This window comes from Adiantum capillus-veneris, chromosome 15 (assembly GCF_014529385.1).
Source record: "Adiantum capillus-veneris isolate H3 chromosome 15, ASM1452938v2, whole genome shotgun sequence".
NCBI classification, from domain to species: domain Eukaryota; kingdom Viridiplantae; phylum Streptophyta; class Polypodiopsida; order Polypodiales; family Pteridaceae; genus Adiantum; species Adiantum capillus-veneris.
Window position 1 is genome coordinate 101,961,620 of NC_140945.1, and position 72,089 is coordinate 102,033,708.

General features: G+C 42.4%; 1 protein-coding gene across 1 annotated transcript; it reads right to left on the reverse strand.

The window, feature by feature from the left end:
* Nucleotides 1-40,870: 40,870 nt before the first annotated feature.
* Nucleotides 40,871-47,265, reverse strand: LOC147441182 (polygalacturonase QRT3-like). Its single transcript, XM_086482873.1, has 4 exons — nt 47,116-47,265; nt 45,202-45,499; nt 44,882-45,121; nt 40,871-42,435 (listed from the first exon to the last, which is right to left on the reverse strand). Exons 2-4 carry the CDS (start codon nt 45,463-45,465, stop codon nt 41,353-41,355), a joined length of 1,587 nt encoding a protein of 528 aa, XP_086338999.1. The 5' UTR covers nt 45,466-45,499; nt 47,116-47,265; the 3' UTR covers nt 40,871-41,352.
* Between the last annotated feature and the right edge of the window lie 24,824 nt (nt 47,266-72,089).

Consider the following 72,089-nt stretch of genomic DNA (forward strand, 5'->3'; position numbering starts at 1 on the left):
TGAGCTGAGTTTTTTGGGTGTGTGTGTATGTGTGTGTCTGTGTGGAGTGGGCAAGTGGATAGTCTCTCTCCTCTCACTCCAGAGGTGTGTTCCCTGTCTCGGCCAGGTGTGTTGTGTAAGCCGAGTGGTGCCCCATAGTGTGTGTGTGTGTGTGTTTCTTCCCAAGAGTGTGTGTCGGGTCGTTATAGAGGCGCTGTGTGTGTTTTCATCCCGCTCACATTCTTTTGGTGCCCCCACTGAGTATCTTCTTCGAGTACCTTCTGCTTCGAGCTTCGAGCTTCGATCTTCGGGATTACAGGTTACAGGTTGCAGATTACAGGTTACAGGGGACAGGTACAGGTATAGGTGATTCACACAGGTACAGGTAGCTGGAGTATAGTGATATACTAGCAGTGATGTCACTTGCAGTTGTTGTGGGTATGCATCACTTGGCGCCTATTTGGGCGCATTGTCTGTTGGATTGTACGTTACTTGTGGAAATTGCCATTATATGCATTTGTGGAGCCATACTTGGTTGTATTTGGCAGTCCCAGCCATTTTTGAGACTTGGTCTGGAAGATAGTCATTTCTGAGACTTGACTATACGCGATTTGCATTAGCCTTCGTGTGAGGGTCGATAGCGTGAGGTTTTTATTGAGCTGGGGGATTCTCAAATGTAGAGATCCTTTCGGTGATACAGGTAGCTGGAGCACCCTTTTTGTGACCTCGCCATAGGCTATGTACTAGTGAGTCCTACTTGATGCTCGGGTTCTATTGTTGGCAGTTTATGCATACATAGACAGTCTATATTTTGGGTTCCTACTGCTCTACTTCTGGGGAAACTCTGTCGAAATTTTCCCAAGTTATGATGGCTGGTTTTTTGGTATTTTGAGCCACTTATGCTGTTATGCTGCTGAAATTTTGGCAAAATCAGAGGTTGAGTCAGGTGTGCCTTCTTGGGAGCTTCATGGTTGGCTTTAATGGATGATCAAAATGGCCCTCAATTCACTCCATTTCATTTAACTCAAAGAATCCAGATAAATGTTCATGTGTCCAGGAAGATTTTTTTCCAGCAGCGCATAGTCTTTATGTTCGGGCCAAGAAGATTACGAGAGATCTTGGAATGTCCTTTGCCTGTTGTAATTCCAATGATCAACTATGAAAACTCATTTGATGTGCATGTGTTTGTCCTTATCTAAAGTTGAGCTCCATTGAAGTTATGGGGATTGGGTAGTCAAATGTTTTGGGTTCTTGCACGTGTGTTAGAAGGGGTTCTCAAAGCATTGTAACTTAGGTAACCATGGCTTTCTCTTATCCGGACTTTCATGGAAGAAGTGGTGAAGATGCGGAAGACTTTCTGGAGCAAGTCGAGGTGGCATGCATAAGCAACAATATGTGTGATGAGGACAAGATTTTGAGGCTATTTGGATTGCTTTTGAAAGATGAGGCCCGTGTTTGGTTCATGGATTTGGAAGCTAAAGAAGCAGTGGCTTCTTCTTATGGTTTGAGTCTTGACAAGTTTATAGAAGCTTTTTTAGAGCGTTTCCAGGTTTTTGAAGATGCAAATGCAGTATGGAATGAGCTCAATGCTCTTAAGCAAGGTTCTTGTCAAGGTGTTGATGCCTATGTACAAGTTTTTACAGGTTTATGGACTCATTGGTGTGTTGCTCTTAAGGATGAGACCCCCCCTTGTTCATTGAAGAAAAGTTTTTTTGTTGATGGTTTGTCACCTTGGTTGCGGTTCGAGGTTGAGTTGAAGACGCCCGAGTCTTTTGAAGATGCGGTATGCATTGCAAAGCACAAGGAATGGAAGTTTAAGCGTCTTGAGGAACATGCTATCAGTACAGGTATGCATGTGCAAAATGGATTTGACATGGAAGATGAAGTTAAGCCTAAGCAGGTGAAAAGTAGCCTATCCTATGATGTTTCTCGTTTCTTCCCAAGGTCTATTGTGAAGCGTAAAGAGGTCTTGCAGGTTGACAGGCTTCTGGAAGAGCCTAAAGAGGTGAGTAATGCTTTGGATACAGGATTGAAAAGTCTTGAAAAGGATGCATTGGCTACTTGTGTACCTTGTGATTCTGGGTGTGAGTGTGAGGTTGAGGTTATTGATGATGAGCACGTATCTTTGGATACTAGTTCCTTGGAAATTAGGGAAGAGGGCAAGGTTGAGAGCCATTTTGTGGATTTGTTGGATGTGGAGCCTGTTTTGAAGCCATATTTTGATGTATGTGCAGTGATTGAACCGATTTGTGAGCATGATTGTGGTTTAGAGCAGGGATCTGTATTCTTGGAGACTGATGAACCCATGCTAGAAGCTCTGGATAGTGGTGATAGCCATGATTATGATGTGGATGAAGTTATGTGTGATGATGAGTATGCTTATGATGATGAGAAGGGGTTTGGCATATATGAGTCCAATCTCAGTTATGTGGATGCCTATGCTAGGGATATGTGTGCTGCGGGGATACTTTTGTGCTTTGGATATCAACAACTTTACCTTCACACAATGCTTTTAGCTACTTGGGTGCATGATTTGCAGGTTGTTGCTATGGCTGGTGAAGCCAAGATGCCAGGTGATGAGTCACTTGAGTTGTCTTTATCGGTTGGGTGGAATGTGGCATGCAATATTTATGCTTTCGGAACTCCAAACAGGGTGGATGTGTTAGTTGGATATGCCTATGGTGCATTTTGGTTGATTGTTGACAAAAATAGGTGTGGTGTTATGATGCTTCTTCTGTATCAGGCGATATGCCTTTGGCCTTTTGATCCAGGTGGAATGAGCATCTACTAGTGCTGCTGCTGAGCATGAATGCTCTAGCAGGCTAGGGGGTGGGCAAATTATGTCAGGAGTTTTTTGGAGCAAGGGATTGCGCATATGTACATACACATGCATGGTGCATCAAATAAAGGATTGCCCATTTGCCAGAGCCAGGTGGTTACGTGGGGCCCACATGTATACAGGTAGGACAGTGTGTACATAGTGCATCGATTTTCACTATTACCAGTACCACTGTGTTTTTTCTACAATAAGGAGGAGTTGGTAGCGCGTAAAAATTCTCGAGGAAGCTATCCGCGGGCCGACGACATGAGGTAAGCAGGTGCGTCAGATGGCATCTAGTGGCGTCAGGAGGTCGAACGGGGTCAATACTTGCACGCGGATGAGTACGGACACGACGTGGGTGTTTGCTTGTGAGAATTATGCAGAAAGGTCATCATGAGGACCTTTTTTTGGGGCCACTTCACGTGGTGGCGAGATGCATTATTGGAAAAAAGCTGAGTGCTAGGTGTGCGAATGATGCAAAAAGGTGACAATTATGCACTGCAAGGTCAGTTTTTGGCCTGTTCGGGGTCCGTTTGAGGTCATCTAAAAGGCCAAGGGTGCCCAACTAATAAAGCTAAGTGTGGAAACTGAAAAAAGAGAGAGAAGACCAGAAAAAACGTGGAGAAGAGAGGAGGAACAGCCGCAGGTGTGTTTTTTGGGTTTTTGGAGCCTGTTTTGGCCGTAAACTGCTCATCCGAGGTCGGATTTGAGCACTTTGACATTGTAGACTGGGGTTTTGGGCCGTTCCGGACGCGGTGGCGCTGTCCATTTTGCCAAATTCCTCACTTTTTTCCTGCTGTTTTTCTGTGTAAGTTTCTCCTATGAGCGAAGTTTCTGCTCCAGTTTGTGATTATATCTGGCTTATTTTACCCATACTGTGTGAGCTGTTTGCCCCATTGGTGTTGGCCCAAGCTCATTTGTATCTAAAAATCAGAAATTCTCCTCTTTTGAGCTGAGTTTTTTGGGTGTGTGTGTATGTGTGTGTCTGTGTGGAGTGGGCAAGTGGATAGTCTCTCTCCTCTCACTCCAGAGGTGTGTTCCCTGTCTCGGCCAGGTGTGTTGTGTAAGCCGAGTGGTGCCCCATAGTGTGTGTGTGTATCTTCCCAAGAGTGTGTGTCGGGTCGTTATAGAGGCGTTGTGTGTGTTTTCATCCCGCTCACAACGTGTAGAACACAAAATAGTTCCATCAATCGCTTGAGGAGCGTGGCTTTATGTGCCATCGACCTAGCACATCATTGAACGATCCTTGGTACCTAGGGGTGGGTTGCACAAAGCTTGCTACCCAAAGAAGAGGTAGATATGGGGCAACATATTCCTCAAGCTTCATCTCGTCCTCCTCAGCCTGCATTGCACTAGTTGGTAGGGCATGTAGAGACTCCCACTCGTGAAGCAAGGCACACATCAAAGCATTTATCATTGGAATGGTAGCTTGTAAATGCAATCTGAGATCCATCCCTCCGCGATCTGCAAAAAAAGAAAGAAGTAAATTCAAGGTCAAAAAATCGTATGTTCAACAGAGAATTTTGGTCCAACAAATCACACAGGTTTGGATCAAACATTACAATGCATATTAAGATAGAAAGACCAGCTCAAAACTTAAAGTTTAATTTGTTTAAGACTAGCACTTGTATTTTTGTTTTCACAAGAATTTATCAAATTTTTTATTGCTAACCTTTGGTTCTTTGTTGTCGTGAGGAATATCTCATATTTTTGCAACCTCTACAATCCTAGCCAGGCATGGCTCAATGGAGTAGTGCATTACACTGTTTTTTTGTTTCCACGACTGTTCATGTGAAGAGGCATTGAAAACACGGTTTTTTAGGCATAAAAACAATGGTTTCATTGCAAATTTTTGTATCTATAATAGCGATCGTCAATCTCTATCTCTGTGTAAGTTGCAAGATGAAGAACAATGTTTTTACTCCCAAAATCTTAGTTTTAAAAGTAGTTTTGTAATTCCCTCTCTTTAGAGGTTTTGTTTACTGAGTGATGCTTCTCATGGTTTTGTTTGCAGTTGGGGGAAGGTTAGTTGGCTCACTGGACTCACTGCAAATTGGGATAGAGAGTCAAGTGGCCTTTCCTCAAAGAGAGTTGTGTACCCACTCTGGTGCAAATTGAGTGGTGAAGGGGCTCGAAACCCTTGCTCTCTTTGGCAAGTCGCCATGAGACATCCCAATAGAAGACACACATGCAGGTGACATTCAATCATTTTAAGCATTTTTTTAAGTGTGTGTGTGTGTGTGTGTGTGTGTGTGAGAGAGAGAGAGAGAGAGAGAGAGAGAGAGAGAGAGAGAGAGAGAGAGAGAGAGTGTGTGTGTGTGTGTGTGTGTGAGAGAGAGAGAGAGAGAGAGAGAGAGCACTCCACTCTCCATAATAGATGACCCATAATTATCCAATCCACAAAAGAACTCCCCACGATCATTCCCTTTACAGCTCAATCCATGCAATCATAGCCCACTACCTTCAAAAACCAATCACAAAATTTCTCAGTCCAAAAAATTTAATCCTATTTTTAGCTAGCCAAAAAGAGAACTTATCTCTATGGCCCTTGCCCTTTGGGCACGCCAAAAAAAAAAATTAAAAAAAAATCACCATAAAGGGAAGAAAACTTTAAAGGGAAAATAAGCAAAAGAAAAACACACATGTATGAATGTGCACTCATTTCTTCTTTAAATTCTTTATATGGACACAAAAAGTATTTTGACTTTTCACTTTCATGGTCCTTTCATTTCCTAAACTCACCCTTCACTTATGCACTTAAACTCTTCAAAAACTCAAACAGGGAAACATGATGATGGTGGGTTGAGGACTGCTGGGGAGCGATCTGAAAGGACTATTGAGCTGCAAGGTAAGCTGGGTTGAGGACTGTTGATTGGGTTCGAGTGCTGATGAGATAGCATAGACTGAGTCACTGTCGATGTTAGGGTTTTCACTTGGCATCTTCAGATTGAGCCCGGAGTTGGGTGGCATGGTGCAAGGCTGCTAAATGCAAGAATAGGGTGCCTTAGTCAAATCTGCATATACTCTCAACCTCACAGCATCGCTTTGCAGCACCAAGTAGCAAGAAGCGTGCTTATTTCCCAGCCCATATCATTTTCTTGTTATTGAGCGTGCGGCCATCTCCCGATTATTATCTTGTTGGCAATTATTGTCTGAAAGACCAAGCTGCTATTATTAGCATGCTGGCAATTATGATCTACGATTATTAGCTAGGTGTTAAAGTGATTATTATGTCCTTGAAGTTCTTTTTGGACCTTTAGGTCTTGAATCTATTATTTCTTTAAATCCTTTTTGCCCTTAAAAGTTTTGTGGTTAATCAAGTAGTGTTAGTCTTCGTCGTTTAGCAATGGAACTCGACGCTCTGGTCGTAAGTGAAGACATTGTCAAATTTTCACAAATGTTAGCGGCAGGTAAAATACCCAAAATGGAGGTAGCTGTGCCGATGGATGAAGGCGACAGCTCGGCCTTGGGATTGGTGGATGATGCAAATATGTCGAACCCCACTTTGCCAAAGGTTTCAACCGTGAAAGAGGACAAAACTGACTCAATTGAAAAAGTTCCCTCTGAGGAAACAAGAGAGAAATTGGGCTCTTCTCAAGGGTTCACTTTCGAGGTAAAAACATTCAAAGACGGGATTCCTCAGGGTCCCATCTGTACGAACGTAAATAAGGCATCAAGTGCATCTGCAGCTCGCAGGCTAGGCATCTCGTTTGCTAGCATACTCAAGGGCCTAACTCTAAGGATTATGGAAAAGGCTCATCAGAAGGGATATCGAGTGAAGGAGATATCAAAAAATTGCAGAATACAAGAGCTAGACTTCAGCAAGAGCTCAAGGAAGTCAACAAAATGATTGAGTCCGGTCCCAACAACAAAAGAACTTGCTCCGAAACAGATTACAGTGGGCTGGTTGAAGAGGGGTTGGCACATCGGGCCTTTTCTGCTTTAAAAAAGTCTTTGCCACAGCAGGTGTAGGTTGTTGAGGTTATCACTATAGCAATTCCACCAACACTTATCAAAAAACAGTTAGCCAGGCAAGCTAATCTAACGCTTGTATTTGGGTTCAGTGGAAGAATCCCGAACAGGTATGAGATGATTCAATGGCTTCAGGGCCCTCAAATTCTTGGTCATGGAGGAGCAGTTGAAATTACTTTTTAACTAGCTAAAGGTTTTTGTTCAGTGAGATTCAAAGAGGCCTCCGATGTGGAAAAGATCCTTGACAAAGGGCCCCTAGTATTTAATAGGACTACGGTTTGTGTTGTGCCTTGGGAGCCAATGTTTGACTCAACTAAATCTCTACAAGGGTTTCATCCGGTCTGGGTTGCGTTTGTGGGACTGCCTAGCTCGCTGTGGGATAATCTCAAGATGCTTGCTAGTCCATTGGGCACTCCCTTATTTGTACCTAGCAAGAGAGGGTTTGGCAGAACCTCAAACAAGGTTTGTATAGGCTAGGATGTGTCTAAAACCCCACCTAAGAACATGGTAATCAATGTCGGAGCTGGGCTTGTTACTATTCCGCTCAACTTTGTAACATACTTTGGAGCATGTATTTGAATGCAACAATTTTGAACACTTCACCAAGGATTGCCCCTTGAAGTCTAATGGTACTGCAGCTCCGACAGCACAGGTCCCCAGTGAGGGAACCCCGATGGAAGGGCTGGAGAAGCAAGGAGGCAGTACGAAGGGGCATATGTAGGGAAGGATTAAGAAGGTATGATGGATGTAAAAATGCAGGAAAAGATTGGGGAGAAATTGATTCCCATACAACGAATTTCTGAAAGTGCATGCAATAATAATATGATCACTACTCCCACTGCTACCTCAAAATTCATGACAGTGACAACGGTGACGGCTGTTCAAGTCCCTGGTTTGAAAAGAGCCAAAAGGGTGAAGGTAGTGGCAAGAGACTCCAAAGTGCTTCAAGTGGTGAGAACACTTGAGGTGAAAGGTTCTAGTCCCCATCCTCCACCCCTTTGAAAGAAGGGGGATTCACTATCCCACTGCACAATCCATTTGCAGCACTGCAAGAAAAGAAGTCCCCTCACTTGGAACCCCCGGATTCTCCTAAGGGGGGGGGGGGGGGGGGGGGGGGGGGGGGGGGTGATTTGGATGTTGCTAAAGAATTCGTTCCTCTCTCCCAATGAACCCGTCATTAATGATGGAGTCTCTCACTATCCAATCTTGGAACGTAAAGGGGTTGAAAACCCGTAAGAAGAGTACCCTATTTTGGGAGGAAATAAAAAAGGAGAAGGCAGTCAATTGTTGGGCCATCCACGAACACCACTTAGATGCCCATAGCAAGAGAAATCACGTGCTAGGAAAGAAACTAGTATTCTATGGAGAAGGAAGTAAGGGTTTCAGTGGCGTTCTAACCATTTCGGACAGAGAATTGGAGCCGAAGGTGGTTCTAAACCACCCATCCGGCAGAATCCTGGGGATCAGAATTAGATGGGAAGAGCATCCCTTCACCATTGTAAATGCGTACGGCCCTTGCAAAGCAAAAGAGAGAGCTAAACCATGGATACATCTTAGAGATAATCCTATTGAAGGTGAGTGGTCATTGGTTGGCAACTTCAATATGGTAGAAAAGAGCAAGGATAGAACAAGATCCTCTAGTATGCTGGCTAGCTCGGAAAGGGCTACATGGCAAAGTTTGTGCAAAAAGTGGGCGATGATCGACTTATGGGAATTCGGCCCATGGACAACATGCCTGGTTTCACCTACACAAGCCTACAGTATGGCCGCAGTGCCTCCAAGCTAGACAAATGCTATTGCTCACACCAAGCTGGCTGGATACCATCGTTGATGGAGATAAAGGCACTCCCAACAAAAAGCCTTTCGGATCACACACCTCTGCACATACATTTCAAGAAGAATACAAGGGAGGAGCAGACCCCAAGAGGTGGAAAAAAATTGTTAGCGATAGGGGCACACCTATTCAAAGACCCTCTATTCAGGAATCTAACCAAGAAAGAAATGGGTAAGCTGATGTCGACCTCAGCAAACAGAATGCGTGGGACCTCTTTTCTCGAAGCATCCAGAAATCAATCAAAACCTCGGGCCCCCAAATCAAGAAATTTAGGGAGAAACACCTTCTACATCTTACAACGGAGGTACATTTGCTTACCTCCAAAGAAGCAATGGGCTTGCTACTGAGGATGAGCACAAACGATGGCTTGAAGCCAAATCTAACCTTGCTAATGAGTAGTTAGAAGATATCATAAAGTCAAGGCTTCTCTCCTAGGGAGACTTTCTTGCAACCTGAAGCCTCTAATCAAGCTCAATTTTTTAGGGCTTTAAAAATCAAGAAGAGTCGGGTCCATGTCCGCTCGCTATATGATGAGAAAGGGACAGCTATTCATAAGCAAGATGAGATGGCGGGTCTGATGTTCGGATATCTTAGTCAAATCATTGGATGGCCAGAGATCCAGCCCCAAGAAGTGGAAGAAGCCAAAGGGACCTTACTTCAGAGTGTCAAGAAGAAGATTCCCCACTCAAAAGCTAATAGCTTGGAAAGGGCATTTTCTGAAGACAAATGTTCAATAGCATTGCAAGCCCTTGGTAAGGAAAAATCCCCGGGTTGGGATGGGATGACGGTGGAATTCTATAGAGAATTTTGGGATGATCTCAAGGTCCCAATCACAAGGTTGGCCAAAAAAGCCATTGTCGAAGGGTCGTTGGAGATAAGTGTTACGAGAGGGCTTATCAAACCCATCCCAAAACAGATCTGTTGTACTCAACTGAAACATTGGCGCCCTATAACGATGATGTCGGTGACCTACAAAATTATTGCTAAAGCGGTAGCCCTTAGACTAGCCCCCTTACTCACCAAGGTTCTCTCCCCATCAACATGGGTTCATCAAAGAAAGGTCCATTTACAATAACATATATGGCAGCAATGGTGGGCATCGAATACGCAATTGTCACAAAGCAAGAGTGCATTCTACTACAGCTGGACCTGGATAAGGCTTATGACAAAATAATATGGACATATACAGAATCTATAATGGAAGATCTAGGCTTTGGGCCTCGCCTATGTCGTCTGGTATGTGTAATGGGGGTTGGAAGCCAGTCAGAGCTTCTACTCAATGATAGAATTGTGGGCTCTTTTGAGGTCAAAAGGTCTATTACGCATGGACGTCCTCTGGCACCCTTGCTTTTTGCCATAGGATCACATCCGTTAATCACGATGCTTGAAGCTAGTGCGGAACGAGGGGAGTTACAAGGCCTGGCCTTACCAGGAAATAGCCAACTCCTAGCAAAACTTTTTGCAGACAATTCTCTCCTCTTCCTGAAGGCATGCCCCCAAGTCATCAGGAAAGCTTTGGAGATTGTACAAATATTCTCAGTAGCTTTGGGGTCCCAGTATAATATCGAGAAGTCAAGGCTGATCTCCCTATCGGAAAATGACTCATTTGACCCTTCTGATTGGTCGGGGGAGATTGTCACAAAAGGGAATATCTTTAGACATCTCGGAGCCCCCTTGGGGGTGGACATAACTCACAGGTAAAGATTTGAGTGGGTCCTTGAAAAATCAAAACAAAAATGAGTAGGTGGGAGTATGCTCTCCTCCCATTCCCAAGTCGGATAAAAGTGATAAATGCCTTTATGATTCCTTATATTGCCTTCACTAGCCCGCTTCTCAAGATGGCTAAGTGTCACCGGAAAGAGTTCTTAAAACCAGTCAAAAGGTTTTTGTGGAAAAACAACACGAAATCCTCCAGACCATGGCAATGGGCCCATTGGGAATCAGTTGCTCGACTGGTAAATCAAGGAGGCCTCGGAATTCTCGACCCTCTAGCCCATGCAGAAGCTTGTTACACCAAATTTGTTGTGTCCTTGGCTAAACAGGGTCAAGTTTGGGTTGTAATGATTAAAGATATGATAGAAGCAGCTAAACTTGGCTCGAAAGGTGGAAAGTGGAGAGGAGTGGAGTTTCATGACAAACTCTTAGCCCCGACGTGGTTTACCCTAAGACTCGGGGGCAGCTCAGGAGAATTGGTAACAAAATGCAATAGAGCAGCAGGAGTCTTAAACTGGGGGGAAGAAACCAGATACTTCAAGAACTCCATTTTGCATTGGTCTCCCTGGCTTTCCAAAGTTGTAGATCCTCCACAAATACTTTATTGGATAGAGACAGCCAAGAAGCTGAATAATAAGGGTCTGAATCGACTTGGGCACTTCTCGGACAATGACAACAAGAGTTGGAAAACCATTGACCTTCTGGTTACCCAGTACCAACTTAAGAGCTTGGAGGTCTTGCTTGTCCACAAAGTGATGAAAGAGCTTGACAATATAGTCATGCCAATTTGTGATTCAAAGTTTGACTAGAATGCCTGGAAATGGCCCGAAAGCAGTCTCTTATGAAAACCCCATCCTAAAGACATTTATCATACATTTATGCATAAGAAGAATTGGTCTAGTCCCGTTAACAAGATATTGAAAAAACAATGACCGGAGGAAAGGTGGGAGCAGTAATGGAGAACATCTGGAAGCCAAAGGTTCCACATATGAGAACCCTAGGAGCTAGTGCCTTGGATCCTCCACCCAACCGCCCATACTTATAGGCTCTTAGCCCTAGGATCCCCTCTCCACACTGGTAGCTGGCCCGTGGCCGGGGTCCGTGACCCCCCTTTAGGGTAGGGCCCTGCCCTTAGGACCTGTGTCCTGACATTACTCCCCCCTTTGGAAGAGTTTTCGTCCTCAAAAACACAAGTGGTGGTATCTTCATAAGAACACTAATGTTTTCCACCGTGGCATCCCTCATGGATCCAACGGTTTGTTGAATCAGAACCCGGTTCATTGGGAGGTTCAATGAAATCAAGAATAACATCTTGATTTTCCACATTGTTGTCCATGTACAACCGTTTTGGTTAACCGACCCGTAACCAACATAATGTGAAGACTCCATTTAAAACTCACTTGAGTATGTTAAACGAGTTGTCATAACGAAGAGGTGTCTAAATGTATACCCAAGTTTCAGACTTTCTAGAGGTACTTGAATGTGCAATATAACCTCGGCTCATCTTTCCATGAAAGTACTATGCTGACATATTCATCAGCAGCAACCAAGTCCTTGACTTGCTATGGTTTCTTGCCAGTAGCCAACCGTATCAAAACTGATGATTAAGGTTGATAACTTGAGAATAACAGACAGAGACTAAAAGTAGCCGTAACATGCCTTTCATCATATGAAGCAAACTCCAAACTAGAAAGGTAATTGATCCAGTTGTTTCACTTCTTGCTAACGTATGCCCTTAGCATATCCTTTAGTGTGATTTAACATTTGCACTTTGCATATCATTTAGTACTAAATAGAATGCTTGTAAACTGCCCATCCTACGCGGGATGAGTAGCAGCAGTAAGAGTGAGGTGCTTTCCCCCAACCACTTACAGACAGTCGCCCACGATTGACGACAAACTATGACTCAATCATTGAGTATCCAGCCATATACCCGATATGGAATGGAGACAACCAACTAGGTTGAAAGCAGATTGGAGTTTCAAGCATCCAATCACAAACACCCAGACTTAGCCATCACCTTGTGTGGCAGGGTGTAAACTCATATTAAATCTGCAAGAGAAATTGCATTGACTGTGCAAAAAATTGCAGAAAGAATAAAGTCCATGAATTTGCATGCTGATCCGAATAAATTTGTGTTAAACACTAGGGCCCATAACACCTAGTGTGCATGCATTTAACACAAACATATCCGAACCGCAAATCCATGACGAGACTTTCCACTAAACTTACGTGAAAATCTTGCAACAAAAGTTGAACCATAATAGAATGTGACAACCCAGTCACACCTAGGTAACAACCATGAGACATTCTCATGTAATAGCATACTTAGATATATGTAGAAACGACCCTCCATTAAGGTGGTTTCACAGCACTTGTAATCATAACAAATTTGTACTTAGTACCCGACAATTTCTGGCCACTGAAATTGCTCCTGATACTATATGCATAAAATGGTCGAACCAATGGATACGACCAGCACCTAGGGACTTCGTCGCGACACATTGGTAAAAAGTTGGCGCCAGTGTCAGTCCAAGAGACTCATATTCTCCACATGTGGAATATGTTTCAAACAAGGATATCAAGAAAAGCGACATCCATCAAGTACGAGCTGGTACTTGTGTGTGGAGGTAGCTGCAAACACTCCGCGACAAGAGTGAGAGGGACCCTCATTATCATGCTCCACACTAGCTAAACTGAACTCCTTGAGTTCCTAGACCATGTTGTGTCCCATGTGACAACATGTGCCAAATCGAACCCTACAACTGGGTTCGTAACAGCATAAGGTATAGTGGACGCTACGGTCCAAAATACTCCGTTCCAACATGTCATTGGCATGGCTATGAAACATTCAAGCCTATGTATACGACTTGTAATGGAAACCGTGGGTGTTGCCTGTGCAATCCGACCCCGTTGGTTAACATCTACGTAGTCAAACCTCATGGTAAGACCCTCTGTAGAAACTGCTCAACTAGCAGGCAACGATAACCAACATAGTTAACCGTGTACATAATGATTGGAATCAACTTGAAAAGTTGAATTCGTCCGCTACCGTGTGGTAGATTGCGGAATTCTTTCCTTGAAAGTTTAACTGGGAGAGATCAAACTGTGATCCTCAATGCCTATGGGGTGATTTAGCAGTCACCCTCCGGGTCATGCCCCAGACAATATGTCCATAGACACTCTGTAGTGCTATAGAGAGAGCAAGGAATCCACACATGTGAACTGCCTAGCTCTAGTGGACAGCCATGCTGTCGCAACTGATTTCTGCATCCATACTTCCTTGTAGAGATCAGCGGATGTGATTTGAAGATTATCAAAAACTCAACTTGAGTGTCGCACTGAAAACATGTAGTGCAAAAATGACACCTTAATCATCCGTAATGACAAGACTCTTGTTTGCCCATTAACATTGATGTGTACTTCCTTGGGTGAATCTGTTTGATCGTGAAAACAATCACCCGAAGAATGCCAATAGTTGGGTCTTACCCTTGGCCTAAAAATGGCTCTTAGCCTGTGTGGCTCATAGCCCTTATCCATGAGGGATGCCACAGTGGAAAACATTAGTGTTCAATGGACGGACCGATGAAGACTAATTTGAGTAGCATCTTAGCCACGTGCTAGCTGAGAGTTAGAGCACCGTGGCTCAGGCTAACTCATGAGCAAAACATGTATCAAAAGCTTCTTAGAAGATTTTCATTATTCCCTTAAAGAGAGAGAAAGAGAGAGAAGAAGAGCATGCTGGGCTGAGGAACTTTCCTTGAACGACTATGACGTGGATAGTTGATTGCCATGCTCGTGTGCATCTTATGCTTAACGTGCATGCAACGATTTTCTTCTATGACTCTCTCATCTAGAGAGGTAACAGGAAAACACAAACAAGTCACAAACTGACCCACCTACCGTGTATGTGGTTGTGACGACCCAAAAATCATGGTAAACAATACAAAACTTAGCTTGTCCTTGACAAAGTATCTGGTGTTATAGCGAAAGCGTTTTTCATGAGGCGGTAGAATTGAATCCACTTAGCTAGCCAGTCGTGCATGCAAAATTTTAATCCCGTGGCAAACATGATGGCCTCAAACGTGAGAGACAAAACCATAAGTGCCTTGCACTTCTAAATTGGTAGGGATTCTGTGAGGTGATATTCCCTGTTTTGCCAGTTCTTCAAACATGTGTGCCACCGCCCTTGATGCCAAGTCCTTGGGCAGTACCTTGGCACAAGGGAGAAGCCTTGCTTCATATAAAATTGCCAAAGCACTTTGCTTTGCACAATGACAGCAATTGCCAAGTAAAATGTAAACATGGAAAAAATAAGAAAAACTTAAACTTGGCTAACCTGGTAGTTGTTGCTGCAACCAGTTGGAAAAGCTCGCGTAAAGGTGGCTCATAGCCAAATCTACCGTGCGAGAGAGAGTTGTCGCATATTTATATTCTCCCTCTTGTATCATATACATCCATCGTATTCGGAATAAAAGAATCTGCAAACATTTTGCCAAATCCTTCCCAAGTTTGTATGCTCATAGCATATGCCAAACGTGGTGATTCATTATGCAAGATGCATAAATAGAAGCCTTGCTTCACTTAAATTGAGTAGTGCTAATAGCCAACTGATGTGACTACAAATAGTATGACAAAAATAATCGACCTTGTCGAGCAATTTCAAGTGAAATTAACCAGTATTGTGTGACAAGCATCCTATGTTGGCTTGTAGAAACTGTGACAAGGAGTCGGCCATGCCGAGCAACGTGCTGCCCTCAACAAATCCAGAAATAGGCCATGCCTGTCACCTTGATATGCTGAAAAACTGGCCCTTGGCCCTGCTTTTAAGCAAAAAGTAACCTGTGATGAGCGTGCTCCATCTCGGCACAAGGGAGAAGCCATGCTTGATATAACTATGTCTGGCCTCTTTGCCAATAAATGCTATTAGCAACCGATGGCATAGCAAAAAGAGTCGACCTTGTCAAGCATGCATAAAAAATTGACCGTGTAGAATAATAAACGTAATGGAGAAATAGTAAAACACGTGCAAGTGATGCATCTCGTACCTGCTTGGCAGTATGAATGATAGCCGTGATTATTCATTCCATTGAATACGAGAGTTACGCAGCACATGTGGAATAAGTACTCCACTTCATGTTGTCAATGGCCTTGCCCAATTCGCAACCAATTTGGAATCTTGTGAGCAACTTCAATGCTCAAGTGGTGTTACACAAACCGTGCGTCGGCCCTGCCGAGGTCTGTGCACCTTGAACAAGAGCGTTGCCGTAGAATCATTCAAGCCTTGCTTGATAAATTCTATCTATCTCTTGGCAGCAACCATTGCACCAGTCGGAATTCACAAAACCAAACAAAGTGCAGATGATTGTATAAAGACTACAATAAGTAATGCCGAAACATAAACAAAAATACCTGGAATCATGGCGAAAATACATGAAGACATCATAGCCGTTGAAAGATCCTGCTCTTAGTCGGCCAAGCCAAACATTTTGACTGTCGTCCTGAAGCCTCGCTCGCATTGCTTTTGCTTGCAAAGTGGTTCACCGCTTTCCACAAGCATAATCCTTATTTAAGGTGCAATCGTAACTGATTCGGTGATGAAAACTCCCTTGAAAAGCTCGAGCTCGATCTTGTGAATCGTCGTACCTACATATCCGTTTGCCGACATGGTCGTATCATGTTGGTTCCGTCGCTTACTAAACAATCGGCGGTTTGGAGTTTGCTTCAGTGGAAAAAACACCAGAATTTTCTGTCCCTGCAGAACTAGGGCATGGCCTTGGTTGCATGCCAAGCATGCCATGCCGCATGGTTGCATGCCTTGACATGCAATCCACAAAAGCCGCGGGTCCCTGCCCCTATCAAGAGGGGGTGCCCTAATTTAGGGTGCCCACTAAATTCCAATTATGAAGAAACTCCATGGCGGCGACTTGCTGTAGAGCAGCGTGATGAAGAAGGAACAGCGCATGGCACTGTGTTGCTTTTGTGAAGCGTCGCAGGGTCGAGAATTTCTCCCCTCACAGCTGTGATCCCATCGAAGTTGTTTGTGCACGATTTCGACCAGGTCGAGACTTGGTTTTCTCCCGCTCCAAGAGCGCCTGCACACGGCCGCTGTGTTCGGCTTCTTCACCTTGTTTAGCGGCCCTGCACACCCGGTCCTCGACCTCGTTCCCAAGCTCGCATGATGGCTAGGCCTAAGAAAAAAACGAGAGAGAGAGAGAGAGCGAGAGAGAGAGAGAGAGAGAGAGAGAGAGAGAGAGAGAGAGAGAGAGAGCATGCAAGGCTTCCTTCTCCTCCGCAAGGCTTCCTCCTCCTCCATAGCTCCTCCCTCCCCCTGAGCTCTGATAAAAATATGAGAACCCTAGGAGCTAGTGCCTTGGATCCTCCACCCAACCGCCCATACTTATAGGCTCTTAGCCCTAGGATCCCCTGTCCACACTGCTAGCTGGCCCGTGGCTGGGGTCCATGACCCCCCTTTAGGGTAGGGCCCTGCCCGTAGGACCCGTGTCCTGACACCGCAACACATGAAGGTATTTCTATGGAAGGTAACTTGGGGTGCTCTTCCCATGGGGGTGAAGATTCAGGAGAGAGGGATTGGGTCAGATCGATGCTTGGGGTGCAGTTGGCTAGTGAAGATCTGGCCCACCTATTCATGGATTGCCCAACTATCAAAGGCCTCGTAGGAAAAATATGCAAGTGGGTCCAAAGAACATGGAAATTTGGTTTTTGCAAGACAGATCTATTCCTTGGAGGGAAGAATTCAGGCAGTCCTTCCCTCCTCATCAGCACTCAAATCGTCAGGTACTTCTTCTTGCATAATGTATGGCAGACAAGGAACCACTGTGTGTTTGAAGGAGGTTTGGAGGTGGCAAGCTTCACATAGATTATACAAGAAAGCAAAGAGCTCATATGGACACTCGGGCGCAAGCAACACTTGAAGGATTGGTCTAGGACTACTTGTGCCATGTTGTCAGCAGATGGCAAGCCTAGGGGGAAAATCTTCGCCATCGGTAATGAAAAGATCTCAGAAGAACATGATAATGGACCTTGTGTATCAAGGATAAGGGGGCGGGTTGGTAGGGGTGGCTGCCCTAATAGCTGATGTAATTATGGCCCCTGGATGACGTCATGGCTCAACATGAGTATGACAAGACCTTGTAATTTTTTGGGTTGATTGTGAGTGTTGCTAAAAAGAAAATGTTTTGAAAGGTGCACTTTGCATTCTTGCTTCGCTTTTCTTCACCATGAAGACCTCATTCTTTGCTTTGCTATAGGCTAGGATGTGTCTAAAACGCCACCTAAGAACATGGTAATCAATGTCAGAGCTGGGCTCAACTTTGTAACATACTTTGGAGCATGTATTTGAATAGAACAATTTTAAACACTTCGCCAAGGATTTCCCCTTGAAGTCTAATGGTACTGCAGCTCCAACAGCACAGGTCCCTAGTGAAATGGGAACCCCGATGGAAGGGCTTGAGAAGCAAGGAGACAGTAATGAAGGGGCAAATGCAGGGAAGGATAAAGAAGGTATGATGGATGTAAAAATGCAGGAAAATATTGGGGAGAAATCGATTCCTATACAACGAATGTCTGAAAGTGCATGCAATAATAATATGATCACTACTCCCGCTGCTACCCCAAAATTCATGACAGTGACATAGGTGACGGCTGTTCAAGTCCCTTATCTGAAAAGAGCCAAAAGGGTGAAAGTAGTGGCAAGAGACTCCAAAGTGCTTCAAGTGGTGAGAACACTTGAGGTGAAAGGTTCTAATCCGTCCTCCACCCTTTTGAAAGGAGGGGGATTCCCCACTGCACAATCCATTTGCAGCACTGCAAGAAAAGAAATCCCCTGACTTGGAGCCCCCGGATTCTCCTGAGACCAAGCGCGGGGGGGGGGATGATTCGGATGTTGCTGAAGAATTTGTTCGTCTCTCCCAATGAACCCGTCATTAATGATGGAGTCTCTCACTATCCAATCTTGGAATGTAAAGGGGTTGAAAACCCGTATGAAGAGTACCCTATTTTGGGAGGAAATAAAAAAGGAGAAGGCAGTCAACTGCTGGGCCATCCAGGAACACCACTTAGATGCCCATAGCAAGAGAAAGCACGTGCTAGGAAAGAAACTAGTATTCTATGGAGAAGGAAGTAACGGTTTTAGTGGCATCCTCAGCATTGCAGACAAAGAATTGGAGCCGAAGGTGGTTCTAAACCACCCATCCGGCAGAATCCTGGGGATTAGAATTAGATGGGAAGGGAATCCCTTCACCATTGTAAATGTGTACGGCCCTTGCAATGCAAAAGAGAGACCTAAACTATGGATGCATCTTAGAGATAATCCTATTGAAGGTGAGTGGTCGTTGGTTGGCGACTTCAATATGGTAGAAAAGAGTAGGGATAGAACAGGATCCTCCAGTATGCTGGCTGGCTCGAAATCGCTAAATGGCAAAGTTTGTGCAAAAAGTTGGCGATGATCGACTTATGGGAAGTCGGCCCATGGACAACATGCCTGGTTTCACCTACACAAGCCTACAATGTGCCCGCACTGCCTCCAAGCTAGACAGATGCTATTGCTTACACCAAGATGCTTGGATACCGTCTTTGATGGAGATGAAGGCAGTCCCAACAAAAAGCCTTTCGGATCACATACATTTTAAGAAGAATACAGAGGAGGAGCTGACCCCAAGAGGTGGAAAAAAATTGTTAGTGATAGGGGCACACCTATTCAAAGACCCTCTATTCAGGAATCTAACCAAGAAAGCAATGGGTAAGCTCAAAATAGATGTCGACTTCAACAAACACAATGTGTGGAACCTCTTTGCTCGGAGAATCTAAAAAGCAATCAAAACCTCAGGGCCCCGAATCAAGAAAGTTAGGGAGGAACACCTTCTGCATCTTACAGCGGAGGTACACCTTTGCTTACCTCCAAAAAATAAATGGGCTTGCTACTGAGGATGAGCACAAATGATGGCTTGAAGCCAAATCTAACCTTGGTAATGAGTGTTAGAAGATATCAAAAAGGCAAGGCTTCTCTACAGGGAGACTTTCCTACAACTTGAAGCCTCTAATCAAGCTCAATTTTTTAGGACTTTAAAAATCAAGAAGAGTCGGGTCCACGTCCGCTCGCTATATGATGAGAAAGAGACAGCAGTTCATAAGCAGGATGAGATGGCGAGTCTGATATTGGGCTATCTTAGTCAAATCATTGGACGGCCAGAGATCCAGCGCCAAGAAGTGGAAGAAGCCAGAGGGACCTTACTTCAGAGTGTCAAGAAGAAGATTCCCCACTCAAAAGCTAATAGCTTGGAAAGGGCATTTTCCGAAGACGAATGTTCAATAGCATTGCAAGCCCTTGGTAAGGAAAAATCCCCGGGTTGGGATGGGATGATGATGGAGTCCTATAGAGAATTTTGGGATGATCTCAAGGTCCCAATCACAAGGTTGGCCAATAAAGCCATTATCGAAGGGTCGTTGGAGATAAGTGTTATGAGAGGGCTTATCAAACCCATCCCAAAACAGATCTGTTGTACTCAACTGAAACATTGGCGCCCTATAACGATGATGTGGGTGCCCTAAAAAATTATTGCTAAAGCGGTAGCCCTTAGACTAGCCCCCTTACTCACCAAGGTTATCTCTCCCCATCAACATGGGTTCATCAAAGGAAGGTCCATTTACGATAATATATATGGCAGCAATGGTGGGCATCGAATACGCAACTGTTACAAGGCAAGAGTGCATTCTGTTATAGTTGGACCTGGATAAGGCTTATGACAAAATAACATGGACATATATAGAAGCTGTAATGGAAGCTCTGGGCTTTGGGCCTTGCCTATGTCGTTTGGTATTGGTAATGGGAGCTCGAAGCCAGTCAGAGCTTCTATTCAATGAAAGAATTGTGGGCTCTTTTGAGGTCAAAAGGTCTATTAAGCAGGGATGTCCTTTGGCCCCCCTGCTTTCGCCATAGGATCACATTCATTAATCAAAATGCTCGAAGCTAGTGCGGAACGAGGGGAGTTGCAAGGCCTGGCCTTACCAGGAAATAGACAACTCCTAGCAAAACTTTTTGCAGACGATTCTGTCCTCTTCCTGAAGGCATGCCCCCAAGTCATCAGGAAAGCTTTGGAGATTGTACAAATATTCTCAGTAGCTTTGGGGTCTTGAGAAGTCAAGGCTGATCTCCCTATCGGAAATGAGTCATTTGACCATTCTGATTGGTCAGGGGAGATTGTCACAAAAGGGAACATCTTCATACATCTGGGAGCCCCCTTGTGGGTGGACATAACTCACAAGCAAAGATTTGAGTGGGTGCTTGAAAAATCAAAACGAAAATGAGTAGGTGGGAGTATGCTCTCCTCCCATTCCCAAGTTGGATTTAAGTGATAAATGCCTTTATGATTCCTTATATTGCCTTCACTAGCCTTCTTCTCAAGATGGCTAAGTGTCACTGGAAAGAGTTCTTAAAACCAGTCAAAAGGTTTTTTGGAAAAACAACATGAAATGCTCCAGACCTCAGCCGCTAAACCAAGGAGGCCTCGAAATTCTCGACCCTGTGGCCCATGCAGAAGCTTGTTACACCAAATTTGTTGTGTCCTTGGCTAAACAGGGTCAAGTTTGGGTTGTAATGATTAAAGATATGATAGCTGAGCAGCTAAAATTGGCTAGAAAGATGGAAAGTGGAGAGGAGTGGAGTTTCATGACAAACTGTTAGCCCGGATGTGGTCTACCCTAAGACTGGGGGGCAGCTCAGGAGTATTGGTAAGAAAATGCAATGGAGCAGCAGGAGTCTTAAACTGGGAGGAAGAAACCAGATACTTTAAGAACTCCATTTTGCATTAGTCTCCCTGGCTTTCCAAAGTTGTAGATCCTCCACAAATACTTTATTGGATAGAGACAGCCAAGAAGCTGAATAATAAGGGTCTGAATCGACTTGGGCACTTCTAGGCCAATGAAAACAAGAGTTGGAAAACCATTGACCTTCTGGTTACCCAGTACCAACTTAATAGCTTGGAGGTCTTGCTTGTCCACAAAGTGATGAAAGAGCTTGACAATATAGTCATGCCAATTTGTGATTCGGAGTTTGACTGGAATGCTTGGAAATGGCACGGAAGCAGTCTCTTATGAGAACCCCATCCTAAAGACATTTATCTTACGTTGATGCATAAGAAGAATTGGTCTAGTCCCGTTAACAAGATATTGAAAAAACAATGACCAGAGGAAAGGTGGGAGCAAGTAATGGAGAACATCTGGAAGCCAAAGGTTCCGCAACACATGAAGGTATTTCTATGGAAGGTAACTTGGGGTGCTCTTCCGACGGGGGTGAAGATTCAGGAGAGAGGGATTTGGTCAGATTGATTCTTGGGGTGCAGTTGGCTAATGAAGATCTGGCCCATCTATTCATGGATTGCCCAACTATCAAAGGCCTCGTAGGGAAAATATGAAAGTGGGTCCAAAGAACATGGAAAATTGGGTTTTTCAAGACAGATCTATTCCTTGGAGGGAAGAATTCAGGTAGTCCTTCCCTCCTCATCAGCACTCAAATCTTGAGGTACTTCTTCTTACATAATGTATGGCAGACAAGGAACCACCGTGTGTTTGAAGGAGTTTTGGAGGTGGCAAGCTTCACAGAAATTATACAAGAAAGCAAAGTGCTAATATGGACACTCGGGCGCAAGCAACACTTGGAGGATTGGTCTAGGACTACTTTTGCCTTGTTGTCAACAGATGGCAAGCCTAGGCGGAAAATCTTCGCCATCGGTAATTAGAAGATCTCAAAAGAACATGAGAATGGACCTTGTGTATCAAGGATAAGGGGGCGGGTTGGTAGGGGTGGTTGCCCTAATAGCTGATGTAATTATGGCCCCTGGATGGCTCAACACGAGTATGACAAGACCTTGTAATTTTTTGGGGTGATCAATATCATTCACTCACAATTGTGAGGGTTGTTAAAAAGAAAATGTTTTGAAAGGTGCACTTTGCATTCTTGCTTCGCTTTTCTTCACCATGAAGACCTCATTCTTTGCTTTGTTCTAGCGAGGTGAGGGGCAACTGTAGCGCTCACATGTTGGTTGGGGGGCCCTTTGATGCAGCGTCTGGAGGCCCTTTTGCCTACTTTGGCAAAGTTCTCTGCAATCCGCAAGTAACATGCTATTACGGTGGGGATGGTGAGACCCGGGTGTAGAGGGGATTTGGGGATGGAGCTCTTGACTGTTGCACTCCTCGTGGTGGCTTGGATGGGTTGGACCTGACCTATTTTTGTTATCTGGGCTTGGTGGCTGCCCGCTCTCATTTTGAGGGCAGATCGCACGTCCTAGGCTAGTTGGTGGTTATGGTGGTTGCAAATCTAGTTGTTTGCGAGCAACATTGTGGATCTTGGGCTGTGTTTGGACTCTCGCTGGTTCGGCCCTGGGTTGTGCATGTTTCTCCTTTGATGGTGCTTGGACCTCCATAAAGGCATGTCATTCGGGTTGCATCAACTGCAATGTTGGGATAGCAGAGTTTTCCGCATTGTCTTGGTGCATGTTATGGTCAGTAGCGCTTTTTTGGAATCCGGCGAGCAGATTCCAAGAAGATTCTTTCTCCCTTCTCAACTTTATTCTCTTTCTTAATCCTCTCTCTCTCTCTCTCTCTCTCTCTCTCTCTCTCTCTCTCTCTCGTGTGTGTGCTTTGCCGATGGTTGTATGTGTATTAAAAAAAAAGTGGTAAATGGTTCTATCACTATACCAGCCAAGCTTCTTCTTTTCCATCATCTGCTTCTCTATCTCACTCTCTCTCTTGATCAAACATTCATAATTTATAAATCTCTCACTCTCACTATCCTCTCACTCATACATGTAACTTGTCTTCTCAAATGTTGTGCTATATACTGGGCAATAAGATTAACCACCAACGTGATAAGTGTCCTTCGATTTTGTCACACTTGTGAGCACTTGTACACATGTAACAAATCAATTTCAATGGTTCACACTCTATAATCATGAAATTTGATTTTGAACAACAGTTAAAGACTACAATAAAAACAATCATAAACTGATATTAAAAGGGCTCAAAGTACACAACTTAAAACAACAACTACAATAAGATAGCTGTGGAGAAAAAAAAAGGACAATATGCTAATATGATGTCAAGGCCTTATTTCTCCAACATTAGCTAGGAAAGGTGAGATCTAGTTGTTGTTGTTATTGTTGGTGTTTTTGGCTCCATTGGCTATTCCTTACACATCAATGTATGCTATCCATACTTCTACCCAAGCCTCCACATGTTGTTTGAAGGATGCACACTCCTGTGGGGTGTGAAAACCATGTTCCCCTCAAATCATACTTTGTTGGCTAGTGCAACAACTTGATCGATATCCCATTCGGTTGGATGTGCATTGGAATCAAGGTTTTGCATGGCGTTGAAAATTGAGCTCGTGGCCTCATCAACTACACATAGAGTATCTGTGTAGTTGTGTACACTATGTGTTGTGCATACAGCATTCAAAGCATATACACTATCAAAAATGTAATTGGCGTGTACATTGTTGATGGGGTCAACACGGGGAGGGGGTTGAACACGCTGATCATGTTGTCCGCAATTTCCCCTAGACATGGTAAATATGTGAATGAGGGAAAGCTAAAGGAACAACTTTAGAAAATAGATACTTAATCAGGGTGACTTGCGCATGAATAAATGAATGAAACTAGTGTTCTTCTAACTATTTATAAAAAACCCCAAGTGTCTTCACTTCAAAAGTCATTCACACCATGTCCTCCGCAATAGGTTCACTTAGAATATTATGAAAAATAAAAAAAATCACTGAAAGATTAACCACCATCGATTGAATTACCTTCAAAAAGTAAACATAGTTACGAAAATAAATAAAAAACATAGTAGCAAACATATATCAAATTGTGCAAAAAGTAAAACATAGTATGACCAACCAATAAGATCAGGTGTTCCATCACATAGAAATAATTTAATATGGAGTAATCAATACAAGTCGGGATTTAGGATCTCGGTGGCCGCATATCCTGTGGGGTTGCTCTACTAGCACGTGTGCAGGTGGGGGACCCCATGGGCAGTGTGGAAAATAGTGGCCGATAGAGTGGTTGACCATAGCTTGACCAGCCAGGAACTATGGCTAAAGATCTACTCGGAGGAGGAGCAAATGGCACAACCGACTCTTGGCGACGTGGTAAAGGAGACAAGGGTGGTTGTGATTGTGCTCTACGTGATACCTCGCCCACATGCTGAGTCGATCGTAGACCAGTAGGAAGCCGCTGCTGCGGTTGAATACGTGCCAAAAATAATTTTTTGTCACGGTCAATGATGATGCAATTTCATTGTAGATGCTCGCACTCCATTGCCAAGCCACCACAACCTTCAAGACTATCTAAAACTTCATCCCCAACCTTTGTGAAGGTACCCAACAACCATTTGTTTACCAAAGCACAAACATTAGCAAACATTTCAATGGCACATTAGCAGATTAGTTCAATGGCAAAAATCGAGCATAAAAGTGCCCTCCTCAACTTACCGAGCGAAGAACTCGCTCCTCCACTCTAGGCCAAAATGGTGCTCCAAGGGCATCTAGCATCCATGGAAATCCCGTAGTGACTCTCAAATCATATCACAATCAAACTTGAACCCATCGTGGTGGTTAGCTGCCACATCTATTGCTTGACGATCATATAGTGGAATCATAAGAAGGCCTGTAATTTTACGTGTGAACATGACCAGCAATAAGGTTGTGACCTGCAATATGGGTATTGTTTCAAACAAAAAGCACACCAATATCTACCAACCATGAAATTTGTGGAGAAATGGTTGAGAACTTACTAGATCCGTGGTCATCTATCACACGTATGTGCGTGACACCATACAAAGAAAAATAGTGTCAAGATGGCGAAAATCGTGTAAGCAAGCCTCCTCGGGGTGATGAGTGCCAAGTGGTCTGCCCGACACACCATGACTACTGCACCATCCGATAGTAAAAACTCTGCAGCCAAGGTGAACACACTGACAATGAGCTCGATAGAGAATGCATTCCATCGGGGTATTCCACCAATGCTGGAATCAAGTTTGCAATGTGTGGGAAGGTCTGTCCACACAAGTCGCACCCCTCCAATCCGCTGATCATGCTCCATTTTGTCGGAGTGTAAGAGAGACCCAATCAGACGTTGGATCAATAGAAGGCTCCTACAATACATAAATACCATGCAAAAGAAGATTGAGTGAGTGCTTATCATGTTCAAAGTGGATACCAAAGTGTCATAAACTCACTCAGAAGAATCTTTGGGTGCATGACAGCCTTCCGTAGTAGATGGCATACATCAACAAGTACTGCAAGATGTACTGAGACTACCCCAACATTAAAATTTATGCGATTTGTGCATTAGAGTGAGCCAAAACTGTGTCAAACAAAAAATTTAATGAAATGTTAAGTACCACAATTTTGTTGTTGTCAAAACAAGCATTTGTTTGTGGTGGCATTTCTTACCTAGTGGAAAGAAGTCAAGTGGTTCGGGTGGCCAAATGGAAACTGAGTGGCTGCCCTCGCTTTGTTCAGTAGCAATGGATATGGTTCACTTGGGACCCCAGGATCTCAAAGCTTGGGAAGGACTAGATCTTTGTGACTCCAAGTGACGTTCAGAATTACCTTGCTCATAATTTAACTTGCCACCTTCATGCTTGCTCCTTTTGCTCTGAAAATCCTCCAAGAACTCTGAAAATCCATTGATGACTGGTTGTCCTCTGTTCTTACTTTGTTTAGGTCTATCCACTCCATTTTTTGGGCTTCGACGTCCCTTGGTCATGCTAGGGAAAATGACATCGGTGGAAGGCTGATTGATGGTGACACTTATGATTTTGCCCTTACCCCCCTTAACCTCTTGTGCAATGCTGCAAGTCCCAAAAAAAAGTGAGGACACTATAGCAAACTAAACATATTAGTTAAAAAAGAAAAACATTACTTACCGTTGTATGCTTCAGCTTTGTCTTCGGGAAATTCTCCATTTGCATAGTCCAAAAACCATGGACAATCTCTTCATGTTTCCTTACCATGGAGCTTCTCTATCCAATCATCAGATAAAGATCGCTCTCCTCTCTCTCAGACTCCACCCATACATCGTTGGGATGCTCGGGGTATGGATTACTGAAACCTATTTTAAGGGCGCCCAACCACCATCGATAAAAAACAAGAGGAATAACTCCACCATTCATAACACAAGATTTTAATATTGTATAGTTTAATACTTGTGTAGCATGCGTCGGACAGTACAAGAGATATGCAGTTGCTCCTCCGCGTTGTGGGTAGCTCCTATGGTTTAATTCCTATGGTTGTGGGTAGCTCCTATGGTTTAATTCCACCGTACAAAATCCTTGCCAGAGTGCTTTTGTCGAAAAGCCTGCAATGCATCACCAAGAGACATGCCACAATCACGCACTGTGTGTGCATGTAGCTTCTTTAACGTGGAGTTCTCGGCCTCCATTTTCTCGTCCACACTCAATACACCCTTCACATTAAGTATTAGTAATGTGCCAACACTAGATAAGACCCTAAACTCTAGTGTTAGTACGCTCATCTTTCAAGCTTCCACCAATACACATGCATTCTCAACCATTGTGAGAAGGGCTTCTCCTGTGTCGGAAAAGATGCTTTCACTAACGATAGATTTCCCTTGGCCAATATATCGATCAGGCGACATTTTCTAAAATTTATCGTTGGATAACATTCTTAATAAATTAAGGAGAACAAACGATGCTTTCAAAAGTAGATAGTACTTACTCCGAAGGACTAATCCATGCCCGCACAACCTCAGACACTCTGAAGAGGGTCATTTTGCAACCCTTCTCTCCCCAACCCACAAAAGAGATATATTTTTGAAAAAATCTATCCCATTTTCAGTATTGGCTATGACTGCTATCTCGCACAAAAAAGTTCTCAATCTCTTTCATAGCCAAATCATAGCTTGCTTTGTAATCATCTTCGTGCATGTGGTACTCTATACTCCCCTTCACTGGTAAAGTGTTTCAGCCGATACATTGCATCGAACTCTTCCTGCAATACAAATCGCCAAATCAAACTAGTTTCCAAGAAAAACCCCATGTGCTTACCTAATGCATGTGTATTTTAAATTTACAATTATCTTCCACAGTAGTTGTGCTAGCAAAGACATAGGTAGTCTAAGCCATTTTGAATGGTTCATTGCCGTTCCACAAAGTGCCCTATAAGCTTTCTCCCTATCTTCTTCACCAATGGAAGTTTGAAGAAACTTACTTGTTGATCATGCCAAGCATCAATAGAAATTCCGCCATCTCCACAAGGTCGCACTTTACAATCGTGCACTCAACCTTTCGTGTAGAGAATTCATCCAACCGCTCCCGTAATGCCCAATCTTTCCACGCATAGAGCTGGTGATTGTCGTCTCATACAATGAACATTTTCTCCTCCATCTGAAAGAGCTTAGGAATGTCTCTAATTTGGTCATCAAATGTGGCCGACATCACTAACTCTCTCTCTCGTAACTGCCACGCCTATCGAATGCTATAGGATCTTGTCTGAAAAAAGCTTCGGACACAATGAAGAGAGCCATTGTGGACTGGTAACCTCTTTTGGCTATAGAGGTTGTTAGTTCTGCCACACAATCATCATTCGTTCTAATGGTCGGGTTGGCCAAAAGATGACAAAGGGGGATGCAAGGAAGGCGGTGATTGTATGGCACAACATGTGTATCAATACAACCTCATGAGATGTGGCTATCAACCACGGATCCAAAGAAATTGGTAAGAGGATCATTACCCATGTTTTCTTCAAGGATGGTCATCGACGTGACTGCACTCGTCATCGAAGGAGGCACTTGCATCGTCGTCAAAACAGACGCTCCAACAACGTAATCGTTCTCTTGAGTGGTGTGCAGAGGAATTTCTTCTTGGGTGATTTGAATTATCATTTCTTCTTGGCGGTTTATGTCTTTGGATTGTTTCCTTGTTAAAATTGGCATCTTGTTTGTTAATAACGGTGTTTATGGCTTTCAAAGAAATAATGAAAGGTGTGGGAAGAAGGTTTAAGAGAAATGAAGAGAAGAAGGTTTGGAAAGGCACTAGGCAATGAAGAAAAAAAGAATTGCTTTTCAAAGAGAGAGAGATATTTAAATGAGGCTTAATAAAGAGTAGAAGTGTGAAAAGAAATAAAGAAGAAAGAGTAAGCTTTTATAAGCAAAATAAAGGGAGGGGGAAGGAGGAGGGAGGGAGGGAGGGAGGGAGGGAGGGAGATGTGGTGGTGATAGGGGTCAGGTGGCGGCACGGTTGTGGGGTCAAAGGCGATTTTGGGTTTGGGGGGGGGCCGAGGGGAACGGCGTGCTAGCGGATAGGGGATGGAAGGGGACATGGGCGTCAGCAAAAGGGGGCGCAACGCATTGCGATGGCGAGCAGGCAACGACGGGATGGGAGGGGCAAGGGCACGCAAGGGACTATGCGGGGACGGGCAGAAGTGTGGGCATAGAGGAACGCGGGCACAGGGGGATAGGGGTAAGGACAAGCAAGGGGCCGGGCAAGGGACACACAGGGGCAGGGGTCAATGTAAGGGGGAGGCAAGGGGCGGCACAGGCACGGGCAGAGGTGTGGGCACAGGGGAACGTGGACACGGGGGCAGGGGCAGGGTCAACGCAGGGGGGGGCAAGGGCGCGCAAGGGGCAGGGTCAACGCGAGCATTGATAGAGGGCAGGGGTCGTATCCATGTGGCAATCCACGTGGACGCAACCCCTATCCCCTGTCGTTGCCCCGTCCTCGTCGCCTGCAGCCCCTGTCCCCAGCTTTGCCCTGCCCCATCCCTTGTCTCTCTCTCTCTCTCTCTCTCTCTCTCTCTCTCTCTCTCTCTCTCTCTCTCCTCGTGAGGACCAGTCCACATAGAGCTGGTTTCCACGGTGCTAGGAAGAGAGAGAGAGAGAGAGAGAGAGAGAGAGAGAGGAGCAGGGGGGGGGGGGGGGGGGGGGGGGGGGGCAAGGGGGACAAGGGGGTAGGTTCATGCATATCCAAGAGCTGCGTATTGCAACACAAATGGTCAGATTTTGCTACTTCAAACAAGTCTAGAAGGCTAGGAACAATTGGGTTTTTTATAACACCTTGGAAACTGTCAAATTCACAGAGATAATTCAAGTTAGCACGGGGAAAATCTTGGCCATTTGAAAATGGAAGATCTATGAGGAATGGGATAAGATAATTAGCCTCGCTTATCAAGAATAAGAAGGCGCACCGCTAGGGGCGGCTTTCAAGTTAGCCGATGTAATTATGGTCTCTCGATGATGTCATGACTCGACACGAGCATGACAAAATTCTGTGACTTTTTGGGATGATCGATACAATTCACTCACAATTATAAATTTTGCCCAAAAAAAAAAAGATACTCAAACATTAAGTTAAGATTAATCAAACAACCTCGCAAGAAAAATAAGTAATTTCATGAATGTAACTTCAACACACACAAAAGTATACTCCACATTTGGAAAAGACAAACATACCGTCCATGTAGCTTTTTCGCAAGGAAAGCCACTAAATTGTAATGCATAAGAAATTCTTTCTTGTAATAGTCTTTTTTTTTTTTTTTTTTTACAATCAAACTCACAATATTGAGTGGTGAAATATATTAATAAAACCAAAAGTTACAATGACAGCCGTGCTCCTGGCATCTACCAACACCCACATTAGAGAGCCATATACATAGTTGGTACGGTGGTGGTGTGGCGCTTTCTTGCAATAAGTCTTTACGTTTTTTGGCTTATAGGTAATGTATAAATCCACATGTATAGTGCATTTGAATTCTAATTTTTGTGGGAGGCTAGCAATGCCTTCTAAGGTTCGCTTTAGCATTTTAAAACAAAAAGTCGAAAAGAAATTAATGAGTTTTTCAACAAAGAGCTTATTTATGAATTTGGATTTTTTAATTAAATTAAAACAAAGTCGTTTTTGTTGTGTTTTAATATAAAATTGCATTGTTCAAATAACACAGTCACAAATGCTTTATATAGTACCACTAGTCTACTTTTTTTTTTAATAGCAAAACCCACAATAGATGGGTGGAATTGAGAAAGCCAAAAAAAAAAAAACATCATCAGACCTGCTCAACCCGAGCCAAACCACAAGGTGAAAAGATCACATTTGCATTTCAAAACAAAACAAATAATTAAAAAAGATCAAAAAAACATTTAAATAAAGAGACTAATGGACAAACTAAAGCAAAATAATATTTTGATGCTTTAATAACAAAAGATAGGTCTAGCAAGCTTAACTATAATAAATAAATTTAATGACATGAACTTCCATGAAAAGATTCTTTCATATATTAAAATATTTCAATATCTCACATCATGGGATCATACTTTTACGAATGCACTCCCTAATGCCTTCTTCTCTAAGGTTTTTTTATTTTAGCAAGTCAAAAAGTGACGAAGAAAGAAGATTAGGCCGAAACGTGAAGAAGAAAGTTATAATTTTTTTTCAAAAAATAAGAGATCCATTTCTAAAGTAGAAAAAGTATTCAAAAAGTTACGTCACATATTGCTTTTTCTTTGCTTTTCAATATTTGGAATCTAAGCAAATTCTTTTGCTTCGTCTGCTTGCAGCATCAGACAAAGACTAAAAGTACCATGCACTGCTAGAAATCAACCTTGGGTGGCCTCGTCACATGTTTGAACCCTCTCTGCTAACCGTCCCACCGCAAGGGTTTGGTTGTCCCATGTTAGTATTAAAAAATACAGTTGCCTACATCCCATAATGCCTCCCCCCTTATCTAGTTGTGTGGTGCGCTCCCCTCAATGGCAACACGCACACACACCTCTTGCCCTCGTGCACTACATGTTGCTATTGATTCCTTGTTTCACTCACACAACCTCGCATCGATAACAAACTAAATTTGTCTCCCTCTCTCTCATGCACCCATGTAAAGAGAAGATCGTTACACTGCAATGTGAACTATAAAGCGAAAAACCACTAATAAGAAATCATAAGAAGATGAATAGAAATCAATGTTGTTTTCACTAAGCAAGAGTGTATTCTGCTGCAATTGGATCTGGATAAAGGCTATGACAAGATCACATGGTCATTCATTGAAGATGTCATGAAGTCATTATGCTTTGGGCCACGTATGTGTCAGTTGGTCAACATCCTTGGTGCTGGTAGCCAATCGGAGCTCCTCTTCAATGAGAGAATTGTGGGTGCATTCAATGTCAAGAGATCAATAAAACAAGGTTGTCCACTTGCCCCTTTAATGTTCTCCATTGGATCCAATCCTCTGGTAACATTACTCAAAAATAGTACTGATAAAGGGGAGATTCAAGGTTTGACTCTGCCCAATAATGGCCAACTTTTGGCAAAGCTTTGTGTGGATGACTTCCTGCTCTTCCTCAAAGCGTACCCTTAGGTTATCAGGACGCTCTAGAAATTGTGCAAACGTATGCATTAGCGTAAGGGTCAAAATGCAGTATTGAAAAATCAAGATTGATCTCTCTCTCCGAGAACGACTCGTTTGATCCATCAACGCGTCGACAGGGGAGATAGTGTCTAAAGGGAAGATATTCCGGCACATGGGAGCCCCTCTAGGGGTGGACATAACTCACAAGCTGTATTCTTGTTGGTTATGGAGAAGATTAGGAACAAGATGTGAAGGTGGAAGCATGTGCTTCTCCTATTTCTAAGCAGAGTGGAGGTAATCAATTCATTTATGCTCCCTTATATAGCCTTTAATGGTTTGTTGGTTAAGCTATCCAAATGCAACTAGAAAGAGTTTTTGAAACCAATGAAGAGATTTCTATGGAAGAACACCACTAAAGACTTGACGCCCTGGAAATGGGCTAAATGGGAGACAGTTGTGAGACCTATGGAGCAAAGACGTTCTCGGGATTCTCAACCCTAGCCCTCATGCGGAGGCCTAGTGTGCCAAGTTTGTGGTAGCACTCGCAAAAAAAGATCAAGCTTGGGCTATTATGGCTAAGACTATGATGGAAAACTCCAAACTAAGCTCACAAGGTGGCCAGTGGAAAGGGCTCTAGGTGCACGACAAGCTACTTGCTTCTCGATGGGTCATCCTAAAACTTGGGGGTACGGTAGGCGAGCTCACTCAAAAATGCAACAGAGCAACGTAGTCCTTGGAATGGGGGGAGTTGTCAAGGTATTTACACAATTATATAGCTCAGTGGTCCCCTTGGCTGTCTAAGTTCGGGAGCATCCTCTGATCCCTTTTTGGAGGGAAGTAGCCAAAAAGATTAATAACAAAGGCATTAGACGTATATGCTAGCTTTGGGATTATAGCAGTCGTGGGAACAGACCAACTGGCCCTCCAGTTTAACCTCAATGGGACTGAAAGATTATTGATCAGTAGAGCCTTAGAACGGCTTAATAGGTGGTGTTTGTCGAACTGTGAATCCAAGTTTGAGTGGAAAGCATGGCAGTGGCCAATGAACAGACACTTCTTGAAAGTGCAAACTAAGGAAGTGTACCTCTCCGTTATGGATTTAAAGGATTGGTTCTCCCTGCTTAACAAACAGTGGGGCAAACATTAGTCGGAGTCAAAATGGGAGGCAGCCGTGTTGAACATCTGCCATCCACAATGGTCGCATGGAACGAAGGTTTTCTTACGGAAGATGCTATGGAGAGCCATGCCAACTGGGATGAAGATTTGCATCAAGGGGATTGTCCAGATAGATGCTCGCAATGAACAATTTATGGCCTAGCAAGAAAGATTTGCAAATGGGTCCAAAATACTTGGAAAATAGGTTTCTTCAAGAACAATCTCTTTGTGGCAGGGAAGGTGTTTAAGAGCCATGCTTTTCTCATCGCAACACTAATCGCGAGATTTTTTTACTTCAAACATGTTTGGAAGGCAAGGCAATGTTGGATCTTTGAGAACACCATGGAAGTTGCTAAGTTCACGGAGATAATCCAAGAAAGCAAGGGGACTATCATTGCGATCGAAAAACATATGGACTCTGATGAGTGGAACATGACCATGGGCACCACAACAATTGACCTGAATGGGTAAAGATGTGGGCCCATCCATTGTCGTGGAGTGGCTCCCCTGTCCATCGATGTATCTTTGATCCTTCAAAGATGTCATGGCTCGTAACGAACATGGCAAGAATTTGTAATTCTATGATTATGCTAATATAATCTACTTACCATTGCGAGTCTTCTAGATAGAAATCAAATGGTTAATTGCACACTTAAAAAAAGCCTAGAGTCTCACTATAATAGAGGACCTAGGCAACATTAGCTCATCTGTCGTTGCATTTTGCAAAATTCTAAATTCAAATGCTAGCTTGAATTGAAGCAAAGGAAATTATCACTCCGCAATCTCACCTTCTCACGGGTATCACTTTCTTATGTGCTCACGTTAACAAGTCTCACCTTCTTATGTTAGCGTTCAGCATGTGTTGCATTTAAAATGAACGCGAACCATGCTTTTTCCAATCACATACATACAACTTCATGTTAGGTGTATTTTGGCAGGCAATCTTGAAAGGTGTCAAAACAAAGGCAAGGATCAAGGCCAAGGAGTATAGGGAAGATGGGTAGGTTGGGGTTGGGATGCAACAGATCTTAAACCTTGGACTAGGCTCCCATACCCTAGTATCCATGTAGGTCGCTCATTAGTGATAGCGTCTTGACATTACTCCCCCTAAAAGAAGAGTTTGCTTCCTTGAAATTTTAAAAAAAAAATCCACTTAGTGAACACTAATGTTTATACCTTTTTTTAAAAAAAAATAAGTTTTTGGGTAGTGTTTTTCTAACATCATCTTTATTTTAGGCATCATATCATAGTTTCACTCTTAGCTTTAGGGTGTGAAGGCCCTTGAGATTAATATACATAATCACCTTCTACAAAGTGTAGGACTAATGGCTATGGAGGATGGTAGAGAAATGTCTCAAGCTGCATAGCTAGAAAAAGTACGAGTATGATATAGAGAGATGAGAGAGCATGACCTTATGAAAAGAAAGGAGCACATACTATATATGCACCCCCCTGACACGCATCACCAGGAGCTTTATCTGAGAGCATTCAGGCAGTGTGACCGACCTACGCAAGTGACACAATACATAGGCAATGGAGAGAGAGAGAGAGAGAGAGAGAGGTTGACGGGTATCGCGATTGTCGACAGGTTGCACACACACACACACACACACACACACACACACACACACAGAGAAATTCCCAGTCGAGCTCATAGAGGGAAAAGAGCCCTTTAAGCACCAGCAATCGGAGGCCGTCGAGAAGCTTTTAGGACATGTGTCTAGGCTCTCTCCCTCAATGTCTCGCATATGGCTGCCAGCGTATGGTACAACGCTACGCTCCTGCTCTCTTCCACCTCTCATTACTAATGTGCTTGATTAGGTTACTCTAGCCGACTGCACATGCCGATCTTTAAGCTCCTAGCTTGAATACGAGCATCATGAGCAGGCGATGGTGATGCTACAACAAGCCCTACAAGCAGAGTAGTCCTAGCGAGCATCAAAACTGATTTTGCCAAGCTGTGTGTGTGTGTGTGTGTGTGTGGATACATTTTCCCTAACCAAAGAAAATAAAGGCAAACTTGAATTTTCTAATCGAGCTCAGAGAGTCAGAGCCCTTTGACCACCAACAATAGGAGGCCATCGAGTAGCTTTTAGGACAAGTGCCTAGGCTGTCTCCCTCAATGTCTCGCAGATGACTGCCAACGTATGGTAGCCTACGGCGCTACGCTCCTCCTCTCTTCCTCTTCTCATTACTAATGTGCTTTATTAGGTTACTCTTGCTGACTTCACATGCAGATATGTAACCTCCTATGAAGTCTGTTTTGATGCCTGCTCATCTAAATGCCACGTATGTAGTCTAAAGAAATTAGTGATCTCCCTTTGTGAGTGTCTCCTATTGTTTGGTCTCCTCAAGAGGCTTTCCCTACATTTGCACAGCTCCAATAAAAATAGCCCAAGGCATCTCTGATCCTGTTATCTCATAACTTTGGCCAGTGGTCCAAAACCCTCTCTAAATGGGCAATGGAAGCAAGGAGGGGGGGGGGGGGGGGGGGGGGGGGGGGGGTGGGGTAAAGAGGGGCCATGCCGCCTCCGTTTTACTAGTTATCATAAAAGGGGTTGATATATGGGCTTGAAAAAGCAGCCTCTTGTGAGATGCTAGCTTACATCATGTGGAATCTTTTAGAATGTTGATTACACATATGAATAACACATGGGCACACATGAGGTGTGCCTACATGGCTAGGGGAGCATACACATGCAATATCCAAAGTGAGACTTAACTCCAACAACCAGCCTCCTAAGCCAAACTCTGTAGCACTTGAGAGAGAAATTATAGGAAAGACTAAGGAAAAAGACCCTAGTGATAATCAGGTAATAGAGATCTTGGTAGTCAGTAATTCCAAGTGATGAGATCATGGTAATGAGTAATGTCAGGTGCATGATAGTGATGACTACCAAGTGAAAAAGAGCCAGGTAATTTGACTTTGTTTTGGGCCAAATGTGGATCGAATGATAGGACCACTTTGTTGGATTGTTTTGATGTTGTTGATCGATTCCAATGGCAAGTCACTAGCGCAACAGTTTTGGTAGCAAATGACAAAATGGCTCATTTCACGACTTACTCACCGTGTGCGTGCGTGCGTGTGTGTGTGTGTGTGTGTGTGTGTGTGTGAGTGATTGAATATATGACAATAGTTTGATTTCACAAACTATTGAACCATACACCGAATAGATTTGCTTCTAAGTGAGTCATTAGATACATATCAATGAAGGTCCATCAAAAGGGTAAAAAAAGAAAAGGAGAGAAGAAACCTAAGGGGGGTCGTGTGACGAGGGAGCCGATTTGAGAGTCAAAACTCTTGAACAATAGCTTTACCACCTCAAAAGACTGACCAAAGACTGACCATTTACCTTGCTTATGTGCTTCGGGTATTTTCTTGAGCTTGCTTGCTTTAACCTTGAGTTTATTTATGGTCAATTCTTTGGCGACCCAAAGCCTTTTTTCCCTTGAGAGAGAGAGTGTATGTGTGTGTAGCGTTATTCAAAATTACCACTAATCGTTTGAGTATTACAAGCCTCATCTAGTGCTAAACATTGTATGTATGAATCGATGGTGTTTCCTTGTTGTTAGAAGATAGTGTTGCCATGTGGTTAAGCGTGCTAGAGCTAGATTTTTAGCTTAAATTCCAATTATGCTTGCTGAGTATGTCAAGGCTCGTATGCAAGCTAGTCAGTAGTGATTTGAATAAAGTGCTACCAAGAGTGTGTGTCTTGTGGGAGCTACAATAAATTGCTTTCTTAAACGATGCTCACATTGCCAACACGTCCTCTAAGAAAGCATGTCGACTTGAGTGCTATCGACTTTAATTCCACTTGTTCAAATGTCAATTTCGCTATTGCGAATGGCTAGCTTTTCCCCGTTGTAGTCAGGGTAGTTCCACTTGCTCACCACACTTGGCTCTTTTCCAAAGCCTTACTACTATGTATGTTTCCTTACACTCAGATGCTTCAAACGGAAACTCATCAAATGATTCAGCACATTGATTACGTCTTATATTTTGAATCTTGTTAAGTTAACGTGTTTTTTGTTGACCTAGATTAGCTATCTCAATTTGATGAATTTGTGGCCTTTGTGGGTACTACTCAACTTGACATTCTCAATATTGTGTGGTAGAATTGCTACATAATAAGGACCGTGTCACACACGAGCAATGAAAATTGCCAAACATGATAACCAGACATTGAAATATCTGTATTTTCTCGCTTCTCCTCCTGCAATGAATTAGCATATATCAATTAGATAACATGCAACACAATAGTAAGCGGGGGATGCAGGTTCAAATCCATCCATCTTCTCTCTCGCCTTTGCTTTTTGTCCTATTTGTTGTATGCCAAGCAAGGTGGAACCAAACGTAAAATACTGTATGTATTCGATACGTAAGGTACGTAGTCCTGTATGGATTGAGGTTTAAGGTATGTAAAAATACGCACTATTGGTAAAAATCCCTTAAAACTTAGGAAGAAAATAGGAATTTTATGAGAGAAGCCTACAAATATATCACTCTATATGTCTATATGGCATTAAACATCAATCAAGTGACCTACCATGGTCCATGATACTAACTTGGGACACAATACCACATTTCAATAATAGCAATGGAACTTGAGAGGAGAGAGAAACCCACCAAAAAAAAAACATTATACGGATTGAATATGTACGGTACGGATTCATATTGTATGGATTCGTATTGTATGGATCCAGTCAGTACGTACGTACGGCCCAACCATGATGCCAAGGATGGACGGGGGTCTAGGTCGTCTCACTTTTCCTAGGATGGACACATCACTCAACCAATAAGCGTTTGTCATGTCATGTGCACGCGGGTCTAAGTGGACATGTGTGACACAGGCCTAAGCTAGTTGCTACCAGCTATATTTATCAATCCGAGATCTTGAAACTATATTAAGAGCAACTTAAAGTGTTCAAGAGTGTGCTGATATAAATGAAACTTTCCCTTGGTGACGTTCATCACGGTTTATTGTAGGTGAAAAACAAGAACCAAAAATCTTTACTAATTGCACATATATGCTCTCATACAGACTATAGGAATAATGGGTATGGAGGATTGTAGAAAAATGTTTCAAGCTCCATAACTAAATAAAGTATGAGTATGATATAGAGAGAAATGTCTCAAGCTCCATAGCTAAAAAAAAGTATGAGCATGATACAGAGAGAAAGAAGAGACAAGGAATGCATGACCTTATGAAAAGAAAGAAGCACACAGTGCATTATCATGAAAGAGTAACATTATAAGAGAGTCTAAAGACTTAAGGCTAAAATACCAACATCATCTTTGGATGGAGTAAGGTGTCATCAATAGAGGATGGGAACAAAGGAAGGCCCAATATCAAGTCGTTCCAATCTCAAGGTTGAAGATCTTACACCATGGGACATGCATTCTCAACACTAGGCATGAGGGAGTAGGATCAAAGTATCTCTGATCCAAGAGATGTTGAACACCTCCCCTCAACTTCAAACGTATAAAAGTGAGACCAAGCTATCATCAAACAAATACAACTGAGAGGTAAAGGCAAAACAAAAGGTAGAGAATGTCATCATAGATTAGAAGGTTGATATTGTCTTCTTTTTCATCTTCATCTTTGTCTTCTTCAGCTAAATAGACTTTTGGCCTCGGATTTCTGTTGGTGTTGCCTCTGTCTTTCTTGAAACATTTCGAAGGAAGATGACCCTTCTTTTCAGAAATGTTGCAAGTCTTTGATGCTAGACAACCCTTTGCTATGTGCCCTTCTTTGCCACACTTGAAACAAGTTTTATTGTTTGAACTCACTGCAAAAGCTCCTCCCCTTGAAGTAACATTCCTACCTTGCTTCTCTTCCTCGGACATTAAAGAGGTGATTACATGTTGGAAATCTGGTGTTGGATCCTTTTCCTCCATGATGGTCACTATCTGGTCAAAGCTAGGTGGTAAAGATGCTAGAAGAACTGCAATTTTGTCCTCCTCTAGTACTGCACCATTCACATAGGTTAGTTGTGTGGTCATGCTTTTAAGACAATTGACCAGTTGCAATATCTTTGTTAAGTTTCATTTTTAACTTCTATAGATCCTTCTTTAAGCTCACTTTGCTCTTATTTTTTCTAGCCCCAAAATTCTTTTTCAATCCTTTCCATGCAGTTGATGAGGTTTCACAATCATCGATAAAGTCTCCTCGTCTTTGGCCAAGTTCTGTGTGCTCATAGCCTCAGTCTGTAGATGTGCTCCATTACAAGATGCGTTTGCTTGACTATTCGCCACAGCCCCTTTTTCATTAAGTACCCTTTCAACTTGGTATTCCAAGTATGAAAGCCTTTCTCGTTAAATTTTCTAAGTCGTTTCTCTTCCATTGCACCTTGGAGAGGTCTTAGCACTTGGATTTTAATACCAAGGCCAATGTCTGAACTCCTCACAAGCACTTAATATCAATGGGTAAGCTTTTCAAAACATTTTTTGTGCTTAGGAGCATAACCTTGTAGAATTTAATTTTTAGAGGGAGAGAAAACCAATTCCCTTTGATGCTCCTATGTGAGTACCCCTTAACTGGCAGCCGTGAAGTCACTCTTCACAATAAGTTTTTATTTATTTTTTATTTTTTATTTTCTTGCGAGGATGGGGACTCTCATTTGATTATACCCTTTAGAAAAAAAACTTTTGTCGAACTTATGATGCCTAATTCTGTATGTGGGCTCTTTCTCTTAACAAAGGTTGGCTCTTCCCTTATGTGGTGCATAAGCCTTTGATGGCCAAAAAACTATGTGAATGCAAGCTTAGGGCAATGGCGCTTAAGTGGTGTTGCCCTAGGTACCTTTCCTAAGTCTTTGAAGATAATTGAATGATTTGAACTTCTTGCCCTCCCAAATGTACTCTTGGGGCTAAATGTCATCAACCACGCACGCGCGCGCACGCACGCACGCACGCACACACACACTTTGGTGTTGCAAGGAGAACCAAAAAAACCAATTTTGATCAAGCAATTAAGATTGAAATCCTTGCCAAATTGAGCGGCAAAAGATGCTATGGATAGCTTTCAATGAGAGTTGTGCCCACATACATATTGTGAGTGCCAATTTTGCCGATAGGAGAAACCATAAAAGCTATTTATTATGCAAGCAATGTATAAATAATAATTGAAGAAGATTAATCCTAATTCTTAATTAGGCAGAATTGTCTCATGAGGGTAATGGCCCATGGACATGTGGTCAATGAGATGACCAAGAGCTAATTAGAATATTATTAGAAGTATGAAGGCGATTGTTATGGCAAAGAGAGAGTGTCAAACAATCTAACATAGGGAAGTTGAAAAAATGCCTAGCAATCTTTGACCATTGGCTCTAATACCAATTGTTAAGATTAGGAAGGATATGAAAGAGAAGTATTCATGGTGTTTGCATACTAATGATAATATTAATTACACAATGAAATAAATTAGAATATGGAGGAAATACTAAATTGATTGATTGTGTTGCAAGTCTATACGGAAAGGCTCATTATATAGAGCTAGTGCAAGCTTCTTATTTGGCATCATTGATGACATCATACCTTGGATGCCTTTTCCACATGTGACCACATGTTTTCTATGTCACTTATGCATCCCTGTAGACTAGAGGTGTCACACACAGATAGGCTAAAAGCCCAAAACCTTTATTGAATTAGGGATAGGTGATTGTGAATGTTGGAGGAGAAGGCTATATCTTTAAGGTGAAGAGAGAGAGTGAGTATTCCATGTCATGGGGAAGGGAAAAAGCATGTCCATTCCATTCAAAAGTTGTTGCCGCACAAAGAGTAGGGATGAAGAATTCAATGGGCAAGACCGCATTCAAGTCATAGACTAACGATCAATGGTCTAGGTGACCATCAAAGGGGCAATAATATGTGACATATCTACACTAAAATGCAAGATGGCTTGATGTTCGAAGATATTGGTATAGTTGGGGAAGACAATGGAGGACCTTAATTGCTACCAATATCACAATGATTTCTCCATTGTCTCAAAAGAATTTATATTAGAATCATAATAAGCAAGAAACATCAAAATCTTGTATACCTTTTAAGAATGCGCGATCTGTAGTTGCCTACTAATAATCTAAGCCACTAATGTTCATAACATAGCAATATAATAACCAATTTAGGGTTTAGGGTTTAGAGGTAGTTTGAGCTACCACTTGAATAGTTGTTTTGTAATATCACTTTCGTATTGACACCTATATACTGTTACCTCTAAGAATCGAAACTAACATAATATGGCGGAAGGGGGAGCCCTTTACTCGTGTCGAAATCTGCGACATGAAGGCTAAACTCCAAAACTTAGAGAAGCCCCTGTGCACGCGATAAAGAGGGAGAGAGAAAGAGAGAGAGGTGGCGGCCGGTAGTACTAGTACCATCTATGTTTTGGGGCTCAAATGCTTCCAATGAAAAGTGATGGTTTAAAAGAGTGTTTGAACTGATTCTATGCTGGAAGGTATGTGCACTAAATTTCACCTTCAAAATTTAGAAAGTGAGATTTAAGCAACATACATAGTTTCACTTTCACTGTAGGTGCTTTGATCCACATTGAAAGAAACAATGGCATGAACAGGTATGTCGGAGGCGACCGTGATGCTAGTGGCTTTGACGGACTGAAGGGCATGGCTGGGGAAGACGCTACTGCTATCTGTTGCATTCTCATTAGATGCAAAGAACGAATATTGGACATGTGCAATGGAGGTAGGAAAAAGAAGAGTTTCTGACAGATCTGCTGTCCAATTGCTCCCAAACCCCGCAACAGACACACGTGCGCGTGTTGAGCGGAGCGCCATGCCAGTGGCCGAGTTATCGTCCACACAAGTTTGCTTGACATGAGAGAAGCTACCTTTCGTTTGCACAATAGGAACCCCATGGTTACCCCCAGAAAACATGTTATCAACTATGGAGAGGCCCACCACATCAGGGTTTCCAGTGGCTCTAAGAAGGACAAAGGCATCTCCCAAGAAGAAGCTGTTTGTGATGGTGATTTGCCTTGTTTCTTCGAGGACAATGCCGGTATAGTCCAAGTAGCAGCCAAGCATTCTGTTTTGGGCAGCCCCTTGTCTAATCATGATGCCGACGCCGCCCCAGCCAGTGGCCTTGTTGTAGCAATGCACTCCTGTGATGATGTTGGCTTGGCCAAGAATCTCAATAGCAGTTTGAGCAGAGAAGATGACAACGTCTGTGACTGCGTTATCGTTGGAATCAAGTAGTATGGCAGTGCCCGAGAAGCTCCTCTCCCCTGGGTCGCTTCCGGTCGTGATGTGCTGGCCGAGAAAGCTCGTCTGAATGAAAGTTTCATGGCCACCATGCACAGAAATGCCTGAAGAGGAGAAGTGGGTGATGTAGCAATTGGCTATGGTGGTGCGAATGGGATTGAGGAGAAGGATGCCTCCGGCGGTGAAGTTGGCATCAAGCATGAGGTTTTGTAGAGCTATGTTTTCAAAAGCTGGTTGGCCATGGCTGTTAGCTAGCTTGCCTCCTAGCCTCACCCATTCCTCTCTCAGCTGAGGTGATCCCAACTCAATAAGGAATCTGTCGCTTGGGAAGGAGCTGGTCGCTCTCAGAGTGCCTCCGCGTATCTGTCATCACCAGCAATCAGCCACTGCAATCAAGTGATGTTCACAACAAGGAGCACAAATTGAAGAAGACTTGAAGAATGTGGCTCTTTATAGCAGAGTCTTGTTGCATAGTGTGACTATTTAAATAAATTATTCTTCAATATGTAGTTTGCATACAACATCCCAACTCTGTTTTAGAGAGACCCACATAATTATATTCCTTTAATATTTTTTACAAAGGCATGTGTTGTTTTGAGAGGAGAGCACCTTGCTCAATTGCACAAGTAGGAACAAGATGAATAGTCACAAGTTGGGAGTGTGTGTGTGTGTATAATCCAAGTTAATGCACCTTCATAAACACTAAACAAGATAGAGAGAGTGTGTGTATATATATGGTCCCCCTTGTTAGTTCCTCTCTTAAAGACTCCAATGATTCCAACAGTAGTAAGTGAATACATCAAAGTTTGCCATGTGGCCCTATTCAGCAAGCTTAATCCAATGGTCTACAATTGCTCACAACAGGCTTAATCCGATGGTCTACGCTTGCTCGCAAGAGTTCTAAGAGTATACTAATTGGCCAAAAAAGGATATCTTGACTTGGAAAAAGTAGCCAGGCCCCAAAATTGCATCGACTACCAATGCAATTTGTGGGGATGACAACGGATCCTGCAATTAGATCCTACTCCTGACTCCTACATGGGTGTAGTACCATCAGGCAGATTATCTTTAAAATTGTGTCTACTATATATAGTGCTTAGCAACAGCTAGATATTCAGCGCGGGTATTTTAAGTTTCAGAAGACACATTCAGAACATGAGGCTTTTGCTATTCATGTTGGTGCAAGAGCACTGAGCTAATACTCACTTTTATGTGGATATTAAGAGCCACCACTTGGGAAACCCGCAGAGATAAATCGCACATTATGTAGTTTTGGAAATGGCATTTTGAGGACTAGTTGGAGGCAAAATACTTAGTCAAAAAGCTCCTTTTTAAGAAAATTGGGAGTGCCTCATTTTCAACTTGCACTCATTTCAAGAGTCTTAGCATCTTGATATTAGCATTCTTTTTTCCTTTCTTATGACTTTCATTGTTTTTACTGAAAGGTCAAGTTTTCATTTCCCATGTTTATAACATGGAAAGTTGAATATGCCTTTGAAAATATGCGCCCCAGTTGCTCTGGTATAAGACTTTGTCGGCATAGCTGTGCAAAGTCTTCTCTTTTGAAGCAGCAAGAAATCTTGCTATCAAAGCTTACATGCACATGCATGCAAGAACAAATGCTCGCACGCATGCACATAGGCAAGCATTGAGCACCATTATCAGTGCTCAAAAAAAACCTAGGCTTAGTGTAATCCCACCCACAAAATTTTTGAAATTTACCATAAATTTTAAATTTGAAGGTGAGAAACCTACAAAATTTCAGATAAATTTAGTGTGATCATCTTCAAATATAGTCAATTTAAAACAGTCTTTACTTCGGACACTGCCCTCTCTATCCACATGACACACCAGTCCACACATGCATACTGATGAGCGCAGAAAAATACGTTTTCAGATCATACTGATGTCGAGATTTTACTTTGAGAAAATTAAGTCAGATAAGATGACTTGTGACCTTTGGCAGTAGGTTTGCTTTTTGCCGGGCATTTTACCCATTTTGGGGCACAACGTGAGCTACCCTTCAAAAAATACGCTAAAATGCCATAAAATTTCTTAAAATCTTGGAAATTTGGAGGGAAAGTGTGCCCGTTGATAATCAAGCCTGGTTGACGATACTCCTTAAAATTTGTATTCAAGTTGATAACATGGAAATGACAATAAATGCAGGCCATGTTGCAAGACTAGCCCTTTGATAACGAAAATATAGGGGTTTTGGCTAGCGCACACACAAAAATTGGCTGTTGGCACACAAAGGATCACTAATATAAGTGTATTTTTCTCATTGGCTGATCGTTTTTACGCCTTGTGAGAAGCAGAGCAATGGTTAATCAATCTTTCCCTATGATAACATATTTAATCTTCATTGTTACCTTTGAATATGTATACTACCCCTGGTCTTAACTTTAAAAAATAATGTTTTATCTGCCTGTATGTTGATTGAAGCTCTAAAGTATTATTGCCTTCTTACATGCAGAATGTACAAATCATACAAATGATCTGAATTGTTCCTACAAAACGTCCATTTCTCATTACATCAAACCAACACGCAGAGCGCAAAATTTGTAGGCTATAAAATATTTCCCTGCAACCATTTTAGTCAAAAAGAGATGAACAAATTGTTTTGCATGCTGGTGGAGATAACATCGTCGTAGGAGTGCTTCCCTTCTATGTGCATGCCAAGCTCTCACACAGAAAAATGCAGGAGGATATTGAAAAATTGCATCCTTGTTCTGAGTTGTTAAAGAGTTCAAAAGTACATGAAAGAGAGACATAAAGAGCATATATACTTAAAAGAAATAACACTTACCACCACATTACCTCCTCCTTGGTCAGGCAAAGTGAGAGGCTTGCTAATGGCGTACTGCCCACCAGCAAGGTGCACCTCAACCCCACCCAAGTCTGCAACACCCGGCATCAGATTGTTTCTCGATGCCACCTCAAATGCTTGATTGATCGTCAGCTGCAGCTCGGCCGTGCTGTCGGAGTTCCCTGTCGGATCAGCCCCATTCGCTCCTGGGTTGAATATTAAAGTTCTGCTTCTCGATTCCTAATAGAAAAACAAGCTTGCTATTGACATAGCCAGAATGCAAGAATTTAATCAGCACTGATCTAAGCTTAATTGATTACCTCAGCATTTTGAAGATTCAACGTATCTTGCCACCAGCTTGACGCTAACGCTCTTGCGTTTTCCAGGTGACTTATTAATGAACCATGGCTCTTGTCGACAAAAGGATTTTGAAAGGCTGCAGAGCTATGACGTCGAGGACGATATGGTTCTTTATAAGAAAATCTGGCACAATCTGCAGTTATGCTAAGAGAGTAGTATAGCAAAAGAGTAGTGATATGTATATAGCCTCTCATTTTCTTGCAATGAATAGACTCGTTGCTCATCTACCCGATCAAATGCAAAGACTAGACAAAATTCCTGCAAAAACGTTCAGATAGTACACATTCAGAGCCTTGCAAAGTTAGAGAAATCTTAAGTTAAAGCCAAGTCTATAGGAAGTAGTTTTGGAGTCCTATTCTACATTGCAGCATGATGTGGGTTGGCAGAGGCAAACAACACCAATGGGCCTCAGCAAAAAGCATACGTACGACACATCACACACAGCAGGCAGACACAAATGTGCATTCAATGAAGATACGAAACATTATATATCCCACAATAGAACCTCCTAAATGTCCCCACTCACCCGATTGACCCCTCGCATACTTTATGAGAGCATGAGCATGCAATCTCCTGTGCATGCTGCAAGAGCTGTTTAAAGTAGAGCAAAGTCCTCAAAGTACTGGCCAGACCTGCCTCCATGAACCTCAATACATGTAAAACATGTAGGTATATTGAAAAACTTTGGCCGTTTGATGGTAAGCAATCGCGTATCTACAAGACCTAGGTTGAATAAAAGCATTTACGCTTCAATGCTAAATTGACAGATGCTGCCAAGAAAACCATGAATACGTCTTACCAATCATGCATTGCCAGCATTTAGAAGCCCAAAGAAAGATGCAAGAATCGTCTGGAGTGTACGGGAATCTTCAAGTGCAATTGGTTCTGTGCTTACCACAAGAGCTCTATCTGTGTAACTACACTAGTTCATTGAAACAGATAGCTTGCAAATTCTTTCATACCGCCTAGACTACCCTTGCCGCAGATAATTTCGCCTCTTCTTTCTCTGTCTGAGCAAGGTTTTTTTTATTAAAAAAAATAGTAATCACAACTCCTCGATTTCCTAGGATTGAGTTCACAGATCTACGTGTAGCTTCTAAGCCTCTGAATCAAACTTTGCTTCAAGCTAGAAAACAAAAAAACAGAAAGGGGGATTTTCCTTTTCAGTCATGTAAAGAAAAACCCATAACTAATATTCAAGTCTCCGATCAATGAAGCATATGCTTACATTGAGGAAATAGGAAATGCAAAAAGAAAAATTTCTTGAAATTACTGTTCCCTTTTTCAAAAAGCACCATACTTTGTATTGATTGTCAAGAAAACCAATGCAATGGTGACAAATGCCTGAAGTTACATCGCCCACCATCAAAACATTTACGGTCTTTTTCTAGTAAAGCTTCCAAGGTAGCCCTTCATGCCTCTCTTGAAACATGACATTGCCTCATTTTGTACCACTGTGGACGATAACGCAAAACATTTACACAAAAACGGCCTTTTTCTAGTAAAGTTTCCAAGGTAACCCTTCATGCCTCTCTTGAAACATGACATTGTCTGGTTTTGAACCACTAAGGGACGATGAATGCATTTCATATAATTGATCAAGTGTAGTAGCACATAGGTTTTATGCCAAAACACTCAAATGGTGATGAGTATGTGTCAGAGGAAAGCCGACAGACTTTCTTCAAAAATGCCCACATTGTCTAGCTCAGCAGGCCATCAATGATAAGCTTGAAAAGCAAAAAAACAAATTGACAAGAACAAAACAGGGGAAAAAAACTCAAAAACACAGACAGAAATGCCAATACCCGAAGGTACCATAAAATGTGCCAAAAGTAGAGACTGCAGACAAAACGCAAGTTAGAGAGCTTACTTGCCTTAATCAATCAATGGTGAGCTCCACAGAAAGTTGATGGTAGCTAAGGAGGGGCTGTGCATTCTGCAGAAAAGCAAACAAATGACACATCCATCTCTCTCTCTCTCTCTCTCTCTCTCTCTCTCTCACACACACACACACACACACAGAGGCAATCGCCCACATCGCCATTACTCACATTCTTTTTCTGTTGTTCATACCCAGAGGCGCGCAAGCAGCCACCCAACGCGCACTAAGAAGTGTGAACTTTATAAATTCAAACAGACCAACAAAAGGGCCACAAATGAAGGCTTGTCAACACTGAAAGCGGTCAAAAAACCCTCAAAGTGGGATTCACTTGCTAACTCTAGCTATGCTATCTAATAATAAGGAATCCACATTTATATACGATTTTCTTGATTTGAGTTCAAATTCAAGCCTATACAGGCGAGACGCCAAGCCCGTTTTGGCCAAAGTTATGTCCCTAGAGCCAAGTGAGATGAAGGGGAGCGGAAGAGAGAGAGAGAGAGAGAGAGCGAGAGAGCGCCGAAGGCCGCCGGCAGTACTCGTATACAATAGGTTGTTCAAAACACTTCGGTTGTCATTGGTTTGCAACATTCGCTAGTTTGGTCTATACAATGGAGTTAGGGCCACGACGTAACTGGAAGACACTGAGATAGCTCTAGAAAATCAATAGGAGATATATTATTGCAAGCTTGCAAGTTGGCCAAATGCAATGGCAACGATTATAGATCAGGCACATTCAAATTGGCTAGAACAAGTATCTTGTGGACATGCATATGTGAGTGTGGTGCAAATAGTGCAGAGAATGTGTATGTATATAGATGCAATGGATATACAAGGAAAATAGGAAGCTACGTACTAATAGCTTGGATGTTGGAGCCATTGCAACAATATCCATTCCTAAAATTGATTTTCAATGAGTTTGCTTGATTGCATGGTCACAAATGCATGGCAAAGCTAAGATTCTTGTATCCATGTCAAAATATAGAGGAAATACAGTGAATTGCAAGTGAACAAGGGCGCATGTTTGCATTGAGAAAATAGGGGCTAGAGAGTGCATGGATAGAGGAGGCATTGTAGATATGTGGCCACACTTGTTGATTCTCATGGAACGTACCAGTTTGCAATAGGATCCTTATAATATCACTATTTCTCAAAACTTGAAGGTACTGAATACCTCCTGATGCATGCAAACGTGACCCTCTTGTATTGAAGGAGAAGCAAACGTCCTTTAGCACTGGAGGAGTAGCATATCGTAACCCTTCACCACTGGAGGAGAAAACTTGTATATGAAGGAAGGGCACATTCCACACAATTTAGAATAATTGGTTGAGGACGGTGCCACCTCTCCTCATACTTATGTATGGTTTTTTCTTTTTTGTGGGGCGCAAGTATGTAAGCACATTGATCACAATCATTTCAACCCATGTCTATAGACTTAATATTGCTACGGACATCTACTAGCTTCTAATTTTCCATCCTTGCAAGATTTGGACGATGATGGATAACTTGCTTTGGGATCCATTTTCAACACAAAATACAATTACCCTTCCATTGTAGCATTTTCAATGGTGAATTGAAAATGTAACTTAAATAAAACCGTTTACTATGAAGTAATCATGGCACCCTAGGTCCCAAAAGAGTTGGTCTAACGGTAAGGCTTTGACCTCTCAATCTACAAGTTGTGGGTTCAAATCCCCCATTGGGTCACCTCTAGAGGGACACCTTGTGCTCACCTAGTGTTCATGTTTCTAGGGCTCTTGCCCTTGGACACTCGAGTGCATCCTCTTCCCGGGGTGGGTCACCCAAGGAGGAGGTTCCTAGCTGGTTGCTATGAGTTCTCTCCATCGTTCCTAGCATGTGGTGCATCAATTAGGTGGCCATGGTGATGCCTATGCGTGGCTCTTGCCTGATGGTACGCGACCCTTGCCCGACCATGTTTCATGGATAATATTTGGAAGGGATAAGCACATCCCCTTGTGGGCCCTCTGGTGCATTAAAAAATAAAATAAAATAATCATGGCACACTAGTTCAACAAAAATTTCATCACCTAAAACGCTTCCAAATCACTAGCCCTCATTCAAAGAAGGTTTTGCATAACAATGCAAGCCTCCTAAATCAAGGAACACCTGCCGCATCAGCCTTGCTCCCTTCCTTGCTTTGGGGCATCTTCCTCAGGTCCCCGGTTCCTATCTGTAGTAATGTTTTATTTCCACAGTCTTTTGTTCGTTGCTTTATTTTGAAGGATGGCCCCCTGTCCAGTTGGTGTCGTGCTTTGTCCTGGAAAAGGATTGCATCCGTGTGTGGCAGGCTTGGTGTTCTCCCGTGGCACCCTCTGGTTCATTGTATCCGTGTTACGGTATGTTGGCATGTTGGATTGTAAGCTTTAGATGAACTCTTGGTGACTGTAGTGGGCTTAGGGATCCTTGTAAAACCCTCTGTTATGGCAATGCTTCATGCCATGGTCTGTGGATGGAGTAGTTATTGTAATCTTTTTGTGTACTCTTAATATATTCACTCACATAATGTGAGTTTGACCCCCCCAAAAAAAAACTCTTTTAGCATTTGTCTCTAAAAGTGGCATTCGTTTGATAGGGTGTCTCCTTTGCATTTGAAACCTTTTCAATAAAGTAGTGTTATGGGTTCCGTGTAGCTAATTATGATTATGCTACCTACTCCAACTCTTAACATCTTGAAGGGAGCAAGCCTATGCGTGTATAGGCGTTATTAAGTAATTGAACGAATGCTTGTTGGTAAGTTACACGTCAAGCTAAGGCTTTCACAATCTCGATCATGTCAAAAACTATTTCATCACTTTCTATAGAAACATACCCTCTCTCTTCGAGGTGTTCTTTTTTTTTCTCTCTCTTTTCTCCTGCTAATGACGACTCTTGATTTGTTTGTCGGAGATGACCCTCAACGATGTCTTAACTTTGGGTGTGTTCAGATTGGAGAGGTGGAAGAGAAGCACCTTTCCACCACTTCCAGGCAGAACACAAAAATTCTCAGGCATGTCGCTACCCTAGCGTTCACACAAGACGCTAGCAGGGGGTCCCTTTGCTTGCATGGCACAGCTCCATTGGCTGGAGAAGAAAGGCATCAGGGTGAAAGTGCTCGGGGGGGTCATAAGAAAAAGAAGGCATGTGGAAGAGAAAAAGGAGAATTCTTCCTCGATGTGGTAACCCAATCACCTTCCACCGCCTTATGTGAACAAGGCAGCGAGCGAGGGAGATTTTGATTGGTTGGCAAGGAATTGGCTGCTCTTCCGTCACCACACGATGTGAACCCAACCTTAGCGGTCATTGTGTTTGTGCAGGTGCAAAGGGGCATATCTGCTTTTGATGGGTTTTAAAAAGCAAGAATGAGGTTACATAATGACAAATCAATTTCTTACCTTGTTGATTATGAAGGGGAATTTGTTTCCTTTAGGTTACTTGCTCAACCCTTCCCTTTTGCAATCAAAATGATGCTTCCTTAGACCATTGTAGCTTGCCCACAAAAGGACACTTTTGTTGTAGAGGGAATGCGAGGCTCTCATCCAGTACTTTGCTCCCTTCCTACTAGACATGCTTTGTAAAAAACAAATTTAGTTAAAGAATAATATTAATGATATGATTGGCTCATGTTGAAATACACCTTACATCAATAAGAGGAAGGTTAGTGCTATGCTCCTATATATAGGCTAGAGGGGCTAAGGAAAATTGAGAGGGACAATAAGTGCTCAATGTGGGAGGAGTTAGCCTAGGATTAACAATATTTGCCTCTTTATATAGAACGCTTGTAGAGATTGCAATGATTTGCCTTCAAGTTTTCTTATCTTTTGAGTGCAAACTAATTAGCCCCATGGACATCTTGCATGAATGGGCACACATTTGTGGAAATATATTTTTCTTCTAGACTAAGCTTGTATTTCTATATATCCACATATATATTTTACACACATTTCTTGACGCATGTAGATCGTACATCCATGTGTTCATGTGTGTGTGTGTGTGTGTGTGTGTGTGTGTGTGAGAGAGAGAGAGAGAGAGAGAGAGAGAGAGATTGTCTACAATTTTGTGTGCTTGGTTGGTTGACTATTCGATCTTCATGGCCCGAGTCATGAGTTTGAGTGTGATTAAGCGACCCTATGTGATCATAAAGACAGTTTATGACACCTGTAATGGGAATGCTTGCTCTGGGTTTGCAAAAAAGACAAAACAAAAAGAAAAAGAAACTTCTTTCCGTTCCTCTCCAAAAAACACATTTTTCCTCATCATTGAATCATTGAGCCATTCTCCACCAGATCCTCAACATGAAGTATAGCTACTTTCGGCAAGAAATAGGTTATTTCATGAACGCAATTTCAACACACACAATCATACTCCAATTTTCAAAAAGACAAACATACCACCATTTCATAGCTTTTTTTGGTAGGGAAAGGCACTAAGGGTGTGGTCATGCAAGGCGCAGTTATCAGTAGTCTATGATTGTGCCTACTGAGCTCTATTTCAAAATAAAAAGCAACTACCAACCCCTTTCTTTGAGCCAATGCATATGCCATGTAGATGAGAGAGAGAGAGAGAGAGAGAGAGAGAGAGAGACTAGCATGTGTGTGTGGCATTGCACTTTGCACTCAGCTGGCTCCTTGGCTCCAATGAGGAAGCAAACCCTCAAGCGGCGGGTGCCTTGAACTGAAGCCTCGAGTGACAGGTCTCACCCTTTTTACTACCTCGAGCCTAAGCACCCATTATCTTTTTAAATAACATATAATCTATAAATATAGATTATAGAAAACGAGCATTGGGCCATGACAGTCTTTCCACAAGCTCAACCCAAGAGAAATTTTTTTTTTGATGTTTTCATGCACAAAGAACTGTGTACAAGGATCCACCAGAGTAAGAGCTCTGATCTCTCTCTCTCTCTCTCTCTCTCTCTCTCTCTCTCTCTCTCTCTCTCTCTCTCTCTCTCTCTCTCTCAACCCCCCCGATCCATGCCCACACGCATGTGTCTTTTTCACCGCTGAGATGGTGAAGAAAGCTATTGACATGATGAAGACTGGAAGAGCATATGATCATGATGGCATAGTCGCCGAGCATTTCATGCATGCCAAAGACCTAATAGCAGAGCTTCTAGCAGTTATGTTTAACCGGGCCATGTGTGAGGGCCTACCAGACTCTTGGAGCATATCTACGATCGTACCTATCTTCAAATTAGGAGACCCCATGGAGCCTGGGAATTATCGCACTATTATGATTGGGCACACACTGGCACGGTTGTATGCATCCATTCTAGAGCAACAGCTGAGTAGATGGGCAGAGAGGGAAGGGATACGTGCAACTGGGCAGGCAAGATTCAGGAGAGGCTTCTCTACTCTTGACCGTATCCTAACACTCAGGGCCATCATCGAAGAAGGTAGATCTCATGGGAGACGGATCTATTGTAGCTTTGTGGACTTTCGTAAAGCTTTCGACACGGTCCCCAGAGCTAGACTGATGCGCAGACTACAGGAAATGGGAGTACCCACAGAACTCATTTGGGGGATCATGGCATTGTACAGATCAGTAGTAGGGCATGTACGCACCCCGGAGGGACTTTCTACACCGGTTCACTCCACTATTGGGGTGAAGCAGGGCTGCCCGCTCTCTCCTACTCTTTTCGGTATGTATGTGGATGAGGTTTCTGACTACATTGACAGCGATGGGGATAAAGGTGCTCAATTGGTAGGGACATGGATTCCACTTTTGTTATATGCTGATGACATAGTGTTGATCTCCGAATCCCCAGAAGGAATGCAACGTCAATTGGATGCTTTGCATACGTTTGCCCACGAAAGTGGTTTGTCTGTCAACCTGGGTAAAACCAAGGTTATGGTGTTTAATACCACCCCACACTGGATCAGGAGGTCAGCACCTACATTCACATACGGCCAGGAGACGGTGGAGTACACAGACGCTTACACTTACCTTGGAGTGGTTTTTAGCGGACCTGCATTCTCACTCAGAAGAGCAGCAGAGACCAGACTTACTAGAGCCCACGCAGCATTGGGTAGATTGGAGAGGATGTGTTCGTAGGTTCAGTTTCAGGAGCCCCGGACGAAGCTCTGGCTCTTTGACACCTTGGTGGCTTCAGCACTGCTCTATGGAACTGAGATATGGGGACCTTCACTGGATCACCACGGGAGGCCGGGTCGCTCAGACGGATGGGGGAACATGGAGAAACCTCTCGTCTCTATGATCTCGCGGCTCATTAGAGCCAAGGCATCAATACCACGGGCCATTATTCGAGTACAGCTAGCGGCCCCCCCACTTGTGGTGGAGGCGCTCACCAGATCAGTCTCCTTCATAAACCGCACATGGGCACTTCCTAGAGACAGATATGCTCGCATAGCACTTGAATCCTCTCGACAGCTAGCCATACAAGGAGATACAACATGCTGGTATGGGGAGATGACATCATGGTTTCAGGCACATGGGTTCAACATAGACAGGCTGCCACCATTCCAGTACTCATTGGATGCACCATCTCTCACTCTTACACAGTCAGAGATCACCAAGCTCATCCGCCAAGACCTGACCCAGCTAGACACCAGGAGGACATGGATACAACCAGCACAGGAATTGGGCACGAAGATGGATTTCTACAGAGACCCCTCCTCCAGCTTACGGAAGATGGTTTTGTGGCGAGACACAGATACATGGATACCCACTTGTCTCATGGGATACGATGTGCTATTGGCCAGTTACACACATCTTCTCACTAGTTGTGGATTGAGACTGGGAGATATAGCGGAGTACCAGCAGAGGATAGGACATGCCCCTTATGTAACATGGAACCTGAGACAAAGCTACACTATACATGCCGCTGCCCCGTCTACTACGAGATACGAGGCCGCTTCCATTGCTTGTTCAGAGAGGGTTTTGGACCGCTCTCAAGAGTCATGGGATACGAAGATCACAGATGCCTGGGTTTGTTTTTGCTCGAGCTGCGCAGACACAAAGATAGCCTGATGAATGGCGAGGCTAGCCAGTCTCAAAGACGGATCACAAACTTCTTCAGAGCAGACACAAGACAACCGCAAGAGCCACTCCCACAGCAAAGCTCCCCCCTGTCTCACACTAGAGGCACACTGATTGACCGAGCGATTGAACTGGGGAAATCCAGGCGCCCGCGACTGCGAAGAACTACACAGCATTGATGAAGGCTACGACAGAAAATTCGGAGCACGCTGGCCAGGCATACACGACGCCCGATCAGACTACTTACCATGGAGGAAATTGATGAGATTCGCCAACGACCGATGCTAGATCTCTTGTGATTCAGCTATCCCAACAAGCCGCCCATTATTCTGCTTAGTTTTTTGCTTGACTCACATAGACCAACTTAGGACCCCATAGTATATATCTTTGTTTTGTATTGTTTGTTAGGTTATTTTGTTACTTTGACTTTGTATCAGATCCACCACTTTGTAACTTTCAGGTCTCATAGGTCATTGTGGCCTTTTGAAGACGTTAATATAACATTTCATTTCATTTCATTTCTCTCCAGCAACAAGGTGTGCCTCAAGTACGCTTCTGCTTCCTCTGTCATGGTCTCTTCATCTTCATACCTTCCCTCATATGCTACTACAATCTCCATCACCATCTCTTCTATGAGTTTGCCATCATATTCACTACCACGTTCACTTATGCTTCTACATTGTTCCTTTAAGTAGATATAAAGCCTCACGCTTAAGCTCCTTTTGCAAATCTTTGATTCTTCCTCGGTCATCGGGGACAGAGAGCCCAAGAAGGTGAACTATTGTTTTGTCCACAACGAAATTAATTTTGTTCCACTCATGCAAGCGGCATGCATGAGCCGCGAGCGTTATCTGATCGTCTTTCGATCGATCGTCTTCAAGCGGCATGCACGAGCCATGAGCGTTATCTGATCGTCTTTTTATTCTTAGTAAGTTCAATATAGTAATAAAAATCAATAATTCTAAAGTATTTCAATGCAAGGTAGTAGAAATTTTGTGAGATAGTCATACAGAATAAACAAGGCCGTCACTAGCTTGCCAATGGTAGCACTGCATGCGTGTGTGTGTACACGTGTGTGTGTGTGTGTGTGTGTGTGTGTGTGTGAGAGAGAGAGAGAGAGAGAGACCTACTTACACACACTCAAAAAGAGAGAGAGAAAGTCTTATTTAATAGGAAAATTTATCAAAATACCCTATAACTTATGGAAATTCCCAAAATTTTATAGCTTGCGGTCGTCATCGTCATCGTCATCATAGCACTTGGTGTTGGGTGATAGTGCTTGCTGGGAGGTCTCCCTATTCAATCCCCCAATCAATAGAGTTGGGATTTCAACATGGGCAGGCATTGGAAAGTAGATTATCACAAGGATATATGATCACATTCATACGGGCGTCGTCATATTATTGAAAAAAATCAACTGCACAATGTGGTCGCCTTTGGTATTCAGCGACTGATTGCCATTCAATGCAATCATCATCAAGTCTTTCAGTTGCAGCTGACAAATTACGAGTTCGGCCCAATTCACATCCTTGATTGGTTGGCCTCTAATCGAACTGCAGAGGCGATCATGCTTATGTTTTAGGCCTTTGTCATGAGCTAAATACTTTCCAGTGTTTATAACAAACACTCCCATACTTCTGTCGCACTAGTTGTTCAATTTGAACTCATTAGAGGGTGATGGACCATATATGGCCTCCATGTCTACTGTTGTACTCTTTCTGACACTCGTGACGCCTGCAAACGGGAGTCTACAGGCGTCACCACTACTCCACCATAGCTTCATCTAATTCGTGAGCTAGTTCTTGAGAGGGTTCAATGCCTTCATAGATGTTCCACCTACCATGATGATTTGGTTGCAGAGAAGGAGTAATATAGGTGGAAACCGAAAGAGAGCGCAATAGCAGAGAGGGTCGTGTAGATAATAATTGAGAGTGTGACAACTGCTCCAACATAGCTTCATTTTCTCCGCCTGCAGATGGTAGTCTACATCGCTACTCCACCATAGCTTCATCTGTTGCGTGGCTGATTGTAGGGGTGATGAGTGCCTTCATAGCCCCTTCACAGATGCTCCACCTGCCATGATGATTTTCTCACAAAGAAGGAGAATATTAGGTGGAAACCGCAATTGTAGAGAGGGCAGCGGAGAGAATAATTGAGAGTGTGAAAGTAGAGAGTGTGCGCACATAAGGAAGATAAGTAGGTGAGAAGACACACAGGGTATGGCACACAACAAGAATAGAGGGATTTGAAGGTCAGCATAAAGTATGGAGAAAATGTCGAGAAAGTTGTGAGAGGCAAAAGAACTTAAAAATTCCTTAAAAATAATATTTTTATTACAAGCAACTTAAAATAGATTCGAAAAGGCTTAAATATGTGTACAACATATGATAGGCACCACACCTCTATCACTCCCTGCAAGCAAACAAGAAAATATACCAAAATATAGATAGAATCTATTCTATTCTATACAATCTATAAAAGGAGAAGGGATTCTTGCAAAAGAACTGCCACATGGTAGCAAATGCCACATCCAATGGCCCCTTGGCACGGACATAATTGTTTGGAGAGCATTTTTTGACGAGTTCTTTTTTGAAATCAAGCCAGCAGATTCCAAACGATTCTCTCTCTCTCTCTCTCTCTCTCTCTCTCTCTCTCTCTCAGGGGTGTGTGTGCGCTTTGTTGGTGGTTGTATGTGTGTTTAAAAGAAGAGGAAAATGGTACAACCTTTCTATCACCCAAGTGTGGTAGATTGGTTATGCCATTTCCATCTTGAATAATCTGTCGAGTTCAACTCTCCTCATCGGATAGATCTCCAATGTCTCTTGAGATAGTTTCCTATGATGTTTGATCAATCTTCTTCTTTTCCTTCTTCTTCTTCTTCTTCTTCTTCTCTCTCTCTCTCTCTCTCTCTCTCTCTCTCTCTCTCACACACACACACACACACACACACACACCCATTGATGAGCACACCTCGATCAAACATCCATCATTTACAAATCTCTCTCTCTTTTGCCTCTCTCATGTACACTCATACAAGCATAAAAATGCACCTGAATCATTGCACACATAGTCTTCTCAAACATTATGATACATGTTGGGCAACAGGCTTAACCACTGAAGTGATAAGTTTCTCTCTATTATGTCACACTTGTGTACACTCGTACACATACACACTCCTATACAAACACGGAAAATTATACCCAGATCAGACCACACACACTTTTCAAACATCATGATATACACCATGCAACAAGATTAGCTTTCAACAGGACAATGATATATGCACAAAAATTGCTCGCAACAAGCCAATTTCAACGGTTAACGGTCTATAATAATCCAATTTGACTTTGAACAACATTTAAAGACTCCAATAACAAAATCACATAGACTAATATTAAAAGGGTGAAAGTACACATCTTAAAACAAAAACTACACGGCCCTTTGATATGGACCAAAACAAATCAGTACAATATGCTCATATGGTGTAAAGGGCTTATTACTCTAACATTAGCGAGGAGGGGTGAAATCTAGTTGTCCGCATCACTAGTGTCATTGTTGGCTTCATTGGCTTGTCCTTGCGCAGCAATGTATGTCATCCACACTTCTATCCAAGCCTCTACATGTCGTCCGAAGGCTGAACACACATGCGGGGTGCAAAAACCATGTTCCCCCCAAATCATGATTGCATTGCTGGCTAGAGCAAAAACTTGCTTGATATCCCCTTCAGGTGTATGTGCATTTAAATCAAGGCCATGCATGGCGTTGAATATGGGCATTGTGGCATCGTTGACTGCACAGAAAGCCTTTGCGTAGCTGTGTGCATTTTGTGTTGTGCATAAATAATTCATAGCATACACATTGTTGAGAATGTAATTAGCATGCACATTGGTGATGGGATCAACACGGGGGGTTTAGACACGCTAAGGGCCATGACCGCATTATGCGGGTGGCTCACATTGGTTGCATTGTCCGTGATTTTCCCTCGGCATGGTGAATATGTGAATGAGAGAAAACTAAAGAACTAGCTTTTGAAAATAGACACTTAGAGAAACTTGCAAATGAATGAATGAATGAATGAACGAACGAATGAATAAAACTAGTGTTTTCTTGGATATTTATAAAGAACCCCAAGGGACTTTACTTCAAAGATCATTCGTCCCTTGTTCTCCGTAATATATTCAAATAAAAGGGGGGGGGGGGGGGGGGGGGGATGGTCAAGTGGGCAAGCACCATGTGGATCCACGCAGGCACCCGCATGGACAACAGGGCGTGTGTTTGCCATGCGGGTGCCTACGTGGCCACTCGCAAGATCCATGTCCACATGGCATGCCACTTGGTCTGCCACACGGTTCACGACGATCCTTATGGCATGCCACATGGACACGGGTCTCGTGGAGGGCACACAGGCGTCGGAGGGGAAACTCCCAGGGGGGAGGGAGAGGAGAGAGAGGGAGGGGGCCGATTCCCACGGGGGAAGGGGTGGGAAGAGAGAGAGAGAGAGAGAGAGAGAGAGAGAGAGAGAGAGAGGACGGGCGGGTTATGGCAAAAGATATATATATATATATATATATATATATATATATATATATATATATATATATATATATATATATATATATAGAGAGAGAGAGAGAGAGAGAGAGAGAGAGAGAGAGAGAGAGAGAGAGAGTGGTTGATGAGTGACGCTCGATGCTCTAAAATTGTGGTGATGAGAGTCTCAATGGAGAGCCCACATTGTGGTTGGGAGAGGAAAGTGTGTAGGTCTAAGTCATGGCTAAAAATGTGAGGGAAGCAAGTTCGGATGTGACCAAAAGCTGAGCACTCTAGTAGTGTGTGGTACTTAGACTCTCGAACTTGGAGTGAGCATAATGTGCATAGTTGATTTGACTCTTCTCCAGTGCCCCAATGCCCTGTCTCACATCGAAGGGAGTGGGAGCTAAGCCGAATGGTTGCGATAGTTCGTATCACTAACAAGGAAATAGGCTCAAGTATGTAAGTGTGAGTACGGTTTCCCCTTTCAGCAAAGAACATGGTTTTGTAGTTGGGGGCAATATGGGTGGTGTAACGTATGAAGCGTGACCCACCGGATTCCTCCCAAGCCGTAATACATTGGCATTGTAGAAAAGCTTCATACACTTGTGAGTAATTGAGGCATCATGTAGCAAGTGTAATGCATCCCATCTCCCAAACCACTTCTTTATGTCTTGTATCTATCCCGTGCTCAAGATCTTGCTTTTATGCGTCTTTTGAACTTTTTCGCTTGCTTCCCATGCAATTGTAGGAAGTTTATGTGAAGAGCTTCCTATAGAGAGAGAGAATAAGTCACGACTGAGGAAGAGAAAATGAGAGAGAGAGAGAGAGAGAGAGATGTCTAACTAAAAAGTTGAAGACCAAAAATACAAAATAACTTGGTGGCAACATGCTATGGCCACTAGAGGTGATGTCACTCTCTCTCTCTCTCTCTCTCTCTCTCTCTCTCTCTCTCTCTCTCTGCACGAGAGAGAGAGAGAGAGAGAGAGGAAAAGTAAACGGCAATTTATAACTATTTCTCACTCTTTCATGGTGTCTTTATTGTAGTGTCTCTCTCTTCAAATTATATTTTTTCATCCGAAAAGAAAAATACCAAATTTTGGAGAGATAAAATCTCTCTCTCTCTCTCTCTCTCTCTCTCTCTCTCTCTCTCTCACAGAGAGTCCATGTGGTGATGCCGCTACTAAAGGCAACGCCTTTATACACACAGCTTTGAAAATCCACATACGATGCTGCCACCGAAGACGGTGCCATTGTATTGGTGGCATAGTTATAAGAGTGTAGGCTTAGTAGGACAAAGTGGGCTCAACAATCTACATGTGGCCACAAAGGAGGCTTAGTTATGTGCCTAACTTATTGATAAGTGAGCCTCCTGTGATCACCTCCTAAGTTGTAACGTATAAGAAATTATTTCTTGCAATAAGTCTTTACATTTTTGACTTATATGTAAAGTACAAAACCATATGTTCAATGTTTGGTGCATTTGTATTCTAATTTTTGCCTTCTTACGGAAATTGACAAGCTTGAACAAAGCCTCAACAGGTTCACGTTGGCATTTTAAAACAACAAGGTGGGAAGGCATTAAGGCTTGCTAAGTTAAGACGGGATGAGAGTTGAGGAAAGTAAGTTTAAATAAATGCCCACAATCGCATGGCATTTTGGTTGTGTTATAATGTAAAATTGTATTATAAATTATATATACATAATAACAAATTGTTTATATATTGTCAAGGGTCCCACTTGAACAATAAGGTGAAAGGTGCACACTGCACATTAGAATTTTATAACAAAATAAAAAAATTAAAGTAAAAAAACACATTGACAAACTAGGCAAAAAAATATTTTATGTTATAAAAAAGATAGATTAATAAGCATAGGAAATAATAAATAATCTAATGAAATGATTTTCTATAAAATCTTTAAATGAAGGGGCTATTTGCAAATTAAAATACTTAAAAAAATTCATTGAGCCAATATAAATTCCTTAAATGAAGGGACTCTTTGCAAATTAAAATATTTATAAAAAAGTTCGTTGAGCCAATACTTTACATCATGGGATCAAACTCCTATGAATTAATGCACTCTTTGATTCTTTTTTCTCTAAAGTCTCTTTCATATGTCAAATAAATGAATGAAGCTTTTGGAAAATAGCATTTAAAAGGACATCATATCTTTCTCTTCAAGACTTTTAAGGTCTCTTTGAGGGACACATATCAAACAACTAGAGATGAACTAGCTTCATCCATTTTGATACTAAGGTCTTTAGCAGGCCAAAAAGTTGAAAAGACGCTAATCAATCTTAGCTTATTTTATATACCAGGAATTGTTTTTAAAGGAATCCATTTACAAAGTAAACAAGTGATAAAATCACGCGGCCTATCAAATGATGATGAATGGAGTGATTTAAAAATTAGAATTTGAATTGCCCCTTAGGATGAAGAAAGAGGAAGGATGGAAACAGGTATCCTGCATATCTTGTAAGCTTTTCAAGAGCCACTTTGGACCTTCCCAAATCCCCTATCATGTACGACAATCTCTTAGAGGTGTTGAGGGACACTAACCCCGAGGGATTTATGATAACCGAGTTGCCAAGCACACGACTATGCTTGGGAATGGCCATATGGAGGTGGACAATAGGAACGAGAGCATTGAGGAGGACTTCCTAGAGGTTGAGGAGTCTGTACCCCTTTCTCAGTAATGGAAGAGTTCACTTTCCAGTCATGGAATGTGAAAGGTATCAAGACTCGTCAGAAGAGCTCTCTGTTCTGGTAGGAGGTTCAGAAAAGTAAGGATATACATTGTTGCGCCATCCGGGAGCACCACCTGGATGCCTCTAGCAAAAGAAGGCAAGCTATGGGGAAAAAACTAGTCTTCTATGGAGAAGGATCGGATGGGTTCAGTGGCATTCTTACAATCAAGGACAGAGACCTGGAGCCTAAGACGTTCTTCAATCATCCTTCAGGGAGGGCTCTAGGAGTACAAGTCAAGTGGTTTGACTAACCATTCACCATTGTCAACATATACGGTTCTTATATAGCGAAGGATAGAGCTAAGTTATGGGAGCACATGAAAGACCTCCCTTGTACATGGGGATTGGCTCCTCATTGGAGACTTCAATATGGTGGAGAAGAGTAAGGATAGAACTGGGTCCTCTTGCATGCTGGTGGCTGGCACCGAGAAATCTAAATGGCAAAGTCTTTGTGAGAAGTCGGCATTTTTGGACATGTGGGAGATTGGTTCGTGGAACAGCACGCTAGACTTCACATATATTAAACTTCAATATGCCAGGATAGCATCTTGGCTTGACAGGTGCTATTGCTCGCATCAGGTTGACTAGATCCCCTTGCTGATAGACATGAAGGTGATTACTGCACAGGCTTTGTCAAATCACCTTCCCCCATACATCAATTTGAGAAAAGCGAAAGACGGAGATTTGCAGCCTAAAGGGCCTAAGAAGCTTCTACCTTCTGGAGCACACATATTCAAAGATCCCTTGTTCAAGCACCTATCCAAAAAAGCTATGGCCAAGTCTTGCGAGGAGTGCCTGATGCATCTGGGAGAGGAAGTTGAGCAGCTAACAACAAAAAATCTTGAAGGGACTGCATCCAAAGCTGAGCACAATAGGTGGCTTGAAGCTAAAATTGACCTGGCCGACTATCAGATGGAGGAAATAAAAAAAGCTAGGTTGTTGTCTAAGGAAACATACCTCCAACCCGAGGCAACCAATCAAGGACATTTTTTCATAGCCTTAAAATTTAAGAGAGGACAAGGCCTTGTCCACTCTCTCTCTCTGATGGGGAGGGGAACTAGGATGAAATGGAGACTGAGGTCTGCTCTGCAGAGGTGGATGAATCCAAGAGTAGTCTCCTGAGGAGCATCAAGGAAATGGTTTCTTACTTTGAAGCTAATCTCCTGGAGAAAGGCTTTATTGAGGAGGAATGTTGCTTTGCACTGAAGGCTCTAGGTAAAGAGAAGTGCCTTGGGTGGGATGGGTTGACTATAAAAGATTTCATTGAATTCTAGGATGATCTCAAATTCCCCATTACAAAAATGTCCAACCAAGTGTTGTGTAACGGAACCCTGGACTCAAGTATCAAAAGGGGACTTATTAAACCAATTCCTAAGAAAATCTTCCACTCTCAGCTGAAGACTACCATGATGATAGTGGCTTACAAGATTATCGCCAAGAATGTTGCCCTCAGGTTGTCTCCCATTCTAGATAGAGCCATTACTCCGCATTAGCACGGGTTCATCAAAGGAAGATCAATATATGATAACATCCTGGCTGCCATGGTTAGCATTGAATACACAACACTAACCAATCAAGAGTGTATCCTGCTACAACTTGATCTTGCTAAAGCATATGATAGGGTAATTTGGTTGTTCATCGAGGAGGTCATGAAATCTCTGGGATTTGGGCCTCGACTTTGTCGGCTTGTTCGCACTCTTAGTGCTTGAAGCCACTTTGAGCTGCTCTTTAATGACAAGATTGTGGGTGCTTTTGAAGTCAAAAGATAAATCAAGCAGGGTTGGCTGCTTGCCCCATTGTTTGCCATAGGCTCGCATCCGCTGGTGACCATGTTGGAAGCTAGTTCCACAAGAGGGGAGATCCAAGGGATGGCCTTGCCGAACAAGGACCAGCTCCTGGCTAAGCTGTTCGATCGCGGATGATTCCTTGCTCTTCCTCAAAGCCTACCCATGAAAATTGTTTGAAGGGCTTTTTGGAGATTGTTCAAATGTTTGTAATGGCCTCTAGATCAAAATGCAGTATTGAAAAATCTAGATTGATCTCGCTATCTAAAAACGACTCTTTTGATCCTTCTATGTGGTTTAGAGAGATTGTATCTAAAGGGAATATATTTCGGCACCTTAGGGCACCAATAGGGTAAATGTGACTCATAAGCAAAAATTCAAATTTGTGATGAACAAGATTAGAAACAAGATGAGAATATGGGAATACGTGATGCTCCCCTTCCCGAGCAGGGTAAAAATGATCGACTCATTTCTAATCCCATACATAGCCTTCACCAACTTGCTTCTTAAATTAGCCAAATGAAATTGGAAGGAGTTCTTGAAACTGATAAATAGATTCCTTTGGAAAAATAACACCAAAGACACGACATCCTAGCAGTGGTCAAGCTAGGAGATTGTCGCAAGGCCGATGGAGCGAGGAGGTATCATGATTCTCAACCCTTCTATCCATGCTGAGGCCTAGTGTGCCAAGATCTTCATGTCAATCATGATGCAGGACCAGGAATGGGTCGTCATGGCAGAGGACTTGATAAACAAAGAAAAATCAAATTCTAAGGGTGGCCAGTGGAAAATCTAGAGGTTCATGACAAGCTGCTTGCCCCTCAATGGTCTAGATTAAGATTGGGGTCACAACAGGCGAGATCATTTGAAAGTGTAATAGAGCATCAAAGGCATTGGAATGGGGATAGGTGACAAGATACTTCCGCAACTCCATATCTCATTGGTCCCCATGGCTCTCAAAGGTGGGTTGTATACTGCTTAGCCTGTTCTGGAGAGAGGTGGCTAGGAAGGTCAATGATAAAGGGCTCAGTCATCTGGGCCATCTGTGGGATAACGAGAACATGAGTTGGAAATATGCCGACCTCATGGCTACCCAATTTCTTCTGAACGAGACCAAAATATTTTTGGTCATTAGAGTCTTGGATGGGTTGGACAGGTATTGTATGCCGGTGTACGAGTCTGCATTTGAATGGAAGGCCTGGCGGTGGCCCAAGAATAGGCCTCTATGCAAACGGTTAGCAGTCAAGCTAGAGGGACGCCCGTCAAGTCCACCCCTTCTTCTTTAAGCCTAAAATTTCAATGTAATCTCATTCTTTTTATGAAAGCCATGTAATTATTTTGATCATTTTTTATTGAAAGATGGACAAGCTCTGAGAAGCTGAGGGTAAAATCTGTAATGAGTCTGAGTCCAATACGGTTGACCACTTGCAAAGAGAGCCTAGGTATAAAGTCTAAGTTGTAAAGTGAGAAAAGGAGGAATCATTATCAAGTTTTTCAAAGGTTGAAAGCGTACGGCTAAGAGTGACTTCTTCTCTATAACTTGTAATCCACATATCTTGAGTTCTAGTAATGACATTTCAATTCTAAAACTTGCAATGTATTCCTTGTTCTCTTTTATTCAAGTATGCTCATTTGTCGATTCTATTGTGATTTCTGATTACAAGTTAGAAGGTTAAATTTGCTAATTTGAGTGCATTAATGAGTGTTTTTTGACATTCCGACTATAGGAGAGTGTCCCTAGACCCTAGGGCGACCTATCTAATATGTTTTGTTGCAGTTTTTGAGACCTAAATTATGATGGATGGTGATTTTGGTACCTCCTCAAAATGCGAACAAACTTGGTAAGATAGTGATCCTAAGGTCCTTGACCTTATCCTAAAGTTTTGTAGCATTTGGACTCCATTTGAGTGCCGAAACGGATTGATGACTGAGTGCGGTGACGTAGGACATAGGCACATTGCCAAATCCAAGAACTAGAGATTTGCATGTGTTAGGTATTGAGTTATTCCATCGGCTCACTTCTTTGAGTTTGACATCCTCAAAGAGTCTTTGTGCCCCATCCGAGTCGCTTCCCCGAGTATTGACATTATGTTAGTGCCGGAAAGCTATGCTATAGATGTCTGTTGCGACAACCCGCTAACATTGGCGCCATTGTGAGCAATAGTGATCCTTAGGTGGTGAGTGATCAAGTCGTAGGTTTTACTTAGAAACTTTGATTTTGATTCCCATTACATTAACACTTTAGCGGTCAGGCAGCTAGGCACGAGGTTTAGTGCTTGAGTCTAGGAGTTGAGGACTCGCTAGATCTATTCTCGAAAGGTAAGAGGGTTGTGAGTGAGATAGCCAAAAGAATTTCATTCTACAATTTTCTCATCACTTTCAGAGTGCTGTAGCGTTTTCCGTTTTGACTTCAATTTGTACTATTTTGTCTGTTTTCGTTTTATGTTTCAATTTTGTACTTAGAAGTAGGATAAGTAGAAACTATCACCATCAAATTTGGGCTGAAAGATCAAGGCTAAAACTATCAAAAACCATACTTTGGCCAAAACGACCATAAACTATGAAATAATGAAAATTTGGTGTTTAGAACTCCAAAGATGATCAAAAGTAAAAAAGAAGTGCAAAAAAGCCATAACCAAACCACAAAGAGTGAATCTGGTAATTGGTGCAGGAACATGGATCGCGATCCATGACCCCCTGTCATATTTTTGGCAGAAACTGATACCACTTGGTCCAGAGTGATTCCAAGTTCCAACTATATACTTTTAGTGGAAAAATTGACACAAAAACCAATTGGGCAAAAAACACAAAGAACCTTGGAATTAGACTAAAATTGTGGATTTTTTACTTTTTGATATCCAATTTCAAAAAGAATTTGGATATATAGTTGACAAAATTTCATGACCAAATGCTGTGGAACACGGATCGCAATCCATGACCCCCCTTGACACATTTGACACTGAGATTTGACCAGTAAAAAGCTGATACGATGTGAAACAACTTTGGTGAAGACCATCATAGCAAAAAAAACAAAAAAAGATTGACTAAAAGACCAAAAACAGGTTGTGAGTCAAAAATCGCAAACAGACACAAAACTTGACTCTTGTCAAGGAAAAAAGGGTTCAAATCCAAAAAGAAGTAGATAAGTGGGACACACAGACCTCAAGTAACAAACTGACCAAGTTTTGAGTCCAGACATGGAGGAACATTGATCGTGATCCATGACCCCCTGAGAGTTTTTGGGACTGTGACTTCATAGATTTGTAGGAGTGGGAAAAAAAATCCCCCCAAACAAGGGTAGCAAAAAAATACGCAAGGGAGGCTCAAAACTAGCCAGAGACAATCAAGACCAAAATCAACAAAACAGATTGATCAGGGGACTTTTGAGAGAGCTAAAGGTCACCAAATCATCAAGTGGGATTACTGCAAAGCACAGTGCTCCTACTGCAATCATGACAAATGTGGAACAATTAGTTGAAGTAGTTCGCAAGATGAATCAGACCTACATGCCAAATCCTAATCTGAGACCCCATCAACCACAAGCAGCTAATGCTCCAAGAATGTTGAAATGGGTGTGCCATAGAACAAAAATAACAAACCATGATACTAGCGAGTGTTTCTATAACCGTAACTACGTGAGAGAAAGGGTGTATGTACCCCCGGCAATGCACCAATTTCCGCCACATCCAAGGTAAGAAATGGGAGAAAACAACGCGATATAGGGGGGCGACAGACCGCAACCCGTATTGGGGCAATAGCGGACATTATCGCAGGAGAACCGAGCCATTGTTTGTTATGCTCATCCTACAGAGACATTTGTAACTCAACCCATTATGCCACCAAATGTCTAATATGAAGAGCCAGTCGAAAGTCACATGAGAGAGACAGAGAGAATAGCTTACGCTCCAGAAGAAATTCCATATTGGACTAAGAAGGAGAGAACTGAGCACCGTTAGCTTATGCTGTGTTTTTATTATCCAAAACTTAATAATAAACTTTACAAATTTGGCTTTTATACCTTAGCAAAGGTCTAAAATGTGTAATGTCCGGCGCCCAAGACCTTTGAGTCTCCACACTTATTGTATCTGCAACCGAGGTATACTAAGTGACCTATGCTTTACATCTTGGAACTCTTATTGAGCCCGTAACACGTTACAATTATCACAATGGCTAAATAAATTGGTAAATTACAATACATGGCCATTTTGGAAAAATGTGAAAAGTGTGTAACTCCAATCTTCACTGCTTCGAGTCATATTCATCTTCAGTGTGCATTCATAAAGCTTCGATCTTTAGAAGCTCTTGTTAACTGACGTTGGCTCAGTTAACATTTCCCCCTTTCAATTTAGTGTCCATCCTCGAGCACTGTTGAAAAGTGTCTGTGGAGGTTGTGGAAGGTTTTTGATTGGTTGTTGATGGGCTGCTTGTCTTCATTTGTTGTTGAATTTGTTGATGAGGTTGAATTTGCTTTTGTTGCAACATCTTGATTGGTCCGAATATGTCTGATGTGAGAGATGATGTTGCGTTTGTCCGTTGTAATAGCATAATGATGAGGCTGTTGTTTAATTATGAAAAGTAGGTACAAGAGAAGTAAAATGATGAGGATCTAAATTAGGGTCTAATACTTGGATGACCAAAGGGAAAAAACCCAGTGGGAAAAAAAGTGCCTTTGGGATACGCGCATTATTGGAGTACTTATTAGCATGGGAAATATTAATAAAGTAAAGGGATTATTTGTTGATAGATATGGAATTAAAGAGACAACAAATATGAGAGGGTAGTATGATGGAACATGGGTTTTCCTGTTGTAGTCCACTCAAGGTGCATAGGTGTAAGCAAAAAAGAGTGTCTAATGCATATGTCCAATAATGGGACATCCTATTTATGCATACACAGAAATGCATGGGAAACAATATGCTGTGCAAGAAGGATTTTGAGGGATTCTTCAAAAAGATGGTGTAGCTATAAAATCATATGACATGGCTTTGCAAGCTGTCACCCCTTTAAGAATGGTTTTCGTTGATGAGGATATGTGCTCTCATCTTACTGTACATTGTGCGTGAGTGTTGGACTCTACGACACTCCACCATTTGTAAGTTAATAGACTTTGACTCTTATGCTCATCTCATCCAGCATGAGCAACATGACTTTAGATATGCTCAACTCTTTCAGCTTGAGTGTAAGCCTAATAACTACGACTCTTAGCACAGAGTATAATATGACTTGAAGCTTTGAGACTAATGCTTTGCTCACTTTATGGCTCAGCAGCCCGACTTTGACTATGCCAAAGAGTGTTTTTTGCACCCTGGTGACTTGACTTTTCACATTCTTTGCTTACTACAAACATTTCTTTAGGTAAAAGTAAGCTTGAATCCCCAAAAAGAGTATTAGTGAAGGACCAAGTTGACATTGAAGGTTTCTTTTGCCATCCCTGTTTTATATTCTTCGAATCTACATTCGCGTTGGTTGGGTTGTCCTTCTTTGACTGTGAAGACTCCATTATCTGTTTGATTCTCCAATTGGGCCTGTTGATAGAAGTCTTGATGTTGTTGTAAGCCTTTGTTGGCTGTCGGCATCTGGCTTTTTACTAGGAGCAATGGAAGACTTAGGAATCCAAATCTCTTGATAACCTTTGTATCTCTTTTGTTAACTTTGCCTTGTTCTAGGTCTTGTTGAGTTCTTGAGATCTTCATGTAGGTCTTGTGGAGTTGATTTTGTCTTGTGGTTGATTGGTAGCCAAATCTTTGTATATCCTGTATAGAATCCTTGTCCAAGAGGAAGATTCTTTGAGATCCATCTTTGTTCTGTATCCTCTTGAGAGTTGTGGTAGACTTTAGCATCTTTCGATGTTGTTGTGTTGTATATCTGCTTCTTAGGTATCCTAGGATATTGTCGAGGTTGATACCTTGTGGGCCTTCTTTCTTGGGAGGAACTTGAAGTTACTTCATATGCTCTAACCTGCGGTTTTGGCACCCATATCTATCTGTTACCTCCATAGTACTCCTATTCTTTCAAGCTCCATTGTGATGCTATCCATCCCATGTGTTTGTTTTTCTGTGTTGATTTCCTATCTTTAATCCAAACCAGATCATTGACTTTGACTAAATTGCTTAGAACAAACACTTGCTTTACTTTCTTTTGCTTTCTTGAGTACTTTGATTGAAATATCTTTGCTTTTCCGGGTGTCTCCATTGAGGTTTTAGTTGGGTCAGCAATTGACTTGAAGATTTGAAAGCCTGACTTGCTTGAAGAAGCTGATCCATGAGGGTTCTTTGATGTAGAGGCATATTTTGTCACACCTTCTTTGCTAGTCGGTGGAAGTTTCACTTTAGCTTTACCTTTGTCTGCAAGATTTGTCTTCGATTCTTATGACTTCTGTAACTCTGAATCTAGCATTAATGATACCTGTAAATGTTGTTGGCGACATCTTGGAGAAGAGAGTATTAGCATGGTATCTTCTTTGTAGGCCTTGTATTGACCTAACCACTGATGTCCAAGGATTACATCTGCAAGCATTTCCTTTGAAGGCTTTACTTGAAACTTTATCTGCTCTTCATGATTTTGGATGCTAAGGGTAACAATCATTTATTCTTGACTTGTAGCCTTACCCATGTTTTCTCTGTTACCTGGCTTGCCTTGAGTAATCTCTAGAATACTCTGGATGTTTTCAGCAATCAAGCTGTATTTGCTTCTTTATCTAGTAGAGCATTACATCTAACACTTGCTCCTTTTGTACTGCTAAGAACTATAACTATACTCATTGCTGGTTCTATTGAAGATCTTTGTCCTACTTTTGCCATGGTCTCATCTTGATCTAGCTGTGTCTTTATGGAGGGTGGCTTGAGACTATGTTTTCCAATCTAACTTTCTTTAGCTAATTTAGATGGCAATGTCTGGATCTTTGGACTTCCTATTGTTTCTTGGTGTCGGCAACCTCGTTCTTCTTAACTTCTAGCTTTGGTGGCATTCTCTGCTCAATAGCTTTCATGGTTTCCCTTTGTTCTGTTTGATCTACACTTGCTATTGCTTGATTTGCTTTAAGCTCTCATGAAGTTTTATTCAATGGAGATGAATCATCTTCAATAAGATCTGCTTTGATATAAGTCTCCAATTTAATTGTGCTTAAGGACTTTGTGATGTCCTCTGTAGGTGACTAGTCTCGGTCTTCATTCCTTGTTGTCTGTGATGACTCCGTCATGTTTGCATTCTGTATCTCTAACATATTCTGGGCCATTGGCATTCCCATTATGACGTCAGCTAGCATATCTTTTGCTGTGAGCACATGAAATTGAGCTATGATGATCTGTGAACTTACTTCAATGGTGGTGGAGATGATTCCCCAGCATTCTGCTTGTTTGTCTCTTGATATGATCACAAATTCAGAAGCATCTTCCAACTGTGGTTGGCCACATCTTTTCCAAGTGCAAAAAGACATGAGGTTCTTGTCTAGCTGAAAATCTAGTTTTACTGCATTGGACAACTTTTCTTCGTTTTCACTGGTGATGTTGCACTTGATCTTCTCACGATTTCTTTCTGTATTGATTGATTATGTTGTGACAATGTCCTTGGGTTGAGATTTTTCTACATTAGCTTTATCTTGATCACTTGCTTCCATTGATGTTGGTTTGTTTTATTGTAATACTGCACCTTTTTCTTGCAATTGTTGAGCATTGTGTGCCTGCATTTGAGTACCTTTTGATCTTAGAAGATCCATTGTACTTTCTAGTAGGATATGTCTCTTCAGAGGAGATTTTGGTGGTGATCTTTGTGTAGCTTTCTGGACTTTAGCTTCCATTGACTTTGAATTTTCTATCACCTGTTCTGGCAACTTGAGGCTTTGCATCATCTTCAGATAGTCCTTGACTTCAGTTTTAGCATCCATAGGGGCTTGTACAAGGTCATGAACCTACTAAGAAGCATTTCCATTTGCATCTCGATATGCATATGTGAGCTTGGTCTCATGCAATTGCTTGAACACTATGGGATTTGTCGGCTTTTGGCTTTGACATGTGGAGATCAACTAAAACTTTTGTCCCTGATGATCTTCATTTTGCAGATTTTGGTGGGATATGGGTCAGTGGGAAACTCCTAGCAACCATATGATCTTTCAATGGTTTTTTCTTTGAAGGGGTCTTCTGGTTAGAATTTCTTGGGCTTCTAACTGGTGTAGCATTTTTTGGTACTAGAGCTGACCTTGATAGATTTACAACTCCCCCCTTCCTAGGGTGATCACTATAGCCTGCTTCATTATGAGAGTTCATATTGTTTGGATTTGGTTTAGTCTCACCTTCTGGGACTGTAAAGGTACACTTTGGGTAGCATTGTTGATGCTTGGCATCTGTAAACCTTCTGCATAGTTTCCTATGTATCTCTGTGAAACATGACAAATTATTCCCCAAGTCAAGTTGTAGATAGCATTATCTTTGCCTTGATATTTTCTATCCCATGGGTCTCCTATGATATGAGCTTCTGTGATTTCAGGACCCAAGGCATCATAGATGCTAGAGTCCCGTCTATATCTACAATTGTTTTGGTCAAAGTATGTGCTCGTTTGGTCACAACATCAAAGCTTAATTTCCGGTGGAGGAGAGTTTGGCTCTGAACAGATTTTTGGGTTCACTTGGGTAATGTCCTTCATCTCTAAAGAGGATGGGCTATAATAGATTCTTTCTTCTAAGATGAACTATCCTTTCTTATCTATCACTGGACGCACTATTATGAGTTGGTATGTGGGCCGTTCAAACACTGGTTGATCCTTTTTGTACAGTTTTCCTTTTTGGTCTTCATAATGTGCATATGGATTATGTGTACCATACAATGCTAACAACATTCTGTTTAATGTGTCCCTTAGACTCGTGAATGATTGTACACTTGTCGCAGTGGATGCAAAATCATTTGCAAACCTAAGAG

What these genes read in the sequence shown, in the direction of transcription:
- LOC147441182 (XM_086482873.1), bottom strand. Translation starts at nt 45,465, where the DNA reads ATGAGCAACGAGTCTATTCATTGCAAGAAAATGAGAGGCTATATACAT. An exon ending in TGAATCTTCAAAATGCTGAG is followed by an intron (nt 45,122 to 45,201) that starts GTAATCAATTAA and finishes TTTTTCTATTAG; the next exon opens with GAATCGAGAAGCAGAACTTT. An exon ending in AAGGAGGAGGTAATGTGGTG is followed by an intron (nt 42,436 to 44,881) that starts GTAAGTGTTATT and finishes TGGTGATGACAG; the next exon opens with ATACGCGGAGGCACTCTGAG.